This window comes from Chenopodium quinoa, unplaced genomic scaffold (genome assembly GCF_001683475.1).
Source record: "Chenopodium quinoa cultivar QQ74 unplaced genomic scaffold, ASM168347v1, whole genome shotgun sequence".
NCBI classification, from domain to species: Eukaryota; Viridiplantae; Streptophyta; class Magnoliopsida; order Caryophyllales; family Amaranthaceae; genus Chenopodium; species Chenopodium quinoa.
The window spans coordinates 8,468,607-8,540,695 of NW_018742738.1; the positions used below are offsets into that span (position 1 = coordinate 8,468,607).

At 36.0% G+C, this 72,089-nt stretch overlaps 2 protein-coding genes across 3 annotated transcripts; both read left to right on the forward strand.

Moving 5' to 3' along the window:
* The first annotated feature begins 12,406 nt into the window (after nucleotides 1-12,406).
* Nucleotides 12,407-28,086, forward strand: LOC110724194 (nuclear intron maturase 2, mitochondrial-like). Of its 2 annotated transcripts, none has more exons than XM_021903601.1 (4): nucleotides 12,407-15,150; nucleotides 15,874-16,078; nucleotides 27,508-27,584; nucleotides 27,675-28,086. In XM_021903601.1, the coding sequence occupies exon 1, from the start codon at nucleotides 12,891-12,893 to the stop codon at nucleotides 15,087-15,089; it is 2,199 nt and encodes a 732-aa protein (XP_021759293.1). In that variant the 5' UTR covers nucleotides 12,407-12,890; the 3' UTR covers nucleotides 15,090-15,150; nucleotides 15,874-16,078; nucleotides 27,508-27,584; nucleotides 27,675-28,086. The 2 variants fall into 2 exon arrangements, with proteins under 2 accessions (XP_021759293.1, XP_021759292.1); XM_021903600.1 differs by having other exon boundaries at nucleotides 12,410-15,150; nucleotides 15,871-16,078.
* Nucleotides 28,087-30,573: 2,487 nt separating this feature from the next.
* LOC110724195 (caffeic acid 3-O-methyltransferase-like) lies at nucleotides 30,574-35,176 on the forward strand. The gene is made up of 4 exons (XM_021903602.1): nucleotides 30,574-31,449; nucleotides 33,512-33,822; nucleotides 34,637-34,701; nucleotides 34,782-35,176. The coding sequence occupies exons 1-4, from the start codon at nucleotides 31,019-31,021 to the stop codon at nucleotides 35,076-35,078; spliced, it is 1,104 nt and encodes a 367-aa protein (XP_021759294.1). The 5' UTR covers nucleotides 30,574-31,018; the 3' UTR covers nucleotides 35,079-35,176.
* Nucleotides 35,177-72,089: the final 36,913 nt, after the last annotated feature.

Genomic DNA, 72,089 nt, shown 5'->3' on the forward strand with positions numbered 1-72,089 from the left:
GATTGCTTCTCTTGAAACAATCCTCAGTTGTTTGTGACAACTCTCCACAATCTAGGGAATGCCACCTTGCTGTTTCGATGTTCACTCGTCTCTGAACAAAGAGCTTCTTTTTTATATGACTCCAATTTCCGCTGTGATAGTCTTCGAAAAGATCACTGCTTCTTAATGTTTGCTATGCCAGTACGTCGGCGCTTTGCTGCTTGTGAACCAGTATGTCGACAATCCTATTTTATTTGGGAATAGTTGCCAACACAACTCTTGTGTAATGTATGACAATCCGATTTAGGGAAAGTTGTCAATGCCACGTAACAATCCATCCTTGGAAATGTTGCCACGATGAAGCGACAATCCGGATCTCGGAAAATTTGCCAAAAATCCAATCTTTGGAAAAGTTGCCAATGCTTCGTAACAATCTTTCATAAGAACTTTGCTACGATCGACAATCCATATCTTGGAATATAACTCTTGAAAGCAATCCATCTTGGAAATTTGCCAACGCTATGCGACAATCCTCTTATGAAAATATTGCCACGATTGACAATCCGCATTTTGGAACATTTGCAAAAAAAGAGTCAACCGACAATCCACTTCGGGAAAATTTGCCACTTGCTGAAGACAATCCACGTTGAGGAACTTTTGCCGAAATTTATGATGAGTAGAGACCTATGACAATCCTTTGGGAAATTTTTCCATAGGGAACTGGGTGTATGACAATCCAATCTCGGAAAACTTGCCAGTGATCTATGAATGTATGACAATCCGAACTTGGAAAAACTTGCCAAACAAAGAAGGAGCACGACAATCCACGCTTGGAAACTTTGCCAGAAATGACAATCCAATCTTGGAAAAATTGTCGTTGAAGAAGATGCACGACAATCCATTTTTGGAAATATTGTCAGTTGGGGATGACAATCCAATTTTGGAATACTTTGTCGTTTAATAAGAATGCGCAACAATTCATACTTGGAAATATTGTCGTTTAAGTGCTTGCTTTTGAACCGATTGTAATGAGTGTTTTAGGCGTTTAATCTAAGTGAGACGATCTTTTATTAGGTCGATCACTTATTGCAATTGTAATCAAACCGACTACTTAATCATGTCAAATTGCTTATAGGGGCTAACTGGCGTACCAAGGAACCCGAAATTGTTGTATGAGGTCGAAATCACCTTTCTGAGAGGCTTCGAGCTCTGTCGTTGCTGAAAAGATTTAGCGCCAGGAATTAGAGTAGGGTCCTCCCTATTCTGCTGCACCTGTATTTATTTTTTACTATAGAACTTCGCCAATCTTTTTAATTATCTTAAGGTTGACAAAAGGTTTAGCATTGCTTGACTCATTTACTTGACACGACTCAAGGTATAAACTTGACTCGCTGATTGACTGACTCGAGGTTGACTCGACTCAAAGTGAAATGACACGTGTGACTCATGACCCGTGTGTGCATAGTAACGTGAACGTGCGACTCGAAAATGCAAAAAGCAAAAATTTCCGTCATTTTTGTGGAGGGTACCGACTTTCTCCCGAAAAAGAAAGACGCAAAAAAGAATCGAAGTTTTCGAATGCATGTTGAATGAGCTTAGTCAAATGTTGTTTGATACTATCTCTCAAGGTGCAAGGATTAGTCCATCCTAGGCTATCTCAATGGTTGACTCCATGATGAAAGTATTTCGGTAACTTAGGCACGGAGGCTAAGTACTTCATACTTCGTGATGCAATGACAAATATGACTGATGAGCGATGTTGATATGACAAGGCATGCTTCAACGTTGTGATTTCATGACAAAGGGTTCCTAAGGGAAATATATTTGGTCATGTGTTTGTGCAGTGTGTGAAAGTGACACTAAATTTAGGCCGCAAGAGCTAAGTGTGTGGAAAGAATATTATTTCAAGAAGAGTCAAATGATGGTGACTCCTAGGCTAGGTAAGCTAATGATGTAGGGATCAAGCCCCCAAGTCTAGCTCTAAATGAATAGGGATGAGCGTAGGATATCCCTTGATATGATCATGGTGTAATGTGTGAATGTGAATATGAATGCGTTTTTATTACGGCCGCACCTCGATGTGAGGTTGCCTACGTATCCGTTAGGAATCAGGCCGAACGTAGCTCTAGCCGAACCTCGCACAAGTGTGTACACCTCAAAAAGGTCTTTTTAAGGGTTGTAACGTGGTTAGGCTAAAGGTTTGAAGAAGAAGGGGATAAAGGCTCAAGACCCTAGATAAGCCCCCAAGGTGTGCAACCTTGCTTTTGAATGCTTGAGTTTCTACTCTTTTTTTTAGCTCTCTTTTATCTTTTGCTTTAGCATCTATTTTATTTTTATAACTGTGGGGAATCTCGATTATGCGGTCTATCACTCACTTGGAATTCATGTTTCTCAGGCGCGGTACCGAGCACTCGATAAGAGACGCAATCTAAGACGTGTTCTTATCGAAGATATTTTCATATCAAAGACATTGGAACACTTGCCCTTTTGTACACTTTTATTTATTTTTTGCTTATGCTTATTTTTGCTATTTATTTTGATCTTTTGAAATCACTCAAGCTTTTTAGAATTGCATAAGTTACACACCATCCCATCCCAAGATTAGGTAAATGTAGGTTGAAAAAAGAAAGGTCTATCGTTAGACGAGGCTTAAAGTGGTTTATGAAGAAAGGATTGTATAATTGAAGGGTGAAAGGTAATAGAATGTGGCTACAAGGGGTGCCTTAAATCATTGGTATACCTTGTGCTTAGTTCGACGTGGATTTTTTTTTTTTAATGCAATGCAATGATTATATGCAAGGAAATAAATGCTCATTTTATTAAAAGAAAAGAAATAAAGAATCTACAAAAATAATCTAAAGGAAAAGAAAGGTGCCTATGCTAGACTTATTGGGGAAGGAAAAAATGAAAAAGAAATAGAAAAAGAGGTCATGAAATCTTGTCGTTGAAGCTCGCCTCTATCTTGTGTTGTTTGCTCCGACATCATCCAGTCTTCTCGCTAGCTAGAGGCAATGGGATCTTATTTGCCTCTATGAGATCTTGAATGAGGTTTTGAAACCTGTAGCATTCATCAGTAGTATGACCACGTCCTCGATGTTACTTGCAATAGGAGTTTGGATTCCATCTCGAAGATCGATTTTCTGGTGTTGGATCCTCGGTAGGGCCAATAGGTTTCATTAATCCTCGATCATAAAGACGGTCGAAAGCAGCATCGTAGGTCATTCCAATGGATGTGAACTCTCGCCTGGGTTTCCTTTTAGATCCTTGATTTTCCATGGCTAAGACATCATTATGGTAAAAGGTACTAACATTATTACTAGAGCGGGCGTTTTCGGAAGAAGACGGATTGTCGTTCTTCTTTCCTTTCCAGCCACCGTGGTTACTATTATTAGTAGCTTTTTTCTTTGCGAGGTCGTCTTCGATTTCAATTCCGATGTCATAAACGGCCTTGAAAGTATTCAAGTTGTGTTGATATTTTAAGTGCTTTGAATACTTTTCTTGGAGATTCTTGATAAACATCCTCACAGACTCCTTTTCGGTGGGGACCTCAATCATCTTGGCGGAAGTTTCCCTCCATTTATTAAAGAAAGAAGTAAAGCCTTCATTCTCTTTTTGTCTTAGCATCTCAAGTTGTCTATGATCGGTTTCAACTTGAATATTGCACTTATACCTATCAATGAAAGCGTTTACTATCGATTCCCAGGTAGAGGTTTTCTCTTTGTCAAGGGAGAAGTACCATTGTTGGCAAACGATTACAAGAGATAGAGAGAACAGAGAGGGAAAAACCTTCTTATCGATACCCTTAATACTCATTATGGTTTCAAAAGCTCTTAGATGAAAGTAAGGATTATCCGTTGCCTTGAATTTTGGGATGTCGTTGGCATTGAACTTCTGCGGAAGAAGATCTTTGTCCACCGAGACCCCTTGTGATGTAAGCTCTTGAAACTTGTAATCGCTAGATAACTTTCTTAGGCTCTCTTGCATGAGATCCATCTGTTGTTGCTTCACAGGATCATCGATATTAAGTGCGAGAAGCTTCAGTGTCTCAGTCACAGTAGCCAGTTGGTTCTTAAGATCATTGACTTCTTCTTGAGTTGCCATTATCTTCTTAGCCTTCCTCTTTTGACAAATCGGTTTATCAAAAAGCGAGACCTGAATAAAGAGGTTGTCCTTGATTAATCGCCCTTCTCTCCTTGACCAAGTACTGTGGAAAAGGAATTTGGGGATACTTATTGTTAATTATTTGACTCAAACTTTATTCAACATGCAATAGATGGAGGAAGTGAAGAAAGATTGGAATAGAATGTGAAGAAGATTTAGATGGAGGGATATGAAGAATTAGGAGTAGAATATACCCCCAACTCAAATGACGGAAAGACCGACTCATGCATGAACCTAAGACATGGTCAAGGTGACATATACTCAAAGTGTGTGCTAAGACTAGTGAGTGTAGGTGACATGTTGAGACTCGTGTCATGATCATGTGGCTAGACTATGTGACTAAGACTCGATTAATGACTCGACAAGGTTTTATTGACAGCGAAAATTAACCGAATTAATTAGCAAATTGGTTAAATAGACACTAGGTGATGACTTGACCAATAATCCGAACTGTTGGCCAAACGACAGGAATGGCGTCACACCATGGAGCTTGGCGCCAGACGACAGAGCCGTCGTCAGGCGCTACACTTCATAGTGTGGCGCTACAGCTCAGACCTTGGCGCCAATATTGGAGCTTCGATCTGGGACTGTTTTCGGTGTTATTAGTCAATTGGGGTATGCCTTAAGTCGTACTAGGTCAATTCCGATTAAAATATTAGACTTTAATGACTCAAATTAATTAATTATTTAAATAGATAGGCAAAGTTTTTTAAGTCATTAATTTTTTAGTCTCAACACAAGTCAACAAACGGTTAAGATAAAACATAGAATATATATGCACAACAAATAATGCACACTTAGTCAAGTAGGCACAATATGATGCAATGAGTTCACAACCTAACCATGGCTCTAGTTCTCTAAAGTTCGGGATATGGTTTAGTCAATAGAGGGCCATGGTTAATTGTCCGAATGCACCGCGCGGAAGCCTAACCGTGAAGGGTTGGCGCGAGTGGATGGGACACCGCGAGTTTTAGAAAAAACTTGCTTCCATGGTTTGGTGAATTCAAAAATCTCGGATGTACCCTTTGTTGCACGGAGCGTTCAATCGGGTAGATGGAGCATGAATTCCCAGAGGGTTACGTCCATATGTAGAACACATATGGGTTTCAGAAAAAGTGAGAAAAAAAATTCAATCAGGAAGTAGGATCGAGCAAACAATACGAAAAACCGGTCGAAATTAGAACGCATATTTCTGGCTCGGTATTGGGGGAAATTGGCGCCAGCAATCAGTGACTGGCGCCAGATTTTAACTGTAGCGCCTGGCGCCAATACTGGCGTCTGGTGCTACAACTAAAACACTGGCGCCAAGCTCTGGCCCCTGACGCTACTTCCCACATGCCTCAGCAGCTTTCTGTGCTCGATAAAATTTTCAAGTTTCGCGCGGTGTTATTTCAGTCCTAGTTGTGAAAGACGTTTCTCAAATTTCCAACGTGTAAAATCCTATGTTTTTAACTCATTACGGATGGTCTTTCCAATGAGATCTTTTTTATGCATATGACAATAATGTTAATCAAAATTACGCACATGAAATACTTAGAACGTTTCGAGTCTCATCCACTCATTCTAAATCATTGCCGAAACAAATTCAAGAATTAAAATAGAAATCCTCCCCAGTGGAGTCGCCAACAACAGTAGGGAATAATTTCAAGCTTTTAAATCCCACTAGCTTGAACCCCACTGTGATCATACACTAAAGTACGGTGGCGTCCAAAAGGGAAGAAGATAGATCAAAAGAGTCGCCAACAAGTTTTAGGAACTTGTAAACCGTTCACAGGGTGAAGGTTACACCCCTTAACGATCCAAGAGATCTTCAACTCCATAAGGTCTAGAACCAAATAAGGGTTCGGGGATGAAGGTACAAATCCAACCTAAAAGAGATTGAAACTGCCCTAATAATAGGCCTCTACTTTATTCTGATCGTATTCATGTGTGCTTTTTTATTAACATGCAATCAATAGGATTAACCTAAACCTGTTTATCTATGTTGGTTGAATTTAATGCACAAACAAATCTATTATTGGCGATCACTTGCATTATAATCATATTAACCCTAACAAGATTATTAAATATCTTATTAAGCGTGATTACAAGTACCAAATTCCCTTTAAACATGCATAAAAGGTGTGATCAAGCAATAACAATAAATATAATCAAGCAACATAATAAACCATCAATATCATGAATAATAATTATAATAATAATAATAATAAAAATAATCATAATCATCATAATAATAATAATTATAATCATAATCATGTTCATGTTAATATTAAAGCATAATAATAGCAAGATCCTAGGCATGATACTAACAAGATTAATAACAAACCCTAGCATGTCACTAAGCAATAAAAATCAAATCTTTAACCCTAACATGATACTAACAATCATAAATATTAGGAAGAACATAGGAAGCATCGCAGGAATCATATTTAATATTAAAATTACCCTAGACATGATACTAGGAATATCATAATAACAATGTAAACATGATTTCTACATCATAACATCAATAAAATCATTAAAGTACTTACTTTGATGCCTCGTACCTCTTTCTAATAACAAAATACACACGTTAGTAACTTCAAGGAAAATAATAAACAAAATAATTAAATTAAATAATTGAAATAGAGATTTGGGACCAAACCCTCAGAAATTAAAACCTTTCACGTCTAGGGCGAAGGCAACTTCGAATATGGCTAGGTGTTTCTAGATCTTGTGAATGCGAAATTTTGTATGAAAAAGCAAAGTTTAAAGAAAGAAAGAAAGAGAGAGAGAATAATCAAGAAAACTTGATGAGAATTGGTGTATAAAATAAGAATTGATGATTGCGAATGAAAACTGATTGTAGGTGAATGATGGATGTAGATGATGAATGAAAACGGAGTTTTTAATACGATATTTATAGAGAAAATCAGCCAAAAAGATAAAATAAACAAAACAGAGTCTGACGCACAGAAAACAGAGCTGGCGCCACCCTTGGCTAACTGGCGCCAGGCACCAACACTAGCGCCAGGCCTGGTTCCAGGCGCCAAGGCCTGGGGTTAGGCGCCAAGCCTGATTTTAACGCGTTTTCGAAAATCAGATAAATTTACCGTACTGGAGGATAAAATCATATAATTTCCTCGAAAATGCTATTTGATTTTGATTAAAACTCTGAAAAGTCAAAAGTCAATTTATCAATGCTAATTGAATTAGGAATGAAAAGAACCTTCTAGAAGAATCTAGAAGACCAAAACCATTCCTAATTGCATTAGGAATGATAAATCATATTAGGCCCTCCCCTAGATCATTGGGCCGTATATAAAGCTCAAACCGGGCCCAATTTAGTAAATTGGCCATAACTTCCTCAATATTCATCGGAATTGGGCTTATAATATATCGTTGGAAAGGTCTTTGCAAGCCCCATCCAACTACACTAATATTGGACCCATATCATGGACCAACCAAACTGGATTGGCTGTTTTCTTAAAATAAGTTTTCAAAAACAAAGAGAAGAGAAAAGAATTAAAACTTTCCGCAACACTAGACTTTCCACACTTTCACTTCATTCGATTACGATTCGACGTGAAAGGTACTCATCACCGGATTTGGTTTTGGGGAGACACAAATGGGTGTCTACAGTAATAATATGTGAAATGTTTGTTGTAGCTAAAAACTTAATAATGTAAGTTCTTTAATGTTCTACGACCATCTAATATCTTGTAATAACCTCTTAGTTATATTTTTCCTCTTAAATTCTCTCCACAATTAATACCACTTTTTTTCCTTTTTTTTTTTTTTGGTATCATCAATTTCACTTGATTTTAGGATTTAAAATTTCTTTATACCTCTTGATAACATCTGTTCAAATATCACTATTTCATATGAATCCCATTGTATGTGCCATCACACAATGTACAATTCTAAAGCTAATAAACCTTAAAAATAGTTGCAATTAAAGGACGACAAGATTGTAAATAAGAAAAACAACCACGAAGGAGTAAAATTAAACATACAAAACAGACTCTTCATTCATACAATTTTTTTTTGTCTTTTAAATAATAATAATAACATATGAAGTATAATTTTTGATATATATGTTTAATGAAAAAAAATGATATATATATATATATATATATTAATGAGAGTAAATATATAAATGAGGGCAACAAAGTGAATACACATTTTTGTACATATTTTTTAGGGTATAGTTGGTAGTACATTATTCATAAGAGTTATCTTCTACGGAGTACTTTTTATAAGGTAGGGATTTCTCTTAATTTGACTATAAGCATTTTTAAGACATATAGTTGATTTCGTTATAGATTTGGTTTAATTATGAATGATTATTGTTATTCCTTGTTGGCCAAATCGGTATAAAAAATCATGCCATATTAAAAATTTGTGACCTTTTTAATATGTTTAATTTGATTAACCATTGCATCTTTTTTCTTTTCTTTTTTTTTTGAAGAAGAATTAACCATTGCAGCTTAGTTTTTGTTGTTTATCTTAATTTACTATATGAATTCGTCATATAAATAAATGGGACAGGCAAACTCATGGTCTTTGTTTAGGATAAATCAATCCATTTTTTATCAATTTGAATTTTATTTATCAAATTATCAAATAAGACAAATTTTATTACAATATAAATTTACCAAAGTCTAGTATTCATCCGTATTTATTTTGTATAACCAATGGTTTTTTTTATAATTTATACTTTAGCTTCATTTACTCCTATAAATACAACTCACCCTTCACAAAGAAAAGGGAGAATTTTGGGATAAAAAAAACATCTCTTAAGGAAGTGCAAATTATTCAAGTATTGTTATTGTCTTTTTGTAGATGTACAAAAAAAAGTAATCTATATAAAAAAAATTATTTCAAAGTAAGGAAAATTAAGTAAATTAAAAAAAAAAAAAAAAAAAAAAAAAAAAAAACCTAGTAGAAGAGCTTCTTGGCCATACTTAACTCTTTCTCAAAATAGCTACTCAAAACCAAAGGTAATATTCTCATTCTTTTCATTTGTGATTTCCAATTATTTTTATATACATTTACTAACTAATCTACCTTTGCATGTTCCATAACCGTACTCACCAAGGCACTTCCTCATTTAAAAACCAAATACAATTTGATCAACCGCAATTGAGTTTGAGACATATTATACATGATTTGATGGTTAGTTATACCTCATGAATGAATCACCATCTTTAAGGATATGAAATAGAGAACAATGATAATTAGAAAAATGCATAAGTGTAGAAACCTAAAAATGTCTCCTCAAAACCAAACCCGATAATGAACAACCTTTCACCGCCATTATTGATCGGGTTAAGTATTTAATCTTTGGAGTGGTTAAATTCATATTCAATCCAATACATTTCACAAATCAACCCAATTCTTAGCCTATTTTCCCAAACTATAACTTATTTTCAATTTTTCGTATCCACATAACAAAACCGAGCTAAACTGATTTTGTGGCCCTTTAATTTTGATCCAAATATTATTTGGTTGGATAGGTCTTGAAATAAGCTTTCCAATGGTATATCATAAGCCCAATTTCGATTTAAAAACGAAGAAGGTATGAGCAAAATACTAAACATGGCCCAAAGTAGACACCCTTTCACTAAAACATCTATATCGTAAAATCTGCAAAATATTTCCAGTTTCTATGCATTTTTAAAACTATGATAACTTTTGATCCGTAACTCAATTTTGACCTGATTTTAATTGGGATGGAAAATAGGCTTGATAAGATTTCAAACAATATATTATATGCCTTATTCTGATTTACAGATCAAAAGTTATCATAGTTTTAAAAACGCATAGAAACTGGAATACGCCGCACCACGTCACAATTCATCGTGACATGGAAAATTCTACCGTGTGACGGCATTTACGCCGTGAAACGACATTATAAAGGGCTTATTTCTTTGCGGTGCTTCCTTTCTAGGGTTCCGTGCTTCACCCTTTGTATTTTCTCTATAAATATGAAGCTAATTTTCATAGTTTTGGGGCACCAAAAATCATTCTCTATTCCTCTCTTATGCACCAAAAATCATTCTCTCTTCCTCTCTTATTCTAAGCCTTAAATCTATATTCCGAATTACATCATTCCTTCCTTAAACACTCCAAAGAGTTCATACTTGACCTGAAGTTTCATACTTAAACCAAGACGTGAAAGGTAGAACTGATTGAGGTTTTGGCCCCAAATCAGCTATATTTTTATTTAATTTAATTTCAATTCAATTTATATTTTTATTGAAGTTACTAACAATTTATTCATGATGTAGTGATTTAAAGAAGCTCGGAACGCAAGTAATTAATTCTTTTAAGTACTCTTATTATTATTTTATATTGCTAGTATCCTGAATTCCTGATTAGGTTTATTATTATTTGATTTGACTACATTATTATGGTTAAATTGCTTCCAATGTTAATGTTTATGGTTTGGCAATGCTGGTCAATTGAGAAAGATATGCAAGATATTTAAAGAAAAAGATTAATTATGTGAGGCCATCAGGGATCCGTTTTTAACATTATGCCTAGGGCCCATTATCACGAACATGGTTGCTTCTCATTATCCCGGTTTTTCTTCCATTCCTCATAAACCCTTCTTGCTCCTTCATAATATAATGAAGATGGCTCACTCTCCTCTATAATCAGGTCAATTTCTTCTTTATTTTCACACAAGCTAAACACCATCATCAAATTTTCATCACAATCTATTGTCACATAATTGTCAATCCCTTGTTTAAAAATAACTTTTGGAAGCTTTGGATCTTGCCCAATTTGGTTAGCTGCTTGTATCCAAACATCAATAAGCAAATCCATAACTGAATATTTATCGAAATCCACTCCTTGTATGACAAAACAATTCTCGTAATATCAACACAAAAATTTATGTTGTTGCAATGTACAAAGCAAAGTATTAAATAAATAATCAAACATGCTATCATGCATAAACAAATTAAACATCAATTGATGACATGGATTAATACCATAAATTACATTTTTACTTTAATTTTGCCAATAATATCGATCACTTCAAACTATCAAATTTGTTTTCTACACACATATAAATATATTTTTAAACTCACAAATTGAAGTTCCCATACAAATTCATGATATCAACACTTGTGTAATTGATAAATTATGACAAATTCCACTAAAAGATACCAACCTTAAATCTACTTTATTTAATAATTTAACAAATATTACCTTCATTATATTTGCACCACAGAGAGTGAGGGATAGCTCAAGTGGTTAGAGCTTCCTTCCCGATCCTAGGAGGTCCTGGGATCGATTCTCACCCCCGCCCTTGTGGCTTTCTCAAAACACCAAAAAAAAATTATATTTGCACCGCAATTACCAAATTGCTTGTTTGCTTGGATTGAGTCTTACGATTGCGACATTATTTTCACCAGTGAGACAAATTTATTTGATTAGAGGAGATACTTAGTTTGTGAAGAATTATGAAAATATTTCAGTTTTTTTTTTGTTAACGGAGAATGTAACACCGTTAACTATTAGATACTAATATTGAGCAATTGAGTCTTACGATTGCGGCATTATTTTCACCAATGAGACAAATTTATTTGATTAGAGGAGATACTTAGTTTGTGAAGAATTATGAAAATATTTCAGTTTTTTTTTTTTTTTTTTTTTTTTTTTTTTTTTTTTTTTTTTTTTGTTAACGGAGAATGTAACACCGTTAACTATTAGGTACTAATATTGAGCAATTATCTACTGACAGAACACTAAAGTGGAAATACTAAAACCATGAGTCGCTAAAGTGCCGGTAAAAAAAAAAAAAAACAAAAAAAGTGGAATTACTTGAACGTTGGGACACCAAAGTATAAATTTTCCTTTTTTCATTGAGGAGAGCCTAGTTAATATGCCATATTAACAAAACATGTTAATATGGTGGCAATTTTGCAAATATGAGGAGTGAAATGTATTATTTTATTATTTTTCTAGTACCACCTAACCCAACCCAAAGCTTTCGTCCACCATTGAAGATGCCCAAGCTTTCGTCCTCCATTTAATATGCTTAAGCATGTCCACCGCCACCACTTTCTAGTGGCTTTGCCGCCAAAATAAACGAAAACCCTAAGGATAAATGGTGAAACAAAGGGCATGGTTAAACCCAAAGGGTAGAAATTTGTCATCACCTTTGATTTGTACATCGCAGCTGCCGATTTCTCCATTTATTGTTTCAATTTTGAATGAAGAAGTGGAAATGAAGGAGTTAACGATGCAATTTTGAGGTAGTACTGTTCTACAGTTCTTGGTAGTGAATTTACTCCACTAGCCTTGCTAAATAGATAAAAAGACTACTGTACCCTATATTAACAAAAATTGTTAATATGGCATATTAACATGTATTTTGTCTTTTTCATTCCTTAAGGCTTACCTCTTTTAATTTAAAAAAAAACAATAATAATTAAAATTAACAGTATCATTTCCTCGTCAACCGAGTAGAAGCACCGCCGTTTCCTTGTACTAGCATTTTAGGTTTCAACAACGATTCAAATTCAAGGTTTCATTACCACCAACCTGAGCAACCCAAGGAAACCCATCATTTCATCCATCGAATACGAATGGCCCATTTCCTGTTTCCGCCATTAAAGCTGGCCATTGATGGTGGAGGAAGCTTTTTTTTGGAAAATTTCATGGGGTAGTTCTGTTTCACTCTCTTCATTTCATTGAGGTTTGTTTTTCGCATACTGTGATACAGTTACTTATTATACTTCTGTCAAATTTTCGAAATGCGTCGAAGTCTTGCAATAACAGGATATAGGGTTTTAGCTGGGTCAGTTAATCAAACCTTAAAACCCTCAATTTTATGCAACAATTTCATTGATTACAATCATAGGTCAATTGGTTTTTCATTATTTAGGGCATTTTCTGGGTTTCATGATAATAGGAGAAAACCTGACCCGGATGACCCTTTAAGCTTAATGAAGGAAGATGGGGTTGCAGTTTGCTCACATTTGTGGATTGAGAATTTTCGCGAACCCGAAAAGAGTGTTAGCAATTTGACTTCATATCTTAGGAAATTTGAGTTGTGGGTATTGGCATATCAGAAGGTGTATGCTGATGAAACTGGTTCTTATTTGCCTCGACATTCGATACAAAGGTCGGCCTTGGAGGATTTGTTGGCTCTTAGGAATGCAGTTCTTGATGAAAGGTTTAAATGGGGTGCTAGGTTGAACTTTTATATCAAGTCACCTAGGGATAAGACTGAGTATGATTCTTTATCGAAAAGGAAGATTAAGACGATATTAACCACCACGCAACCAGCACCGTATCAAGATAGGATTGTGCAAGAGGTTTTGTTTATGATTTTAGAGCCCATTTATGAGGCTCGGTTTTCGCAGAAGTCGTATGCATTTAGACCTGGTAGAACTGCTCATACTGTTTTGAGGGTTATTAGGAGGTCATTTGCTGGGTATTTGTGGTATATAAAAGGAGATTTGAGTACCATTCTTGATGGTGTGAAGGTTGGGTTAGTTATAAATGCTTTAATGAGAGATGTGAGGGATAAGAAGGTGGTTGATTTGATACGATCAGCTCTTGTGATGCCAGTGATTGCGACAAAGATTGATGATGGTGATAAAAAGAAGAAGAAACGAAAATATCAAAAGAAGAAGGTTTTGGCAGATGATGAACCAAAACCCGATCCATATTGGTTGGATTCATTTTTTGGGTTTGCTCCAGAGGAAGCAGAGAAGGTTCCTTCATGGGGTCATTGTGGAATTTTGAGCCCACTATTGGCGAATGTAATCCTAGATGAATTGGATCATTGGATGGAGGGTAAGATTAAGGAGTTTTATCATCCTTCAAAAAGTGATGTCATTTGGAATACGCCAGAAGGCGAAGCAGAGCAGGGAAATACTTCATGGCCTGAGTTTGTCCCCACTAGCGGACCAGATAAAACACGAAAAATGGACTTTATCAGGTATGGAGGTCACATTTTGATTGGAATTCGAGGACCCAGAGCTGATGCAGCAATATTAAGAAAGCAGTTGATTGAGTTCTGTGATCAGAAATATCTTCTGAAGCTTGACAATGATAGCCTGCCTATTGAGCACATAACTAAGGGAATTATGTTTCTTGATCACGTGTTATGCCGAAGAGTTGTTTATCCCACACTACGCTACACAGCTAGCGGTGGAAAAATTATCAGTGAGAAGGGTGTTGGAACTCTGTTATCCGTGACAGCAAGTCTGAAGCAATGTATTAAGCAATTCAGGAAGTTGAACCTTCTGAAAGGGGATCGAGAACCTGACCCACAGCCTTGTTTCAGAATGTTTCATGCTACTCAAGCTCACACTAATGCTCAGATGAACAAGCTGCTATGCACTATGGTTGAGTGGTACAGATATGCTGATAATAGAAAGAAAATTGTTAATTTTTGCTCTTATATTATCAGAGGATCACTTGCAAAGCTGTATGCTGCGAAATATAAGCTTCGTTCACGTGCAAAAGTGTACAAGATTAGTGATAGAACCCTTAGTCGTCCTTTAAAGGAGAAAAAGGGGCTTTCGCCGGAGTATCAGAACATGCTGAGGATGGGTCTTGCAGAGTCTATTGAAGGGCTGAAGTATACAAGGATGTCTCTTGTGCCTGAGACAGATTACACCCCTTTTCCTAATAGCTGGAGGCCTGAACATGAAAAGGCATTGTTAGAGTTCCTGAGCCTTGATGATCCTAAGACCTTGGAGGATCAGAGGAACTGCATCAAAGAGCAAGGCCTAATTTCACCACAAGATTATATTTCTATGCTCGTTTGGAACTATAAAAGAAATGCTATTGTATCGGATCAACTCTCGTTAATAAATGGTGGTAGCAAGAACATTGGAAGTTATGATCAGTCTCAGTTGGAGTTGAGTAATGAGGACTGTGTTGAAAGAAGTGAAGATGAAGAAGAAAATGAAGAGAGAATTGACATGGCACACATGTGAGGTACCGTGGTGTCTGAGCTTTTTGAACTTTGTGTGTAAAGGAAGAAGTCATGCTTGAAAGGTATGAACATTTTCTCCTGGGGGTAGTCTAAACACCCACACAATATTACTCTTGTGACATCTTGTAAAATTTCATGCCTTATAAAGGCTGTTTTGAAATATGATTTCTACAATAATTAAGGTTTTCTCAACTAGGCTGACAAGCTTATTATTTATATAATTATTGCTTGCATTTTGAAGTTATAGTCTTTGAAATTTATATGAAGTTGAAGTCTTTTGAATCATGTATAACCAAACTTCCCTGCTTTCTCCTTTCACTAACCTAAGAAATAAAATATTAAGTTGCCAAAGGAAACAAGATAAAGAAGTACTAAAGAAAGCTATTTATATATTGTTTTCGTGCATTTCAGTTTCATTGTACACCCTATTTAAGTTCACAGAGTCCGTCGAGGTTAATGGACATGCTTTAAAGGAGATGCCTTCTTGAGTCAATTTTATGAACTAATGTCTTTTTGGTTTACTGGAGGTCTCCCTTCATGCCACATGTAAATATCAATTGAGGGCAATATATTGATTTAAAATTTTGCTTCTATTAGTTTAGATGGATTATTTTTGGAATATTAAAGTTCTGTTGGCTTCTATTTTTGGTATCTGTATATGAGGAGAATCTAGTGCCTTAAAATATTGCATCTATTAATTCAGATGGATAAATAGTAGAATATTGGCAATTTTTTTTGGTCTTGTGTTTTTTATAACTGTGATTGCATTTGATCTACAACAGAAGATTGAGGAAACAGTAAAAAAATTACTTCATTTGTTGCTCGAAAATATCAAGCTCATATATATCAAAGGGAGTCAGTGGAAGAGTTATTGATATCAAAAAAATTTCTTTTGTGAAAGTTAGAAGCCATCTTCTGAATGGTCAAATCGTTAATCAGTGGAAGATGCTTTTATGGAAAACAAATTTTGTCAGCTTGTGCAAGCTTTAGGTAAGTATCTTCTGTATTAATGTTAATTTTATACAGTATGAAGTTTGAGCAGTGCTCTAATTGGTAAGTTGCTGTTGACATAATTGTGAACGTATTTAAATTTAGATTGGTGCTGTCTTTTTTCAATAGCTCACTTGATGTATCTTAAAGGACTTTAAGTTGTCTGTGTTCTAATATAAACCACTTACTAAAGTTCTCTTAAGCAATCTAGGATTAAATGCAAAAAGCTGACCAGAGAGAGAGGTACAATCAGAAGTATATCATAACACAGCTTTTGTGAATCTTTCGAATTTTATGTAGGAAGATAGATTTAGTTGGAAAAGAAAGAGAGAAGAAAATTAGAAATTAATAGAGGAGAGTGGACTAAGAGAATTATGAAGAATATTATTGAGACACTTCTAGTTTGATTTTAGAAGGGACTAAGCCTCTCAAAAGTCTAGATTGTAACAGATAGATTCCCCGTTAAATGATATTCTTTTAGCTTCTACTATTTTTTTAATTAAGACAATCTTCTCCTCTACTGATTTTTTCAGAACAATTTTGCTGAACAAGCTTTGCTGAATTTATTTTTGCCGGCTTTTACTTTAGTATTATTTTTGCTCAAAAAATTATATACTGTAATTTATTCAAATAAATTGTGGAGATGCTTTCCATATAATATCTAGTAAATTGGGAATTCCATGATTTACACCACAGTGTTGCTATGATTCTTGGATTGCTATTCTTGAGAACTAACACTCTTAAACACAAACAATGATTATAGTTAAGCGTAATATAAGTCTGAATCTAGAGACTGAACCCTTATAGCTAGTTCTTTTGTGTTATTGGCTGCTCTAGATATTAGCCATTTGGATCAATATTATTATGGTGAATCTTCTATCAATTCTTAGCTATTGGTTTGACTTGTTTTGGAAGTAAGACTTTGGCGAATTAGTGGGGTATATTCAGAGTTGAGTTGGTCTTGGCTGCTTTAGCCAGAAAATTGTAAGCATTTGTTGTGAGTGGGCGCTGCTTAAAGTTTTTGCTTTATTTTCATTCCTAATTTTATCCTTTTAGGTATTTGACACATCCATAATAACATGCAGCTTTGCTATTCCCATCTTTCTAGCATAATCTTCTCTGGATACCTAGCTCAGTTCATATAAGTATATAACATTGATGAATCTTAAAGTATAGTACGGTCACACAATCATGTGAAGCACATCTTGGTTAATATCTAGTTCCTAAATAAACTTATCCCAATTTACTTGAAAGAGGTGAAACACTTACTCTTGAGCAAATCATTTCCATCTATTGTTGTTACACCCTCTCTTCACTTTGACTCCCTTTTAGTTCTAAGATGGCATTCCATGTAATTAGGTTTTCTCCGAGCAAAGCCTTATCCTCTTCACCTTATTTTTGTTGAAATTAAATTAATTTTATCGACTTAAATATTTTTATTTTATTGATTCTCTATTATATTTGCTCTTCAAAGTTACTTGCCAGTTGCCATAATTTATTTTTTACTGATTTGAAATAGGAAAAGTTGTAAATAATACTCCCAACTTTGCTCCATTTTCTTTTAATAATCCCAATTTTAGATTATTGTTTTCTTTCTTCAATCTCAAACCGGTCAGCAAAAGTCAATGACCTACTATCACAAGTTATGTGATACGTGTCATATTGTGATTGGTCCAAAACGGAAAAAACAATTAAAAAAAAAGAAAAAAATGGAAACCCCCACACACCCATCCCCTCCACCACCACCCACCGAAATCCCAAATCCCAGCCATCCCTCTTCCTCCCCTCTTTCTCCACCGGCGAACGCATCTCGGTGAACCCATCCCATCCCAACCTTCCCGCCGCCCAGCCGCCACCTCATCCCTTCCCGTAAACCCCCTTTCACTCCTCAAAATTGCTGCACTTTTGTTCCAGAAGGAAGAGGTTGAGAATTCGGTTGAAGGTTCCGTTGGGCATTTTCGAAGCTAAGGTGAATCAATTAAAGGAGAAATTGGATGAATTGACGGAAATATAGGATGAATCTGAAAAATTAATGGGGTTTAGCTCGTATATTTCGCTGGTGTTAGGGAAGGAGGGCGGTGGGTGGTGGGTTGCAGACTTGCATTATCGGCGCGGGGGGAGAAGGAAACCGGTGCAGCGCCAGGAGGGGTGGAGGCGAGGCGGCCTGTTGGCGTTAAGAGTTGGATGGCCAGATTTTGAGGGGTGGGATTTCGTTGCTGTGACAACCGTAAAGGGGTAGTGGGGGGCTGGGTGGGATTTCCGACCACCGCTCCCTCATCCTCATCCCCATCCCCATCCAACTCCAACCAGTCAACCACCCTCTTCATTCCTCTTCCGTTTCTGCTTTCTTCTCCGCCGGTTCCCGGCCTTTCCGGGTGGTTAGGGAAAGGGTGGGGGCTGGGTTTTCTGTTTTTTTTTTATTTTTTATTTTAATTTTTAGCCAATTAGATCTCGACACATGGCATTTATGAAAAAATGAAAAAGAAAATAACCTTTTCAACCGGTAACTTGTCAAAGGGATTGAAGAAAGTAAGCAACCCCCAAAATTGGGATTATTCTAGATTAATCCAAAGTTGGAATTAAAAGAATGGAGCATAGTTAGGATTATTATTTTTAATTTTTCCTTTGAAATATTGTTGCAGACTTAAAATTGTTTTAGTTAAATATACCTTGGTTTCAAATGTACGAATGGTCAAACTATTGCTCCAAATTAAACTAACTCCAATTATAATCTTGTCTACCAACACTATATCATGCATTGATAACATACAACTTGGTCTCAATTGTCTCGGATGTACAAATGGTTCACAATTATGAACTTTTGTTTCATTGATATTGAACATTTAGTCCATATATGATGAACATATAGATTGGAGATTACAAACATAAAGTGTTTTTTATTTTATTTTTTGTAAATTATATTTACTCCACAATGAAAATAATCATATAGCTCAAAATTATAAACATTTCTTTTTAGTTTATTTAACAGAGAAGATGAACATATATCTCAAATATCATTAACATAAACATAGCAGATGTGTTTGTAATCTTAGATTGTATGTACATTATGGTGTCCAAGATATATTTTTTTTTTAGGAATATGGTGTGCAAGATATTATTAATGCTTCCACTAGCTCATCTTTTGTGCTCCCAATAAAATGTTGAAGCATAGTTTAATAATTGGTACTATAATTTCTTAAATTCACAATAAAATTTGCTGGTCAAGCATTACCTCGTATAGTTTTTGCTGTGTCAGTTGTCAAAATCTTGTAAGCCTTGGATTACAATTTTTTTTTTTTTTTTTTTCCCCAATTATAATTCATCTAGAAGCAATTGAAAAAGAAAGGGCATTTACTTCTCTTTGTGCACAACCAATATTCTTAATCTAACAGCTTAATACCCCATTAGAACTACTGCAAATTAATGGGAACTAACAACTTAGAAGATTCCTAATTCAATTGATGTGTGTGTGATAATAGACAATAATTTTGTTTGGAATGTGAATTTCAAAGCATGCACATGTTGGTCGTTCTGAACTTGATACCGTTTTCTATTCCGAACTAAATACTCCCTCCATCCCATGATATAATCTCTGTTTTCCCTTTTAAATGTCCCACAATGTCGTTCATATATCCTTTATTAGACACTCTGAAATATCTCAAGTACTCCCATTATTTGTCTTTACTCACTACACTATCGAGATTACCCTCCTATTTCTTCTTATATTTGTGCCCCTCTCATTTTCATGTACTTTTCTCTTTTTCTTGTACTTATTACATAAGCCTCCAACTCACATTTCTTGTACTTTTCTCCCATTTTCATTTACTTCATGTATTCTCTCCTCCCATTACTTAATTCCTGTGAAATATTACAAATGGGGCAGTGTATTAGGGACGGAGGGAGTACAACATTTTTTTTATGGTTTCCAATGCCGTGATTTGACCAAAAGTTAAGCTTTAACTAAATCTAAATTCTGTGACCTTATTTTGCTAAATCATTGTAAGAACCTTAAATCTCGGTAAAATAGGGATATAATTGTTTTTTTTTTTTTTTTTTTTTAAAAAAATACGGCCTTTTCTTCCTCAACTAGTACTCGCATTATTTATGGCTATTTAAGCACCTCCCACCTTACCCGTTTTCCTTAGCCACTACTATCCCTTCACCATCTTTACTACATAAATAATACTTTCACCATCTCTACTACGCAATACTACCTCCATTTCATAATAGTTGCGGCAGTTTGCCTTTTAAACTATTCGTAATTCATATACTTAATTTGACTATATTATTTACCAATAAATAAAAAACATATGTTGTCATGTGAAATAATTTGGATCATCCTTCATGTATAAACGTCAAATGTTCATATAATTAACGGCATAAAACTGCTTGAATTTTTTTATATTTATAGATGCTTGGTGTCCTAACTCCCAAATGTTTTTGCATACGGACCGAATTTTATCTTTCATTAACAAATATAGCTAGTTGTAAACTACTTTTAAAATCATTCCATCAATCCAGCTAGTCAAAATTAAGTCTATATATATGTCTTCCTTTGCTCATATGAATTTGTTCACAATTCACAAATTCCAAATCGGTTTCGTGTGCTATGAATTTGTAGATGTAGTATGCGTTTACAGGTGAATACCCTGGTCAGATTTGTTGTGAACACTTTGGTGGAACTACTAGATGAAATGGAGACAATGTCTTTTTTTTTTTTTCCTTATTTAATAATTGGCTAACACATTTCTTATTTGTGTTATTTACTGGAGAACATTTTCATGTATTGACTGATGAATCACAAATTGACAAATATACCTAGAGTTAGTGCCCTGTTGACGTGGAATATCACTCCCCCATAATCTCTCCTAAAAGAACAGTAAACCCTTTCGCTATATTTATGGTGAAAGTTCAGGTTTTTTAGAGCATGTTTGGGGAAGTTTTCATCCATTCAAGGCAATTTTTAACTTGTTAAAAATAACAGTTTTACTCCCTCCATCACGTTTTATTTTTTATGTTTTGACTTAACCAACTTTTAAAATATTCAACTATAAAAATTCACTTTTCTCTGTTTTCTTTTATGTATCCCTTTCATACATATTGAGGGGGAGAAAGTAAAAGGCAATATTCAGCCATCTAATTACTTGTCCAGAAACTATCCCACCAAGAGCACCAACCATCCCAATGCCACCATCACCACTGCTGCTACTCCAATGCCACCATCATCACTGCAAAATGGCTGCTCAAATCAAGAGGAGAAAGAAAGTATCAAGAAAAATTCTACACCCCTACACGGCCAACCACCACAGCCAAGCCCCTTCATTTGGCCGAATCTCACCACCAGCACCTTTGTTTTTTCCCCTCAAAATTTGGGATCATGGTGGTTGAATTTAACCATAGAATTATCATATTTGGAACCCGTGGCAAATTCTAACCACCATGGTTTCGTGTTATGTGAATTTCATTAGTGGATGTGGTGAGGGTAAGTGTCGTGGGTTAGTGTCTTGGTGAGGGTTGTTGTTTCAGTCAAAGTAGGGTAGGTGGGTAGTGTTTCCTTGGAAGATGGTGGTTGTTAGAAAATAACTATGGGGAATGAAGAACTTAGTTTTAAAAAGCGCGCCTAGGCGCAAGGCTCTCAAAGGTGCAAGTCAAAGAGCTTTAACCATTACAGGCGCAAGCTCCTACCGTCCTACCAAAAGCGTGTGCCTTGGTGCGCCTCTGCCTTTGCCAGGGCGCTGCGCCTAGGTCGCTTAACACTCAAACGCGAGAGAGAATAAAGATTTTTGTAAAATCTACTGAAAAAGACTAAATTTTTTGTAAATTAAAACTTATGGTCTTTTTTACAATTTCGAATAAAAACCCTCAATTATTTGCTTGAATTAGCTTGAAATTTACTCCCAAATCAAAAGCCCTAAATATAAGAAACCCTAATTTGTGAATTCTGAAATAATTGGGGAAATTAGATGTGATGCCACAATAGAAGTTGTGGGTGAGCTTTTCCTGGTGGATTCCAGCACCAGAATTATCGCATTGTTGTCGGCAATTTCTGCTAGGTTAGTCTTCCTTAGATTTTTTTTTTCTCTTTCTTGGATATTTTTTTTCTCTTTCTTCGATCCTCTTTCTATCATTATCTCTCTTCAACCTTCACCCCTTTTTTAACGCTTCTGTCCACCTTTTTCCTTTTTTCCCCCTTAAAGAGGATACAACTTTATACTCACCTCATTTCTGTAATTTTTGTTTTGTTTTTAAAAAATCAATTTTGTAAGTTAAACTTGTTTTGTTTTTAAAAAGCTTTTTTTTTTTTTTTAACCAGTTTTAATTTTTTTATCCAAGATTTCCCTAAATTTCGAGATCAATTAAAGCAATGTAATTGAACTCCCTAAGAACACATTAAGAACAATTAGAATAAATAAGGAAGAAGAAGTTTAAATTAAGCTATAATTGTAGCCCATGAGAATATATAATATACAACTTTTTTTAACCCAAGAGTCACTATTTTCCAAACAATAATTAATTAAGATAATCTAATTTTAATGAATAGTCACTATTATGATAATTAATTATCCGTAGTGCTTATACTTGTCTGATTGACAAACCCGCCCAATCGGGCAAATAAGAAGATAAATTTGTTTTCGCGTCCGACCGGGGTAACTTAACCCTATCAGGCTAGTAAACGTAAATTTTCTAAGTATATGTTCGTGCCCGATCGGGCAAAGCCTATTAGATAATACACCCGGGTGCACCATGTCATGGTGCACCCGGGTAAACAAAAAAAGGCGGAAAGAACATATAGTGTTTGATAAAGAACATACCTATGTTTGACAAAGAACATACCTTTAATATGTTTTTTGAGTGTGATCAGTGTGTTCTTTGAGTAAAATTATATGTTCTTTATATTATAACTTATGTTATTTAACATATGTTGATAAACATATATTTTTTTTGGGTTTTATAATACAAAGTATGTTCTTTGAATTTGGCGTGTATGTTCTTTAAGGTCGTAGTGACTCCCAAATTCTATTTTTTATTATCATATGTCATATTTTAATTACTTTTATTATCGTATATTCTTTGAGTTTGATTAGTGTGTTATTTAGGTATTAACTATATGTACTTTACAATATAAATTATGTTCTTTTAACATATGGTATTTTGAAATTTGATATTGAAATCTTAAATTATTTTTAATTGAAAATAATGTTAGAGTAAAAAAAATAACTAAATTATTATGGGAAGTTGAATTTTTTTTGGAGAGATAGAAAACTATTTTTTGGGGAAATGATATCTTTGGTAAGGATTTTTTAAGAGGTGATCAACATTGGCATGACTCGCATCCCGACCCGATCCGGCCCGAAATAGGGTGGGTTTGGGCAAACCTAAAAATACATTTTTAGTTAAAACTCGAACCGGGTTCGAAAAAAGCCCGAAAACCCGCTACTTTTCTACGGGTTTGGGCACAAGAAATTATGATATGGCCCGGCCCTACTCGATTTTTTATCACCTCTAAATTTTTCCCGTTAATAATGTGTAATTTTTCAGAAAATTTTATCAAGTTTCTATCTCGTTCTTTTTATTATATCTTTATGTTCTTTGGTAATGCATGTTTTTGTCAAATACAAACATGTTCTTTGTCAAATACATGTATGTTCTTTATGAAACACAGGATGTTCTTTCCGCCTTTTTTTTATTTATCCGGGTGTACGATGAGCACTGTACACCCGTGTGTATAAACCACGGATTATATCTAATCAGGCTCATGATCATAATCCTGGCCTCACATTAAAATTTGTTATGCTCCAAATATTAAACTTATACACTAGCTCCAAGCTAAACTTTTTATATTTAACCAATGTGAGTTTATTCCTAACATCAAGTTAAATAAAATAAAGTAGCTTGCCCTCAAAAAAAAAAAAATAAAGTAGCTAATTTCCTCTATTTTACCAATGTGAAACTTTCTTCTCAACAATAAGCTAAATAGAACTGAACAAGCTAACTTTTTCTATTATAATGTGGGACTACACTAACTTATATAACTTACTTCGATTTTAGCAATGTGAGACTAGTTTCTCCTAATGGCATTTCTAGCTCAAGTAATGTTAGAAACTTGTTTAATTTTTCTAGTGAATCTAGAAGAAGTGTAAGGGCAAGGAAGGAGAAAAATTTGGGTCTAAATTTTATTGATTCACATGTTATTCTTTTTCTTGTAGAAAGTGATAGATGTGAGGTTACTAATAGAATACCCATTTTACTTGATGTTGATGTTAATGTAGATGATGGTCCAAAAAAGTTTAAAGAAGCAATTATTTCTAGAAACACAACTTTTTGGAAGGAGGCAATGAATGATGAGATGAATTCCTTGACTTTAAATAATATTTGGTATCTCACGGATTCGGATTTGCCATCCGGTTCCAAAGATGTTGGATGTAAGTAGGTGTTTAGAATTAAAAAGGACGCAAATGGGAAGATAATGTCTTTTAAGGCTAGGTAAGTGGTAAAAGCCTAAAAGGTTTTACTCAAAAGGAAGGGGTGGATTATATTGATACTTATGCACCCATTGCTAGAATTATATCCATTAGAGTTCTTTTGGCTTGCTTCTTCATCAAATGGATGTAAAAGCAGGTTTTCTAAATGGTGATTTTGATGAGGAAGTGTACATGAGGCAAGGGTTTTGTTCTTCTTGGCAATGAAAGTAAAGTTTGTAAGTTGGTTAATTTCTTGTATGAATTAAAATGGGCTCCAAAATAGTGCCATAAAGAATTTGATTCTGCAATTTTTTCATGTGGTTTTACTCATAATTTTGCTGATAGATGTATTTATACTAAGTTACAAAAGATTATGGAGTCATTGTATATTTATATATTGATGATATGTTAATCTATGGGACGAATATAAAAGGCATTAATGAGACTAAGGAATATTTATCTTCTTGTTTTCAAATGAAAGATTCGAGTGAAGTGGATACACTATTAGGAATCAGAGCTATAAAACATAGTGGGGGTTATGCTTCGAGTCATATTATGTTGATAAAATGCTTGATAAGTTTAAGCATTTGAATATCTAAGAAGGCAATTCCCTTATAATTAGTCATGTAAACTAGAAAAGAATAATGGTAGAGTAGTTACTCAACTTTAGTATGCAAGTGCAATTAGTAGTAATGTATGCATCACATTGTACTAGGCCCGATATTGCATTTGCAGTTTGCAAAATTTCTAGATTTACTAGCAATCCTAGTGTTATTGGAAAGCTATTGGTAGAGTTTTTGGTTTCTTAAAGAGACCCAAAAATCTTAGTTTGCTTTATAATAGTTGAAGGTTTTTAGATGCTAGTTGGATTACTTAAATTGGTGATAATAAATCCACTAGTGGCGGGTGGGTTTTTATGCGTGGTGGAGGTGCTGTTTCTTTAGCTTCAAAGAAACAGACTTGTATTACTCATTCCACCATGGAGGCTGAATTTTCAGTCTTAGCAAGCAGATGGTCGAGAAACACGTTATTAGATATAGAGTTGTGGCCACAACCGATGTCAAAGCGTATAATAAGACTATGGAAAAGATTTATTATGGAAAATCTTGACATATTAGTTTGAGACATGTGTATGTATGTAACTGTTGTGAATGGACGGTCTTGCAATAATTTGGTGGATCTGTTTACAAAAGGATTATCAAGGGACATGGTGCAAACTATTCCCAAGGAAATTGGTTTGAAACCAATTATTTAATCAAGAACAATGGAAACCCAACTTTTTCTATAGTACTACACCTATATTAAAGGTTCAATGTGGTAAAAAAAGTTGTTTGTCGATGATATATTGATTATTGTTGATTATAATTGATATATGTAAGGGTGAGTTTTAGACTCTCAATGAAGTTTCAAAGGTTATTTTTGTACTTCACCTATATGAACATATAGGAATGGTGTTGTTCCTAGCAAAAGCGTGTTTTACTTTTGGAGATGTTCATGAATACCGGGATGAGCACGTGGCCATAATAGTGCTACCAAGTTTAAGAACATGTGGTTTAACAATCTTTTGTGTAGAATTTCCGGTAATGATATTTAAGATTATGGTTCAAAGCTACGTGCTACCATTAATTTTGTTGTTACTTTGAAAGTTTACACTAGGTGGAGTTTAAAATCGATAAGTTACCTTCATTGATTCATAATTTTGTTAGTAAAGATTTAAGAATATACACCAATTTTGAAGACTAAGTGGGGGATTGTTAGATTAGTTGTCTCAATAGGTGTTGTGAATGATGGGAAATTAGTCCCACATTGGTAAAATAATAGTTGGTTATATAGGTTAGTGTATATAGCTAAATGTTTGGGATGGAAGTCCCACATTAGTAGAATAGAAGAAGTTAGCTTGTTCAATTCTGTTTAGCTTGTTGTTGGGAAGAAAGTTCAATAAAGAATATTGGCTACTCTATTCTATTTAACTTGATGTTGGAAAGAAACCCTTACATTGGTTAAAAGGAAATGTTTAGCTTGGAGCTAGTGTATAAGTTTAATATTTGGAGCATAACAAATTTTAATGTGAATCAAGGATTATGACCACAGGCCCGGTCGGGCGCGAACATGTACTTAGAAAATTAATGGAAACAAGCTTATTTTCTTATTTGCTCGAGTGGGGCGAGTGTGATAATTGCTTAGGATAATAGTGACTTTTCATTATAAGTCGGATTATCTTAATTAATTATTGTTTGGAAAGTAGTGACTCTTGGATTAAAAAAATTGTATATATATATATATATATATATATATATATATATTCATGGGCTCCAATCATAACTTACTTTTAACTTCTTCTTCCTCATCTATTCTTAATTGTTCTTAGTGAGTTAAATTACATTGTTTTAATTGATTTCAAAATTTAGGGAAATCCTAGAAGCATAATAACTCCTAACCCATAGCAATCATAGTGGGGGTTATAATTGCTTTAAGGACAGTGTAAACACGTCCCTAATTCTTAATTTTTCATTGCTATTTTCTAACAGTGGTGAGGGTGGATAGTGTTTTCGGGGAAGGTGGTTAGGGTGGGTGGTGGTGAGGAGAAGATGGTGATGGGTGTGTTTTTTAGGGGAGCAGTGAGTGTGGTGGCTTTGCTGGTGATGGTGTCACTGGAGAGGCGGTGGTGATAGTGGCATTGTGGTAGTAGGCTTGGTTGGTGATGGCTAATGGTTAAAGGAGGGGGTGGTTAAGGAGAGAGTGTGGTTAAAGTTAAAATCATGGGTTTGGATAATTAGTGGGGTTGTATCACTTGTATGTTTCAAATGTTGTTTAATTTAGTTTAGTATGGTAATTTTGTAAGAAGTGTTGCAACTATTATGACATTTCCTTATTATAAAAATGTTGCACATATAAGAAACCAGAGGAAGTAGATAAAAACTATGCTATGTGGGATATTATTTGATTGCTATATTTTTCTTTATCTAGGGCCTACGCGGTTACCTGTATTTGTGCCACCCTCTCTACACTCAGCTCAAACACAAGTGAGAAGATTTGAAGAGCAGGTACATAAATTTTGATTTGTTAGTACATTATTGGCAATGCCTTGGGTTCATTATCCAAATCGCAGGTTAATAAATATTTATCATGTGCAGGTTCATTTTTGAATTGTAGGAATAGCGCAACAAGAAATTGACATGATGAAAAATCATGTGCCTCAAGCTTCAAGATAAAGAATCCTGTTCATTGCACAATACCAGTAATAATGAGTTTAGAGGTAAAAATAGTGAACATATCTATCTCATTTTGCATCAGATCCTTCCAATCTATATGTAGGTTTATGTGTAGATGCAATGTAGGAGGTTACACTAGTGACTTTTCATTTCAGGGTATTTTTCTGGCTGCTTGAATTAGGTCTTCAGGGTCGCTCTAAACTTAGTAAGTTGTAATTTGCCTATTTGGGAATGATAGGTTTAACTTCAGGCTTCCAAGATGTACAGACTTGATCAAACAGTGTAAAAATTACTACTAGTTTTTTTACGACGTAGCATTTGCTGATGTATTAAAGCTTTCTTGTCATTTTGATCTTGTGCCAAACTTTTACCTTAAATAAATGCCTACCTTGGAAGTATATTGACGTAGTTATATAGATTAAGTCATTAAATAATTGTCTTGAGGGGTAGTAACGAAGGATTTCCCTATTATGATTGGATTACACAAGTTATGGCATTGAGTTCTTTCCTCTTTGCAATTGGATGAATTAATAAGAGCTATCTAAGGTGAGAAATCGTGGTGTATGTTGTTTGCAGATGAATGTATTGGTGGTTCAGGAGACTGGAGTTGGGGTTAATGCCAAATTGAAGCAATGGAGGCAAAGCTTAAATATAGTTTTTAGCACTTAGAGGAAGTCAAGTGGGAATATAGTAACATTGGATGGTAAGAAAGCACCCAAAATGATTGTTTGAGTGTTTTAAGTACCTTGGTTTGATTTTCAATATGGTGAAGAAATCGACCAAGTTGTGACCGAGCAACAAATGGGATATTGTGTAATCATAACCTGCCAAGATAAAGAGAAAATTCTATCGGAAGGTCTGATGTTATATGGGTTAGAATGTTGCCATTTAGGATGGATCATATTAGAAAGATGGGAGTACTAGTGATGCATATGCGTGAGAACGCCTTAAAGGATAGAATTAGAGATATAAATGTTAGAAGGAAAGTTAGAATTCAGATGTCAAAGGTAAAATAAGGGAGAATCAATTGCGTTGATTTGGGAAATGCATTAAGTTAAGATCCCACCGATGGGATCTTTGAAGAGGCAAAAGCAGACCATAAATTACTTGGAAGGAAGGATTAGAGAAAGACATTAAAAATTGGGTTTGCAGGAGCATTTGACATGGGGGGACATAAGGGAATGGAAGGAGAGAACATGGTTAGGAAGTACTTGGTTTTTGCAGCCGACCTCATCTTCAGGATTAAGGTTTTGATTGTTGTTGTATGTTTTTATTCAGGACGACTTAATTGAATGAACCCTTACTCTCTCATAGGTCATTTAGCTTATCTACACAGGTTAATATGTTTTTTCCCTATATAACGTGGACACATTTAAAATGAGAAATAAAATTTAATTTCAAGACAACTAATTTTATGAACTGTATTTCATTGTGACTTGAGTAGTTCAACATCAACCATGAAAAATGTGAAGTTTATTTGAAGGGATCCAGAGTGTGTTTGGTTTGTGCCTAACTTTAGTTCTCAATCAAAATATGTTAAATTATTTATTTTTATATACTAATTGGCAGACAAATGTCTGGTTCAGTGTCAAGAAGTTCGTTGTCGGTCAATATACTACGTATAATTGTTGTCTAGATCTACATGCATTTTTTATATTTTATTTTATTTTATAATTTTTTTACTTATTAGATTTCCTAATAACTATAAAGAGCAATGGAGCGTTAATGCGTTGCATAGAATTCAATTTCAGAATTTGGATGTATTCATATAAATATTGCGTATGTTAATTGCTAATATATCTAGATTATATTTTATATAAAACAAGTTACCAACAAAGCGTTGGCTCACTTGATTATGTTCTTACCTCAGGTATAGAGTTCAAATCCTACCAAATGAGGGTACTTGGGGGTTGGGCTGTCAATCTCTGACCAGATTCTTGATTATGTTCTTACCTCAGGTATAGAGTTCAAATCCTATCAAATGAGGGTACTTGAGGGTAGGGCTGTCAATCTCTGACCGGGTTCGATAACCCGACCCGAAGTTACTGAGAGAAACCTAATCCTAACCCAAACAACCCAAATTCGACCTGGCTATAAAGTGTTTGATCCATAAATATTGGAATAAAAAATGGTGAGGGTTGAGGTTTGATTAGGGTCTTCCTTATCATTGAAATAAAAATAAAATAAAATTACAGAATACAAGTTATTATTCGGTTATGAGAAATCTTAGAATCGATTCTAATCACTCGCCTTTGTAGCCCTCTAAAAAAAAAGATTTATATATACTTGTATTTTTTTGCTCAAAGAAAAATGTTGAAGCAGAGCAGATTTGATTTCATTATTGTTATTATTGTTATTGTTATTGTTACTACTACTATTACTATTATTAACACGCATTATTATTATAATTATTAAATATTATTATTAAATGTAATTAACATTATTATTAAATATTAATTAATATTATTATTAAAAATAAAAAAATATTATTTTTATTATTAATATTAAAAATTAATAATTAGTATTATATTTAAATATTAGTTATTATCTTTAAATACTAATTTTTATCATAAAAAATCAATTATTACTATCACTATTATTGTCATTTTTTTTTTTGAGAAAATATTACTATCATTATTATTTTATTATTAAATATTGATTATTATTATTGTTATAATAATTAAATATTAATTATTATTATTCTAAATATTATAATTATTAAATATGTTTATTATTATTATTATTATTATTATTATAATAATAATAATTTAAATTAAGTATTATTTTTAAAGAGAGCGGAGCAGATTTCAACAGGCAAAGCAGAGCAGAGCAACTCTAAAGAATGGGGCCCAAGTCACCAATTGTTGTTTCACCTCTTTCTCACCTTACCCCTTGTCCCTAAGGCCCTATGTATTTGTTTACAAATACTAGATTGAAAAACATGGTATTGGAAAGATGCAACAATCATTCAATTGATAGAGAACAAAGAAAGTACTCACTTTTTGGGATAAATTCTTAAATATTACACGTAGAATATCTTAACTTTTATTTTATAGTTTTATAGTTGCACTGGTCAGTATTTTTTTTTTTTCATTAGCACTAGATTAGATGGTTACACTTAATATCACCAGCTAGACATTATAAATAGAATCCCCTTACACACTTATCCCTCCTTACAAAAGTGTTACCACACAAGAATAATTGAATAAATACCTTTTTCTTTTTTGAAAGAAAAAACCCACACATTTATACAAGAATCTAAGAATATGGCCACATCTTCAACCAGCAAAACAAATGAAGGTCAAATTACAGATCAAATGAATGAGGAAGAACTAGATTATTTATATACTTATCAATTGATCAATTCTTGTGTTCTTCCCATGGTTATGAAGGTAACCATCGAGACGGGGGTGCTGCAGTTGATCAATGATCAGGCTGGCCTCGACGGGCTTTCACCAGCAGAGATAGCAACCAGGGTTCAGATACTGAACCCAAATGCACCTGCCATGCTAGACCGGATGCTCTGTCTTCTAGCCACCTACGACGTTATTGGGTGCACCGTGGTAGACACGGCTGATGGTGTTGAAAGGCGGTATAGTCCCTCGAGGGTAACTAAGTTTCTGGTGCCTGATAATGATGGGGTGTCATTAGGTCCTCTGTTGAACCTATTTGTTGATAAGATCTTCATTGAGAGCTGGTTAGTTTTCTGATTATTACATTTTATATGAACAAAGTTTAATTAAAGGGTAAAGGAGGACAAATAATAAGCTCAAAGATCTATCATAGAATTTACAAACTTAGCTCATTTTTATCTACATGTATATTAAACTAGTTTAATCTATCTTTAGTTATTGTGAACCACTCCTTCCATTCCATGAAATTATGTTCATTTACTATAAATGTGTATACCGAACCAAATTAAATTAATGGAAGTTGGGATATCCAGATATGTGTACATGGAAAATGTAAATAAAGATACTCCATCCGTCTCTTATTGATAATCTTTTGTGAGCAATTTTCACGGAAATTAATAAATATAAATAAGTAGTAAAAGCACATTCGAAAGGTAAATTTAAATTGAGTTTGCAAAAAAATAAAGAGAGAAAAGAATAAGATTATAAGAGTACATGGAAACAAAATTTACATAAGAAATTTAAATTTGCACAAATATTTTTGCAAATTAGAGAGAATTTTGATAAAAAAATTACTCCCTTTTTTTTTTAATGCATCACTTTGATTTTTGCACTATTTACACATCAAGATTGACTTAATTTTTTCACCTCTATAAAATAAATAAATGTTATTATATAACATATCATTAGATTAATCTTAATGTCTAGTTTCATAATATAATTTTATTATAATTTTTACTAATAGACTATTAAAGATATTAATGGTCAAAGTTGTATCTCGGCAAATGTCCCGGTCAAATTGATGCAAATAGAAAAAAAAGGAAAAAAAAGGGGGAGTAATATACTTGAAAAAAAGCAAATGAAACTATCGTTTTGGGACTTAAAATTGGCTATAAAAGATTATCAATTAGGGATGGAGGGAGTATGATATATGTGGTACTCCCTCCGTGTTTAAATAAATAAAGCGTTTTGATTTTCACAAATTTTTTAAAAGGTTAGTTGATTTATTTATTAAAATAATAGGTAATGGAGTAAGTTAAGGAGAGAGAATAGAGTAGGAGATTTTGTGGGGACCATTAGTTAGTAGAATGTTTTTAAAAAATAGAGACAAGTTTTAAAAAAAACACATTTCATTTATTTAAACATGAATAGATAAGAAAAATGTTTTACTTATTTAAAACACGGAGGGGTACATAATATGTGATTACTTTACAAGGAAAGAGAGTATTCTAACATAAAAAAGTTGTTCCCAAAAATTTGTGGTTCATAAAATATAATACAAAGTATGAAGTATTTAATTAGTTAAGAAAAAAAAACTCCTAAATTATTTGGGTTTTTTTTCATTATTTATGTATTTCCTCGGTTTTCTTAATTGCACCATTTGTCATTTTATGTTTGTCGATGTAGTACTTTGATCATTAATATCTTCAATTATGCCTAAGAAAAATTATAAAATGTTATATTTGAAAAGTAGATATCGAGATTAATCTAACAAGATCCCATGTGACTATATTTTTCCTTACGGATAAACCACAAAAGATAGCCGAAGAAGGTTGTGTGAATAGTATAAAAGTGTGTCCTATTAAAAAAAGGATGGAAATATTTTTTATCATAATTTTTTAATAGTGTATTGAAAGCAAATTTTATCATGATTGTGTTGTGTTGTTAAATACTCTATTAATGTAAAGTTTTCAGTGTTTATTATTACTAGTATAATCTTTTACTAAAATTTATCTAAGGTTAAATTAATGCATTGATATGTGTATTAAGTTTGATTTTATTCAAAGTAAAAGTGAGAATGGTTTCATGTTATAGTCTCTAAATCCAAATGAAAAGTGGGAAGAAATTGGTGAAATTAAAGGATTAGGTGATACTATAATTTTTAAGGATAATGATATATGTAGCCCTTAAGCCTATTTATAAGCATTAAATATACTTTTAAAATTGAATTAAGTTGAGAATTCACGACAAAATCACGGGTAGACCGGTGTAATTAATATTAATCTTTGCCCAAAATTTCTTTTTTTTTAGTTTCTTATACATAGCTCTTCCGAAAGCATAGCCCTTCCCAGAAGGGTATATCATTTTTTCAATTTTTAATTATTTATTATATGGAAAAATGTGAAGGAGCAAGCTTAAAGAAGCAGTAGTAGAAGGAGGGATACCGTTCAACATGGCACATGGAGTGCATGCATTCGAGTATCCAAGTTTGGACGCAAGATTCAATGAGGTTTTCAACAAGGCAATGTATCAATCAACAACATTCACCATTAAGAAGATTCTTGACAAGTACAAGGGTTTTGAAGGCATAGAAACTCTAGTTGATGTTGGTGGAGGTCTTGGCCATACTCTTCGTGTCATTATATCTCAATATCCCTCTATCAAGGCTATCACTTTTGACTTGCCTCATGTCATCGAAAATGCCCTTCCATTCCCCGGTAAGACCGCTTTTTAAAATTAATCTAGCTTAAATTTTGTGAAACTCACGGTTTTACTAAAATTAATTATGAATTACAATTTAATTTAACAATAATTTGAAAAAAAAAGGAAAAAACTATGTTTTCAATTGAAGTAATTTGGTCATGAGTTACTGAGTGTTACTCGATCGGTCAAAGGTCACTCGGTTAGGGGTTACTTAAAGATGGCTTTGGGTCTTATCCGGTCATGCCTTGTGCGAGGTCCACGTAATTTGGGGTTAGTTAGGCCCGTCCCACGAGTTTTGTGTTGAGCCGAAATTTTCAAAAGGTTGGCCCGTGCACGGCCCTGGCTCACGTGCCATTGTGTCAGGTCGTGCTGGGCATGCGTGCCTAAGAAAAATTGTCTTGATTTTAGCAAGCTTTGTTATATCGGACTCGGCCATGTCGTGCCTTATCGCGCTTCTCCTAAATAAAGGCGGCTCAGTCCAGCAACGAACCACACGCACAGTACCGTGTTGTGCCTTGCTTTTTTTCTTACTCGTATTGTGTCGTATTTATTCGTGTTGGATCATGTCGGGCTTTGGGCTCGGTCCAGTGCCATATTTAAGATTACTCTTGACTAGGGGTTTTTCGTGTGTTAGCTGGCCACAAGATAGCCACACACAAACATTGTTAGATTTAATAAAATGTGTATGAAAAGGTTGTGTTACAAATATATCTCAATTTGGAAATAATATTATATTTATTTAATGGTCAATTGAATAACAATGCCAAAATAATCCAAAAGATAATAATTAGCGTATCTTTTTTTTTTTTCCTTTCAATTTTGACATAGGTGTGGAACATGTATGTGGAGATATGTTTGAAAGTATTCCCAAAGGAGATGTCATATTCATGAAGGTGAGTTTACACTTACAACTATTAATGTGAAATATATATGCACTTACCACATAAATAACACTTGCTTTCCTTCCAAATAGTGGGTTTTACATGATTGGAGTGATGAGCATTGCTTGAAGTTGTTAAAAAATTGCTTCAAGGCATTGCCGGAAAATGGTAAGGTCATCGCCGTGGAAGGAATCATGGTAGACAAGCCAGATACTACAGTTTCCGCCAAAGTCATAAGCCAAAGAGACTTGCTTATGATGACACAAAACCCAGGAGGGAAGGAGCGGAGCAAGCATGAGTTTGAGGCTTTGGCTAAGGCTGCTGGTTTTGCTACTATCAACTTTGTTTGTTGCGTTTATAACCTTTGGGTTATGGAGTTTTACAAATGATATGGACTCACTTGATACTAAGCTTGTTTATGGTCATTTAGTTCATTATGTGGCATGTCCTTTAAATAAAACATATGAAGAATTGTTTTTGGCTTCTTTATTCAATTCTAAGATGGATATACTTCTAAGGTTATTGAATTTTTTTTCCTTCATTGACAATAAACTTCCTTTTGGGTTTGGAAAATTCTTATGAAAGATATGGTATGATGAGTTATTATTTGTTAGTCCAAGTACTCCCTCTACCCCTTTTTTTTCATTAATGGATATTTTTTTATTTTATTTTATTGATTGTTCAATTTCATTTAAAGTCATGGAATCTTCTTAATCTCTCTTTTAAGATTTTTCAACCCCACCTTACGCGTAATTACTTCTTTTAACAACTCCCTCTACCCCCCCCCCCCCCTCTCCCTTCATCATTTCACACACTCCCTCTTCTACTCTATGGTGTGCTTTGGTTTCTCTCTTCTCATTTTAACCAATGTCCTCTCTATCCTCGGGGAATGATGGACCGCTACTTGGTATAGGTCACCTCGCCCAATACCAAGTGATATAAGTTATTTATTTATTTATTTATTTATTTTTTTAGAAAAATGGAAATAAATAAACCCACCTTTGCTCGAACTGAAATTAATAACCCACCTTTGCATATTTACGAGACAAACCCACTTTTGTGAGTAATCTTCTTTTAATATACCAACTAGTGAGTAGCCCGGGCGTTGCCCCGGGTTGCTACTGTTATAGACGTGCAATCAATAAATTTTTTTTAAGACTTTTTAAAATTGTAATTATCATTGTCAAACTAAAATTGAGTTTTTTTTTAATTATATTTTTTTAATAGAACCTTGTGGTTTGCACTTATATGATTTATTTTACATATTAATTACACACTTGATAATTGGCTTAGATGGTGAAATAGTTATTCTTGTTATAAAAGGTTGAGGGTTTGATTCTCCTTATCCTTACATTTTTATATGGAGTAATGTTGGTTGCTTGGGTGATGTGGCATCATGAGATGTTGGGAAGATGACGTGGTGCTGGTTAATCTTTCCCATTTCCCTCCTAATCCCTCTTCATCTTCAATTAATTTTATTCGAACACTATTTCTACTGGTTTGAAGACGAAATGAAAGGAAATTCCCAAAAAACAATTGTCAATCTTGATCTGTAGACGCAAAGCTTGGAGCTTCAGTAAGGGGAATTGTGAACTGGGTTTCATCGATCTTGGGCAATACGTGTGTTGTCGAGGTAATTCTAGAAACCCTAAATTTTGATTTTTTTTTGAATTGGATGAATTGAAGTTACTGTCTTATGCTTGGGGTAGTAATTAGAATTTATACAATACTTTAAGTGAAATTTGTGCATTCGTTTGATAATTAATTATGGAAAATGTGTGTTTGAAATTTTACCATGGGGGGGTGTTTAAGATGCAAAAATGATGGATGGGAATATGTGGGAGGGCTACAAGACTTTTGCAGTTGATGCTGATGAGTTGTGTTGGTATTATTTAAAGGAATTAGTAGATAAATGCGGTAAACAATAGTGATGTGTACACGATTTATTACTTGATGCCTGGATTTGATTTTGTTGATGGGTTAAAGAGTGTGTATAATGATGATGAGGTTAGAACAATGGGGGAACTTTTTCTTAATAGTAGATGTCTGGATTTGTATTTGGTTCATGATGGAAAGAAGATTTATTTCTTAAATCCTGTCCATGGATCCCAGACTAGATCAACAAACACAACCCACCCCATTAGAAGCCCAAAGCACATCCCTGGTCCACCCACAAGGCCCAAGACATTGACCCCAAGAAAAGGCCCTAGGTTGACTCAGGAATCATGTGCTGCACATGATGACGGGAAGACAGCTTCTGTGCTGGTCCCCACACCCACATTTGACAAAAAAACAAAAAAACCTATTTCCACATCTAACACTTTAGCATATGTTCAGATCCCGGACCAACAACAACAAACAAAAAACCCTAATGAAACACAAAAACCCCAAGCTGAACCTAGAAAAATAGTTGAACCTTCAAACAGCTTTCATAGATTTGAAGTCCCTTCTGATTATGACTGGGAGGATAATAGACCATGTAGTCCAATTCCCCTAGATTTTTTGCTGCATGGTGTTAGTTCTGATGAGGATAAGTCAGATGATGATTATGAAATAGGGTTAGATGAGTGGGTGGATGAGGATGAGATGGTTATTTCAGCCTGCTGATGAAGTAAATGAAAGAAGTCAGGAGGATGGGGATTGGTTAGGTGACTATGAGATATATGAAGCAATTTTATTTTATTTTATTTTTTTTTTTTGGGGGGGGGGGTTGAACATAATGACTTAGAATAATTACAAGATCCAATGTTATTAGATTGATTGGATGTAGTGATGATGAAGTACAAGTAGCAAGGGAGAGAGTGAACGGATTCAACTGTAGCATTGTTGAATTAGCTCATAAACTCCAAACTGAGGCTGATAGGGTGGGCTTACTGTGGTAGGGGACCATACTTGCATCAGGAGCATGGAAAAGAATAAGCAACTGAAATGTATCTGGCTTGCAGGATAGTTACTTGATGTGTTCAAAGCAAGGCCTCATTGGCCTGCTAAAGAAATTATAGAGACTGTAAGGAGAGCTTATAGAGCCATTGTGAAGCCTGATTTTGCTTATAAAGTTAAGTGACATGCTCACAGGAAACTACATGGGTCAATGAGGGAGCACTATGGGAAGGTTGGTAGATACTTATGTGAAAAGGTCCAGTCCTAACACACACTTGGACTTGGTCACTTACATGGAGAAGAACAAACCTCCAATGATTTTTCAGAGACTGTATGTGTGTTTTGAGGGTGTGCAGAAGGGTTGGAAGGAAGGGTGTAGGAAGATAATTTGTGTAGATGCTTGTTTCTTGAAAACATTCCTAAGAGGTCAGTTGATGTCAGCTGTAGGGAGATATGGTAATGATAAAATGTACCCAATTGCTTGGGCTGTAGTGGAGGGAGAAAACAACAGTTCTTGGGAATGGTTCCTAAAACACCTCAGCAACAGCCTTGGTCTGGGAGAAGGAGCTGGAGTTATTATTTTCTCTGATGAGCACCAGGTACCTCTAAATCTTTCAATGTCATTTGTTTACATGTATTGTTCTTTGATTTGGTCTGTTTTAATGTAGTGTTTATTGTTGGTATGTTTCAGTCAATATTAAGAGGAGTTGGAGTCATTCTCCCTAATGCTGAGCATAGGCACTGTGAAAGGCATATTTATTTATGCTAATTGGCACAAGTCCTTCAAAGGGGATGAATTGAAGCTCATGTTTTGGAGCTGTGCCAAGGCATACAGTAGAGCTGACTATGATGAAGCATTAGAGAAATTAACCAAAGCTGATCCAGCAGCTGTAGAGGCTTTCAAAGCATGTAATCCTAAGATGTTCTGTAGAGCTTTTATGAAAATTGAGAGAGACTTTCAATGGATACATAACACATGCCAGAACAAAACATTTACTGCACATGCTTGAAGACATTATATTAGATCATCACTAATGAAAAGATTGGTGACAAAGAAGCATGGAATGGAGAAATGGACAACATCAATTTGTCATAGGATACAAAAGAAGTTGGAGTGGGAGAAAGAAGAGGCAGCCAAGTGTCATGTCATCCCCTCAAGCACCACATTGTTCCAAGTTAGTCGAATTTTTGGACACAATGAGTGTTGACCAGGAAAATAGGAAGTGCACTTGCAAAAAATGGGATATGACAGGCATCCCTTGTTGCCATGCTGTGGCAGCAATGTTCTTCATACATAGGAATGTAGAGGATTTTGTTAATGATTATTACAAGAAGGATAAATACCTAGTGTCTTATTCAAATTCAATTCCTCCAATAGAGGGTAAAAGACACTGGCCAAGGAGTGATTTGGTGTTTGGCCCACCACCAATTATGATAGACCCTGGAAGACTAAGGAAGAATAGGAGAAGGGACCCCTTTGAAGACCCCAAAAAACCCGAAAAGCTAACTAAACATGGCATGGAGATGACCTGTAGTGTTTGCAATACTAAAGGCCATAACAAAAGATCTTGTCCAAGCAAAGGAACAACCACCACAGTTGAACCTCCTCCAAAAAGTCCTAGGGGTAAGCCTAAGCTACAGGTTGAATCAACACCACAACATGAGCAAGCTAGTTGTAGTGTCAATGTAACAGCAACAGCCCAACCTTCAAGGATAGACAAGGGTGGAAGGGTTGTGAGCAGGGGAGGAGGGACATGAAATGTAAGGGTCAGAGGTAGGGGAAGTGGTAGGGGAGGGGAAAGCAGCACTAGGGGTAGGGGAAGCAGTGGGGGAGGGGAAAACAACAGTGGTAAGGGAATTGGCATATATAGGGTGGGAGAGTAGCAGGGGAAGGGGAAATGGTACAGGAAGGGGGAGTCTGGACAGTAGGAGAGGTACCAGGGGTGGTAGAGCAAGGGGTGGCTGAGGAAGAGGTCAGGTGCCATAAGGTTATGAGGTGTTTGTTGCTGCTGATGGTTCTAATTACACAAATGTAAGTGTGTCTGATTGTGTAAGTTGTGTGCATACAATTGAGTTTGTGTTGTTACTCACTTAACAATATTGGTGTATAGGTACCAAGTGGATCAGCTCCATAACTTTCTCCTACAATTCAGCCAAGGGTCCAACAATTAAAGTCCAAGACCTATAGTTAGATTTCAATTCCAGTGTAATTGAAATGTATTTTGCCTTATTTTGAACATTTAGAGCCAAACAATATCGTGTTTACATACTCTGGCCAACATTCTATAATATAATGTTACGTTCAAGTACTTTATGCATTTTCAAATTTTGTCCACTTTTTTTTTTTTCCTTTTATTTATCAATTTCTGTCCACATGAATATGAATGTGCAATTCTCAAATCACCATTTGCCAACAAAATAACCAAAAATTAGTTAATAAAGTCATGCATATATATTGATTGGGAAATTCTCACTGGTGAACTCCAATTTATTAAATTTACAAGTGGTGAACATTCTTAAAATTAATTATCATTGGTAAACCTTAATTAGAATGATTAAATCATTGGTAACCTTAATCACCATTTAATCTGATTATTTAACAACTATGGTTAGCTGTAGGAGTAATTACTAATCTGTCCCTAAAAAAATAAGCTTTCCCTCCAAAATTATTTCCCTAACTCCCTCCAAAATGAATCCCCCTATTTCTATATATTATCGTTTCCCCCAATTTCCCCCAATTCATATGAACCCTAATTTCTAGCTCTGTTCATTTTTCTCTTTCTACCCAAAGTTTATCCCCAATTTCCACCATTTTCGATGAGAAATTCTCGCGCGTCTACTACTAGGAAGGCTATCACCATGGATGACAACATTGCTTGGGTGAAGCATACGCGATGCGACTATTCTCCCCCCTAGTTTGCCGATGTGATGATTTCAGAGACGACGAGAAACTCGCGGAGGCTGTTCTTCAAGTGTAGAAGTTGTGATTTCTTTGTGAGGTTGAAGGAAGGGGATATAATTAGGGTTGGAGACGAAATAGAGGTTGAGCAAGGTGGCAGTGTTTATGGTGTTATTGATAGGGTTGATGAGTTGATTAAATTTATCAAATTAATTGTTAGGGTGGCACTGATAATGTATTTTGTGTTGTTATTTGTAGTTACTAAGTGATGATGGTGGTGCTATGTTTTATGGATTAATAGTGTGGTAACTAGAACAACTACTCTCGAAATTATGTACTAGATTTTCATGAATAAAAGCACTTTCCTTTACATTAGATTGTTTGCAATTTATTGTGTTATCTAAATTTATGCTTATATTATTGAAACAAAAATTGTTGGGATATTCATATCGAAGCAAAATGACAGAGAAAAAATATTGAACAAAAGCAGAGGGTGTTGAATCATTAATCACAGGACAAATTCATTGTCATAAACTTAAACCAAATTCATTGATAAAAAAGAACCAAAAAACAAATTTGGCAACCTTAAATGGCATACATTGTATGATTTCCTAATTTGATCATTCAAAAAATAGCCATTCATTACAATTCATCTCTAACATGCATAATCTAATAAGGTTGTGATGCTGAAACTCCTATTTTTTCCATGGTTCTTGGTGACTGTCTTACTGGTTGTGATGAAGATGCTAGTGTAGCAGGATCTAGTTGGCTTTGACTTATCACTTTCTTGGAATTGGGGCTTGTTTAGGGGCTGGCTTTGGGGCTTGCTTTGGGGATTTCTTTGGGGCTGCTCTAGATTTGGCTTTCTCTTTCTTAGTCAGACCACCTTGACATGTTTGGGAATTGTGTCCAAATTGTTGGCATTTTCTGCATTTGACAGTCTTAGATCTTTTCCCCTTAGCTTGCTCACCTTATTCTCTCCTTCTGTTCCTAACATGCTGATGTGTCTATTTTATATAGTATTTTACCCCCGTCCCTTGGTCATAATTAGTAGTGTTTTTGGCTCTTTAGAGCCACTTTTATTACTAATTGGTGTTTTCTAGTGTTTTCGTAGATTTGGTTGACTTTTGCAGGGATTTATGCTTTTGGAGTATTTTCCCGAGATATTTTGGAGCAATCACGAACATTGGAGAAGCACGACTAGATTTTATAGCCCAGGGCCGGTTAGAGCCATCAAACCGGTGATTAAGGGCTCGGTATAGGTGATACCGGGGCATTTTAACCAAGTATTCAAGACCGGAAGAGGAAACCCAGATTGGCCCGAAAGGGTAAAGTCGTATCCCCTAATCAAAAGTAATTCCTAAATCCTCTAACTAATGTAGATAGGGAAGTAGGGTCGAATCCACAGAGAAACGAGTCTTTCTATTCCTAATTAAATAAAGTAATCTAAATTATAAAGTAACCAATATGTAAGTTTGGATGTGAAACTAAACTACGAAGATTAAGAAAAGGGAGAAAACAATATATAAAAGGATCTAGGGCATAGGTTCACCAATAAATAATACTCCAGGGTAAAACATAGTAATCAATCATTGACATTGCATAAATAACATGATTAACAGGCTCTCGCAATTTATTAATCAACATAGATCTAACAGGCTCTCGCAATTTACTAGATCTAAGTTCTTATTTAAAATAGCCTTTAATATCAAATTAACATCTGCTCGATTCATCAATTTAATATTGTTATACTTTTACAAGCCGCAATTGTAAAACGTTAAAACAATTCAATAAGAAATTATCACGCAATACCAATAATCAATAATAGTCAATCATCAATGCATCAATTAACCAGATTGTAAAGGGCCTTCGCTACATATTACAATCACACAATTAATTTACCGGTATTAAATCTCATCTCTCGAATCTCGACTTAACCATTTATAAATTAATCGGCCTATTGAAACTAGACCTAAACATTAATTCTCAGCTCTCGAATCTCGAATCAATGTTGTCAAACTCATGCATAAAAGATAGGCCTAATCTAGTCACAGAGCATTAAATCCATCAATAGGAAATTAATCTAGCATTGACAATCAACAACAATAAATTACCCCCTTTATATTATTTATGGATCCCCATCAACCCTAGAAATAAAATTACTCACACATAGTAAAAAACTAAACTAATCAAAGCAATAAAATAAGTCATGATGAAAGGAATAAAATAAACAACTAAGATTAAGAGAAGAGAAATCATTACCAAAATAAATCTGGAATTAAGAGTAGATTAAGAGCAAAGGTTTAGGAGAAAGAAATCTAAGAGAATAATTAAGAGAGTAAGGGAAGAGTAAAAGAAAAAGAGAAGGAAAAAGATAGATCCTAAAATTGTATTACGGAGGAGTATTTATACTCCGTACAAATCCTAAACCAAAACAAACTAAAACGACGCTAATCGTCAACTAATAAATACACGCGCCCGATCGGGCGAGGCACCGCCCGATCGGGCTTGCTCATAATACTAATCTCGCGCCCGCCCGGGCGCGTCACCGGGCGCCAACCATAGCTTCTCCCGCCTGGCCGGGCGCGCCTCCGGGTGCCAGCCTCTTTGGTCGGGCAGCTCACTTGAGCCACTATTTGGACTACGATTGGGCCCCAATTCTTTGGGCCAATCAGGGTTTCCTCTTCCGGTCTTGAATACTTGGTCCAAATGCCCCGGTATCACCTATACCGAGCCCTTAATCACCGGTTCGATGGCTCTAACCGGCCCTAGGCTATAAAATCTGGTCGTGCTTCTCCAATGTTCGTGATTGCTCCAAAATATCTCGGGAAAATACTCCAAAAGCATAAATCCCTGCAAAAGTCAACCAAATCTACGAAAACACTAGAAAACACCAATTAGTAATAAAAGTGGCTCTAAAGAGCCAAAAACACTACTAATTATGACCAAGGGACGGGGTAAAATACTATATAAAATAGACACATCAATTTTCCCCAAGCCAAACCTTTGCTTGTCCTTAAGCAAAGATCTCATCAATGAATCAATAATATGCTTCACCCCAAAAAGTAAAAATCAAGCACAAACGATCCAGGGTAAATAAAATAAACGTGCTTCATAGTCAACCAATCAAATCCATCTAATTACTAATCTTCCCTAACAATCGTCAAATAAAGCAAACCACAAGAGCATATAGAATTCAAGACTAGTGCTCATACACTCAACTCTCATTTTTGTGGCGAGTAAAAGATGTACTCGATCGCTCACCATCCAACCCCTTTATGTGAACAATGCCCTCCCAACTCACACTCTCGTGTGTATAAAACAATGAACGCTCACTCTTACTAGTCGACTCGAAATATGTCAAATCATAACTTGCATTGACAAACAACACTTTCACATTCATACAATTCTATGCACAAAGGTCGGAAGTTCTTTAAAACTTGTAATGTAAGGCTAGGGTAAAGGGTAAGAATCATTTGGGAACAAGTGAGATAAAAGCTATGCTTAAGGGAGCAAATCCTAATAAAGCCCATGATCAAAATAAATAATGATCAACATCTCCTACATAACCAACTCTAATATCAACCAAATATACTCCAATCATAATAAATAAACCCAACTCTTATAATTTCACTCATAAGATATAATAATGAAAAAGTAGAGTGAATAAACAAACTTTATTTTCCAAACTTGAATATTTTTTCATTGAAGCTCTATTATTTTTCTTTTGATCAACCTCCAACTAAAACATTTGAGCATTTTTTTTCTTTTCTTTTGAAGTTCACTTATTTTTTTACATTTTTTTTTTCTTTAACTTCTCTTTTTTTTTTTTTCATAACATCATACTTTATTTTTTCAAGAAAATATAACTCTTAAACTTGTCAAAAATAAACATGAATAACAACAAAACAATTTCTCAAAAGCCCACCCAAGTTGTGCAAATAATAAGCACACTACAAACTCCCTCACCTCACTCACTAATAGCTCCCCCAATCCAAGCTTGGGACTAGTAACCAATGGGGCAAAATAGGCTTGTAATATGGCTAATAAAACAACAAATAGTCAAGGCAACAACATGGGTAGCAAGAAGTGAACAAATATATCTACAATATCTGGAGGCTACCTAAAAGAACAAATGCCTTCGTCCTCCACAATGTGCATAATAATGAATCATATAAACATTAATTATAGTTGCAAACCAATACTCAAATTCATTGACATACCAGGAACTATCACACATTTCCTAACCAAATCAACTAGTCAAGCACTATATTCACAAGTAGTTGGACAAAATTGACGCAAGCTAAGGTTTCAAGGCAATCAAACATCAAATCATGATCAACTAATCCACAATTCTTATCATCAATTACCAGGAATCAAAACAATTTTTCTCAAGTAAGGGGCACAGGGAAGCATAATTTACAATTCATTGGAACGTATTTTTGAAGTTTTTTATTTTTGAATTTTTTTGTATTTTTCATAAATAAGAAAGCTATAAAACTAACCTAGAAAGCAGAAAATCTAACCTAAGAAAACACACAAAAAATAAAAGAAAAGAGAAAAAGAAAGATACCAAAACCAAAATCTCCCCCAAGCCAGAATCAGACAATGTCCTCATTGGCTCGGGAAACTAGCCCAGCATAGCTAGTCCTGATCATCCTCATCCATCGAGCCGAAACCCGCACCTCCACTGCCACCTGCACCACATGCACTAGAAGAGCTACCACAAAAAAAATCAGCGTGAAAACTCCCTCCCCCCGCCGGTCCCCCGAAAGGAATGTCCTGGCCGTACCCGAAGAAAGAAGAATAGTCAGTGTAAATACCACGGGCAGTGGGATCCCTATTGTATTTCTGGGGTGGAGGCTGAAACTAGTCAGGGTGAATAGCGTCGTCGGGAATGTTGCCCCGACGAGCATAATCATCGTACATAGGGTAGAGAGCTCTACCCTGGTTCCATTCTAGGTACCCTAACCTATGGTCTAAGGAGCCTACCATCCTCCTAAGGTCAGTATGAGAATGCTTGATACGTCCTAAGGCCTGACCTATACTCTGAAAATCCCAAATTGGGTCAGAGTCAACATGAGGGACGGAGTGGGACATACGAGGTGGAGAGAAAGCCACCTCGGGCTGAGGCTGGGTGGTGGAACTGGTGGTGGTGGTGCCTGCCCCCTAGCGTTGGCAACCAAAACATCATAAGTGTAAGAAGGTTGCCCTGGGGGAAAGGCGGTCAAGTCAGGACTGGGTAGGGGAAAAATGGGCAAAGGTTGCTCGCTCCCAGTCCGAATACACCAAAATGGTGTCTGCTCGCTACCCGGTCTAACCCACCCCAACTCCTCAAAATACCTAGCAGTCATATAGGTATCTGATCCACAGTTGGTCAGCTGGTGGGGTCTTCCTACTACAAAACCGGCCTTTTTCACTGCTATTCGAGTGATAAGGCCACCTAAACGGATAGGGGTCTTGGATGTGGTGCTGGCCGTGGCATGCCTACTCAAATGGTGAACTATAAACCTGCCTATGTTCAATTTCCCGTACCCATACACATAGTGTCCTATGACAGCTAGTTCGTTAGATTGAGCGTTATGGGGCTCGACCCTACCTAAAAAACACAAACCCGCAAATCTTTGCTAGATTTTTGGGACAGGGTGGTGAATAGGTTTGGTACTAGCATGTTGGGGGTCGGGGGTAGGCAAACCAGTCAAAGCATTATATATGTCACCCATTTTATAGTCCGCATGCCACTGGTGAGATAATTCAGAATTTAATTCAAATTTTTACAAAATTCTACAAAAGTTAAACTAATATTTCTATTGTTTAACCTGAAAAATAAATTTGGCCCATTTCTACTACTAACAACATGGAAAGTGGACAGGAATTCACAAGTAAGTTCTCAGAAAGTAGGATAGGGCATGTCAACAAATTTTCTCATGCCAATGTCATTCAAAAATCGTTTTACAAAATCATACAAACCAAATGATTCTAGGGTAGGGCGGTGTAACCACCGAGAAGGAATTACCTCACGACCGATTAAGTGCTCTAGCCGTTCCTTTTGCTCTCGGCTCACAATCCGGATCGTCGGCCAGTACGGGAGTTGCAAGTCCGGGTCGTATTCCTCCCTCGAACTGGAGCTCCTACCAAAAATGGACCTAGCCCTCTTTGAAGCCATGTTAGGAAATGGGTTTGAGAATTTATTGAATTAAATCTGAAAAATTTTTATTGGGGAATGTAGAGGATGAAGAGAGGATCACAAATATGTCAAGAGTTTGGAATTTTGGTGAGAATTGGAGGAGAAATCTTAGAGAGAAGGTAGAGAGAATTTGAGTTTTAGAGAGAGAAAGTAATGGAGGAAAGAAGAAATGGAGGAAGAAACAAGAAAAGAAAGAAGAAGAAGGGGGCGGACGCCGCTCGCGCCCGGTCGGGCGGTGGGTCGCCTGGTCGGGCGATCTGATATTTAAATTTTGTTAAGCTCTCGCGCCTGGTTGGGCGCCTTTCGCCCGATCGGGCGATCTATCGGTCCGATTTTGTCCAACTCACGCGCCTGGTCGGGCGCCCATCGCCCGGTCGGGCGATTTAATGTTCAAATTTTTGCCTCTTCTCGCGCCCGGTCGGGCGAAAGTCGCCCGATCGGGCGGACAATTAAGTCCGTATACGACGAGTTTCGCGCCCGGTTGGGCGAGCTTAGCCCGATCGGGCGAAAAAACTTAATTTTTAGACCCTTGCTCTCGCGCCCGGTCGGGCTAGCTTTGCCCGATCGGGCTCGAGACTAAATCGGCGAAATATTATTTTTCTTCTTTCCTCTAAAATTTGGCTAACTCTTTTCCTTCAAACCTGTACAAACACTCATAAAACTCGTTAAATTCCCTCATAACTCTTCTCATAAGAAAAAGGAAAGAAAAACTAGTCTAAAAAGCATTAAAAATACAGGTTGCCTCCCGCAAAGCGCTGGTTTATCTAGGTCCCGCACGACCTTCTTACCACGTACAATAACTAGGACCCTTGGCCTAACGCTTGGTCGGATGGTTTTTCACCCGGTCTAGCGGTGTTTAGGCTGCGATGTGGCTTCCTGACATACCCTGTGGGACGCCAAATCACCTTATCTGGTGGATCCTCCTTGACTTGGAATGGTGGATCTACCATGCTACGCACTAAAGATCCTTCTTTGATCGAGGATTGCTTCAAATTTTCCTTGCATGCAACACTTGCAACTCGATCTGGCGGAACACTTACCGTAGGCTCAAATCGCACAACTTTCTTGATCGGTTCCACCTTTTCAATCTCAAAGCCAAGACCAACATTGTAGAGTGCTCTTTCTATTGCATCGACTTCCTTCTGCCATTTGTCTATCTCATCTGAAAAGGATGCAACACAAGATACCGCCTCCAAGGGATCTTTTTCAAGAGCTTGGGGCTTGTTAGAATAATTTTCAACCACATTTACACTGAAACATTTCTCCTCAGTCATGGAGCTTTTAGGGGCATTATTCAGATTAAAAACAACTTTATCATCCCCTACTGATAATGTTAACTTACCACTTCTTACATCTATGACTTCTCCTACATTGTTAAGGAATGTTCTACCCAAAATAATTGGGGTTTGCATATCCTCAGCCATATCAAGAACAACAAAATCTACAGGTATATAAAATTTACCTACTCTAACGGGGACATCCTCTAAAACACCTAAGGGGTAGTTGAAAGAACGATCGGCCATTTGTAGAGTTATATTGGTAGCTTTTAATTTACCCATATTCAACTTAGAACACACAGATAATGGCATGACGCTAACACTAGCACCCAAATCACATAATGCATTATCAATAAAGAGATTGCCAATAGGACAAGGGATAGAAAAACTACTCGAATCTTTTAATTTAGGTGGAGACTTATTTTGAAGTACGACACTACATTCTGCAGTGAAAGCTACCGTATCTACCTCACTAATAGACCTTTTTCTCGTCAATTTTTCTTTCATAAGTTTTGCATACGAGGGGATTTGTGTGATCAATTCAGTAAAGGGAACTGTTACCTTCAAATCTTTTACCACCTCCAGGAACTTACCAAACTGATTATCCAAGTTTGCCTTCAATTGAATATTGGGGAATGAAAGTTTGATAATTGGCTTTGGAGCATTATTACTCTTGTCTGGAGTAGTCACCTTCTCTGGAGTTGTATCCTGCAATGTAGAATTAGATATGTTAGTATTATCTTTTAGCCCTGCAGGGCTATCAACTACATTGTTTGGTTTAACGGAATTAAGATTAGCATTATTTAACAAAACAGGTTCATCAACTCCGGGCATAGAGGGCCCTTCATAGTTTGAACCACTCCTTAGAGTAATTGCAAATGCTTGATCCGTAGGCCTAGTCGGCTGTGCCGGCAGAGCTCCCTGTTGGCGGGCTTGTAGAGTAGCGGAGAGTTGCGCAATTTGATTATCTACAATTTTATTATGCGCTAGAATTTGATCAATTGTCGCATCTCTACTCTCCATGTGCTTTTGCATATTAGCCAACATTGCTCTAATTTCCACTAGAGAAGGGTCTGAAGATGAGGAGGGTTGTTGTGGTGGGTTCTTCTGGCTAGAATTGGGATGATAATATTTCTGCTGCTGTTGCTGTGGCGCCTGTGGTTCTTGTGGTGGTGGATTTTGAACATTAGTGCTCCGGTAGGAAAGGTACGGATGATTCCGATACCCAGGATTGTAAGTGTTGGAGTATGGGTTATTCTGCCTATAAGATTGGAAGGCATTAACTTGCTCCACGGAACTCCTGCAATCTTGCTCCCAATGACCTACAATACCACAATTTTCACAGAAAGCCTCATTAGAATTATTATTCATCGCAGAAACATTGGCTACATTAGCAGTGCTTAGATTATCTAATTTTTGGCAAATAGAGGTTAGTTGAGCTTACAAAAAGGATACAGAGTCGACACTATGCTTCCCCTTGTTAGCAAATCCTCTAGGATTCCCATATTGGGAATTGTGTATCGCCATGTCTTCAATAACCTGACCTGCATCTTCAACATCAAGATTCATAAACCTCCCACTAGCTGTGGAGTCTAAAATTATTTGAAATGAATTTCCAAGGCCATTATAAAAGGCTTGGATTAACTTCCATTGCGCTAAATTATAGTGGGGGCAATCTCTTTGTAAATCCTTGAACCTCTCCCAAGCCTCATATAAAGATTCATCGGCTTCTTGGGCAAAATTCTGGATCGCACTCCGTAGTACGGTTGTTCTCTCTGCAGGATAATACTTGTTATAGAAATTCAAAACAAGAGTTTCCCAGTCAGTTATACCAAGTGTAGTTCTATTTAAACCATTAAACCACAATTTAGCTTTTCTAGTTAAAGAGAAGGGAAAGAGAATCTCCCTGATTTGGTCTTGAGTGACCCGGGCTTGCCTGATGGTGTTGCAATTTGATAATAGTTAGCAATGTGAAGATTCCGGTCTTCACCCTTGGCTCCACTGAATTGCTTCCTCTCTATCATCGTTATAAATTGAGGTTTAATTTCAAATTGAACCCCATCAAGAGCCGGAGTAGGGATGAGATGTGGAAAATCCGTAAGCTTTGGTTGTGAATAATCACTAAGCTTCTATGGAGCCGTCATCTCTGATTCTGCGTCTGTTGATACCTCTGAATCGCTAGAACCAGTAAGAGGATCTCGGTGATTATTGTTATTATCACCAGAATCTGCCAGGATTTGCTTGTAGAGATTTTTCTATCTATGGAAGGAACGTTCGATCTCAGGATCGAATGGGATGTAAACTGATCTGGAACACCTGGGCATAAACAAAAACTAGAAGCAAATATGAGATTTGTCTCAGAGAACTAACGCTCTCTGAGACAAAAGGGAAATAACATAGACTACAAAATTAATCAGAAATAAAAATAAAATCGTCTCCCCGGCAACGGCGCCAAATTTTGACAGGTTAAAGTCGTATCCCCTAATAAAAATTAATTCCTAAATCCTCTAACTAATGTAGATAGGGAAGTAGGGTCAAATCCACAGAGAAACGAGTCTTTCTATTCCTAATTAAATAAAGTAACCTAGTTGGCTTTGACTTATCACTTTCTTGGATTTGGGGCTTGTTTAGGGGCTGGCTTTGGGGCTTGCTTTGGGGATTTCTTTGGGGCTTCTCTAGATTTGGCTTTCTCTTTCTTAGTCAGACCACCTTGACATGTTTGGGAATTGTGTCCAAATTGTTGGCATTTTCTGCATTTGACAGTCTTAGATCTTTTCCCCTTAGCTTGCTCACCTTATTCTCTCCTTCTGTTCCTAGCATGCTGATGTGTCTATTTTATATAGTATTTTACCCCCGTCCCTTGGTCATAATTAGTAGTGTTTTTGGCTCTTTAGAGCCACTTTTATTACTAATTGGTGTTTTCTAGTGTTTTCGTAGATTTGGTTGACTTTTGCAGGGATTTATGCTTTTGGAGTATTTTCCCGAGATATTTTGGAGCAATCACGAACATTGGAGAAGCATGACTAGATTTTATAGCCCAGGGCCGGTTAGAGCCATCAAACCGGTGATTAAGGGCTCGGTATAGGTGATACCGGGGCATTTTAACCAAGTATTCAAGACCGGAAGAGGAAACCCAGATTGGCCCGAAAGGGTAAAGTCGTATCCCCTAATCAAAAGTAATTCCTAAATCCTCTAACTAATGTAGATAGGGAAGTAGGGTCGAATCCACAGAGAAACGAGTCTTTCTATTCCTAATTAAATAAAGTAATCTAAATTATAAAGTAACCAATATGTAAGTTTGGATGTGAAACTAAACTACGAAGATTAAGAAAAGGGAGAAAACAATATATAAAAGGATCTAGGGCATAGGTTCACCAATAAATAATACTTCAGGGTAAAACATAGTAATCAATCATTGACATTGCATAAATAACATGATTAACAGGCTCTCGCAATTTATTAATCAACATAGATCTAACAGGCTCTCGCAATTTACTAGATCTAAGTTCTTATTGAAAATAGCCTTTAATATCAAATTAACATCTGCTCGATTCATCAATTTAATATTGCTATACTTTTACAAGCCGCAATTGTAAAACGTTAAAACAATTCAATAAGAAATTATCACGCAATACCAATAATCAATAATAGTCAATCATCAATGCATCAATTAACCAGATTGTAAAGGGCCTTCGCTACGTATTACAATCACACAATTAATTTACCGGTATTAAATCTCATCTCTCGAATCTCGACTTAACCATTTATAAATTAATCTGCCTATTAAAACTAGACCTAAACATTAATTCTCATCTCTCGAATCTCGAATCAATGTTGTCAAACTCATGCATAAGAGATAGGCCTAATCTAGTCACAGAGCATTAAATCCATCAATAGGAAATTAATCTAGCATTGACAATCAATAACAATAAATTACCCCTTCATATTATTTATGGATCCCCGTCAACCCTAGAAATAAAACTACTCACACATTGTAAAAACTAAACGAATCAAAGCAATAAAATAAGTCATGATGAAAGGAATAAAATAAACAACTAAGATTAAGAGAAGAGAAATCGTTACCAAAATAAATCTGGAATTAAGAGTAGATTAAGAGCAAAGGTTTAGGATAAAGAAATCTAAGAGAATAATTAAGAGAGTAAGGAAAGAGTAAAAGAAAATGAGAAGGAAAGAGATAGATCCTAAAATCGTATTACGGAGGAGTATTTATACTCCGTACAAATCCCAAACTAAAACAAACTAAAACAACGCTAATCGTCAAGTAATAAATACACGCGCCCGATCGGACGAGGCACCGCCTGATCGGGCGCGCCTTTTTGCTCATAATACTAATCTTGCGCCCGGCCAGGCGCGTCACCGGGCGCCAACCATAGCTTCTCCCGCCCGGTCAGGCACGACTCCGGGCGCCAGCCTCTTTGGCCGGGCGGCTCACTTGAGCCACTATTTGGACTATGATTGGGCCCCAATTCTTCGGGCCAGTCTGGGTTTCCTCTTCCGGTCTTGAATACTTGGTCCAAATGCCCCGGTATCACCTATACCGAGCTCTTAATCACCGGTTTGATGGCTCTAACTGGCCCTAGGCTATAAAATCTGGTCGTGCTTCTCCAATGTTCGTGATTGCTCCAAAATATCTCGGGAAAATACTCCAAAAGCATAAATCCCTGCAAATGTCAACCAAATCTACGAAAATACTAGAAAACACCAATTAGTAATAAAAGTGGCTCTAAAGAGACAAAAACAATACTAGTTAAGACCAAGGGACGGGGGTAAAATACTATATAAAATAGACACATCACATGCATCCTTATCCCTCTCTTTATTGGTGGTGGGCCAATCTCTTCATATGTGCTGTCAAGCCATTGCTCTGGATCTGCTATCACTTTGATGTTGTGTGCATAAGGGAGCTTGCACCTTTGGACTGAGTAACACTCACTAATGTAGTTCCTTGGGTCATCATGTGAGTGCGAAATTTCCTCATAGCATGTTTGCAAGGCAATCCAGATAATTGCCATGTATTACACACACATATTTTATCCGTGAAGTTCACAACAAGAACAGATCTTCCATCTAACACTTCAAACAATCCATCACCATATTTTAGGCACTTATAAGACCTAGACTCAAGCCTTATAACTTGGATTCTTCTCATTATGTTAGGGCAGAAATCATCTCTCCAAGCTTCACAAGCTTCCCTTCTAGTAGCCATTCTTACCATAGTTAACCTTCTTATACCTACATTCTAAGTTAGACAAACATGTTAGCATTGTACTTCTATTTTCCAAAATCACAACCCACACATAAGGGCTTGAGTAATATTGTTACCTTCAAGCAAGGTCAATACCGGTCTGCATCTATCTACTCCCAAAGTAGAATTGAAACTCTCAACAAAGATGGATTTGTTGATGTCATTCTTGATGGCTGGATTGAAAGCATGCTTTGTCCAATTTGACTGTGGGCCAACTTTAACAATCCACACCAATGCTAAAGGATTGGCCTTCTGTAAAGCTGTCATAGCTTTCTTGAAAGTGAATGGGTTGTATGCCCCAGCAGCTTTCCAGAAAAAGCTAGAACATTAGCAAGCCATGATATTGGCCCTTGAAATTTCTGACTAGATGCTTGCAGCAGTATCTCCTACCCACATTTGGCTAAATTTTAGACAAGGCTGGATCAATACCCTAAACACATAAATGAAGCAAAGTTATTAGTATCATAATCACAAAGAAAATCAATGAAAATGAAGAATTTATGTCACCTTTTGTCTGTCAGAAAGTATGCGCCATCCATCTCCCCTTCTAGAATCTTATAGAGCATTCTTCAAATGCCAAAGGAAGAATTTCTAGCTATCAGCATTCCCTGCACCCACAATTGCCCATGCAACTAGAAATATCTCATTATTTCCATCCATGGCTACTGTAGAAAGCAACACACCACCATAATTGCCCTTAAGGTGGGCCCCATCTACTCCAATCAAGCTTCTGCAACCTGCTTTCAACCCATCTAATGCAGCTTGGAAAGCAATGAAAATGCTGCTGAACTGTAGAGGCCTCTCAAGTACAGGTCTAGTCCAAACAACATGAGCAACAGAGTTTGGGTTGGTTTCTCTAATAACATCACAATACATTGGCAAGTGTTTGTATGACTCATCATGACCACCATGTATTTCTTCTAAAGCTTTTGACCTAACTCTATATAATGTGATCTGTGCTATGTCAACACCAAATCTCTTCCACAAAAACTCATTTAGGGACTTGGATGGGATGTCAATGTTACCCCTAACATCATCCACCAACACTCTTCTGGCCCACCTCACATACACCATTGGATTCCTTATCTCAAGTCCTTGGCATGTATATTCTGCATTACTAATCTTCTTGATTTCCCATGTAGTGTTGTCTGGAAAAATTGATGCATGCAGCCTCCAATTACAGTGTATGTCTAAGCATCTTGCAACATATCTTTTGGTGCTAGCATAATAAACAACAATAACAAACCCACACTGTATACAGTAATCCCTAACAACATCTCTAAGGTGTTGTTTGTCAACAAAGAGCTGTCATTCCTTCAAAACTACTTTACCAAACCCCTCATCCTTGTATACTTCCCCATTGTTATATAGCTTACTCTAATAATTATCCTGCTCATCCTCACACTCAAATTTTTCTTCCTCAAAAGGATCAAATGAATCCTCAACCATAGGCCCATATTCATCCTTTGATTGGTCATCCTCTTCACTTAAACTCTCACTATCCTCATCTTTACCACCATCTTCAGAATGCTCATCTAGACTGTACCCATCATCATCATCATCATGTGCTTCATACACCGTTAAAGTTGTATCAACAGTGTCTTCACCTAAACTGACTTCAGGTCTGACATTCTCACTGCCACCCCTAACTATTCCCTTATCCAACTGATTCACAGTGTTGACATCACTCTCACCACCACTAGTACTACTACTAATCACAATACCCTTTCTTCTGACACTAGTTCTAGGCACCCTCCTTTGAAAATAAGTTGACAACCTTGATTACTTAGTAGATTCATTCACCCTTGAGTTGTTACTAACACTAAATACTCCTTCATTTTGCAAAAGAGGTACAATGTGTTAGGAAGATGGGTTAGGTTTTGTATCTTGTATGATAAAGTCTTCAGGGTTTGTGTATTGAGGATCTGGGTCTTGGGATGCAACAAGTTGCTCAGTTTGTGAAACTTCCCTAGGGGTTGGGGAAATATTGAACCAATACTCTAATGAACTCCCTCTCCCTCTTCCCCTCCCTCTCCCAGTTTCATTTTCTCTCTCTCTCTCTCCCTCTCACACTGCCCCTCCCTCTCACAATATTCCTCCCCCTCCCTGTCCCTCGAGCTCTACCTAAACCAACACCCTCTTCTTCCAATCTCTGCTCCCTTTCAACCCATGTTTCCTCAGGATCATAAGTAAGCACTTCAGGTTGAACCTGATTATGTTGCTTGCCCAATTCACTCAAATGATTATCAAATTCTTCCTTACTTACAAATTCTTCTTCTACTACCACCTCTCTGTTCTTTCTCTTCATAGGTGTAAGTTTCATTTGAGGTTCAATTAATAAAGGCTTGAGAACTTCAGGTGGTACCATTTGCTCCTTACCAACCTCAGATTCATCCATTTGATGTTTTCCCTTAACTAAAGACCTAGCAGCTTCTACAACTTTAGTGTCTTTTAATCCATCCCCAACCCATATGTATATCTCTTTTTTTCTGGCAAGTTTGTAAACATTTTCATCAAATCATTGTCATTTTCAAGTTTCACATGCTTCATCTTGTACACATAACAGAATGTGGGGTTTTGAGGAGTTTCAACTTTGTTTTCCTTTTCCTTTTCCCAATACTCTACAATTAGGTCTATTAGATTAACCTTATCAACATCCTCAACCAAAATAATCACATCAATTACCCTATATTGAAACCTTAAGTCTATATTATCACCCATTCCGCATCAATCACAAACACAAACAACAACACTTGTATAAGATTCAATTCATACATGATAACAATAGAACCAAACAACAACTTTGACAACAATTGCATACAATTCACACATCTGAACCAAGGAAAATACATCTTTCACTTTAAACGACGTCGATTTCACAATAACCAAGCACAATAAACAAGCATACAATCATCATCCATTCAAAACAAAAAAAAGGGCATACTACAAATGAAAGCATAAAAATGCATACCTCACTTCAATTTACGCTATATTTGATAAATGTGCAGCAAAGATCGCACTTTTACTCCACTACGATGCCTAACAATCCAGATTATTGCCCTACACTAGCGCAATTTCGTTGCACTTGATTTCCCCCAATTACCTTCTGTAACACCCCAATAATTCTCTCTTAAAACCTTTAAATACCCTAAACAAAATCCAAGAGAATTACTGGCGTGCTACCACCACGTGTTCAAACGTTAAGGCTATATCAAACATTAGCAGCGGAAAAACTAAATTAGTTATAAATAAGTTTCAAAACCAACAAATAAAACCAAATTAAGTGATACAAGCTGGAACCATTAAGGCCCTTATTCAAAACCCAACAAACGTAGTAAATAAATAGAATAAGATTTTAAATAACTTCAAACTTATAAAAAGAAATATGCTGCGAACAAAAACCAACTCTCCACTCAAAATCCCACCACCTTGATGCAAGTCCAAACTATGTAAACACCTGTGATGAGTCTGCTCCCCAATATTACAAGTGTAAAGATTGGATCATTACAGGGTCATTGAAAGGCGAAGATCATGACCAAGGAAAGACACACAAAGCACGCAATCAGCAAAGCTGAGTACATACAAGGTGCGAAACATAATAAGAAATCCCTAGCATGCTACCAATAATCAATCATCGAATACAATTTAATTATAAACTCAAACACATGACTCAACTATAAATTTACTAAGACTTCCCTAGTTAAAAGTAATTAACTCATCATTTTTTATTCATTGGATTAAGCAATAGACAAGGTTGTCCAACCCATGCTCCATTTGGAACATCAATAAAAGAAAAACCTCATGCCTCCTTTCGGAAACATCAATAAAACATCCAACGACCACGAGCGCGACTCCGTGACCGTAGCTAGTATAAGATCTCATCTAACTCCTAGTTTTGAAAAGTATTTGAAATAAGAGACTCGTAGATCAGACGACCTCGAGAAAAGTGCACGACTAATACCTCGTGTACCCCAACCCCTGATTGTCATTACTACAGATGTGCACAAATCTAGAGTTTTATTGCTCATCCATCTTGCACTTTACGTGATTTACAAGTTTAGAATTGGTGATGACTCATATGCAAAACAATATAATCAATCAAATATCACATCATTCCAAGAAATCCAAAGTTCCAATTCAATTCTTGATTTGTTAGTGGCAAACAATATTTAGTATTGAATCCTTTAACTACCTCGCTCGCTGTATAAACACCTTAAGTGCATAGGGTACTTCAAATCCTGAACCTCGTCTTATAAGACTTTAATGAACTTCCTCCACTCAAATCATAATTAATTCATGAAAGAGTATTAAAAATTAACCTCATGGAACCATTATCAAATTAATTCCACTTATAGACAACCAAGAATCCATAACCTTTAATTAATCATAACATATCCAATTGATAAGACAATCACTTATACATCACCCACAACCGTAGTCATATACTTAAATCTCAAACATGCCTCATACATAATATACGGAAATCACAATGTATAACCAAACAATTTAGCCAAGTCTTCTCTATACATGATACTAAGTTCTCGATACATCCCTAAACATGCATCTAAAGGCAAGGTTTCGTAACTCGTACGTACCTTGAATAAACGAATTGGTATGCCACTTTACTATCTAGAAATCACCTTCAATAAACTCCTCTCCTAAACTAAATAATAACATCTCAATCAATACCCAATCAATCAAATTTACAGCAATACTAACTTACTTTAAAACCTTCAAAATCCAAATCAAACAACACTTTAAAACCTTCCCTTTAGTTAAAACTAAAGGCTTATATATAGTTCTTTAAATTTTCTTCATAAAAACCTTAAAATACACTCTTATACATGAAATTACAGCAAGTTTAAAGTTTAATAAAAATCTGAAAATATTTATAAACCCCTAATAATCTCCCTTTTTAATGGGTGATTAAACCCTCTTTATAAAACATCAAAAGTAGTACTTAGAAACTATTTCCAGCACTTTAGATTAAATAAAAACCCTTCAAAACTTTATCAACACATCACTTTAATACTCAATTAAAAGTCTCCTAGGAAATAAACACTTCGTAAAAAAACAACCAACAATTAATATTACTAACCCAAGTAATTTCCAACAATATAATATGATGAAAAACCTCTTAAAACTTCAAAAAAACATATATTTATGCTTAATTAACTTTAAACATAATTAATTTTATTAATCAACTCAAGGATAAAATTTTAAGAATAAAAAAACTTTGTTAAAAATCAAAAACTGCCCGAAAATCATATTTAGAGGCTGAATTTGGCCACGAGAGGGTGGTGTTCACTACCATTGGTAGTAAGTCTTTCTTAAAACGTTGTTTTCACATGGATAACACTACTTTATTTATTTATTTATTTATTTATTTTATCAAAATTGGATTAGTTCAGAACCTGATCGGGATTAAAACGGGATTAATATTAACGAACGAAAATCTAAAAATTAAAACACGAATTTACGTGTTGAAAATAATATGGAATTAAGTTAAACTAATCATTAGTTAAAATCACCAAAATTTCAAAACATCATTACTATATAAGCCCTAAATCAATTGTTCATAAAACCCTAAAATCATGATTTTCAATAATTAAAAACCCTAGGTTATTGTAGACACCCATATGTGTCTCCCCAAAACCAAACCCAGTGATGAGTACCTTTCGCTTCGAATCATAATCGAATGAAGCGAAAGTGTGAAAAGTTTAGTGTTGCAGATAGTTTTAATTTCTTTTCTCTTCTCTCTGTTTTTGAAAACTTATTTTAAGAAAACAGCCAATCCAGTTTGTTTGGTCCATGATATGGGTCCAATAGTGGTGTAGTTGGATGGGGCTTGACAAGAGATTTCCAACGATATGTTATAAGCCCAATTCCGATGAATATTGAGGAGGTTATGGCCAATTATTAAACTGGGTCCGGTTTGAGCCTTATATGCGGCCCAATGATCTAGGGAGGGCCTAATATAGATTTATCATTCCTAATGCAATTAGGGATGGTTTTAGTCTTCTAGAATCTTCTAGAAGGTTCTTTTCATTCCTAATTCAATTAGCATTGATAGATTGACTTTTGTTGACTTTTCAGAGTTTTAATTAAAATCAAAGAGCATTTTTGAAGAAAATACGCTTTTATCCTCCTGTACGGTAGAATTTATCTGATTTGAGAAAACGCGTCAAAAACAGGGTTAGCGCTAAACGCCAGGCATTGCCGCCTGGCGCCTGGCGCCTGGCGCCAGCTCTGTTTCAGTTGCGCCAATGCTCTGTTTTGTTAATTTTATCTTTTTGGCTGATTTTCTCTATAAATAACGTATTAAAAACTCCGTTTTCAATCATCAACCAGTTTTCAATTATATGCACCTACAACCAGTTGTCATTCGCAATCATCAATTCTCTCATTCTCTTCTCATTCACCATTCATCTTTCTCTTTCTTTTTCTAAACTATCTTTTTACATACAAAATTCTGCATTCATTAGATTTAGAAACACCTAGCCATATTCGAAGTTGCCTTCGGCCTAGACGTGAAAGGTTTAATTTCTGAGGGTTTGGTCCCAAATCTCTCTTTTAATTATTTAATTTAATTGTTTGATTATTATTTTCCTAGCTTGAAGTTACTAACGTGTGTATTTTGTTATTAGAAAGAGGTACGAGGCATCAAAGTAAGTACTTTAATTGATTTATTATTGATATGATGTAGAAATCATGTTTAGATTGTTATTATGATATTCCTAGTATCATGTCTAGGGTATTTTTAATATTAAATATGATTGTCATGATGCTTCCTATTTTCTTCCTAATATTTATGATTGTTAGTATCATGTTAGGGTTAAAGATTTGATTTTTATTGCTTAGTGACATGCTAGGGTTTGTTATTAATCTTGTTAGTATCATGCCTAGGATCTTGCTATTATTATTATGCTTTAACATGAATATTATTATTATTTTTATGATTTATGATTATAACTATGATTATGATTATTATTATGTTGCTTGATTTTTATTGTTATTGCTTGATCACTCCTTTTATGCATGTTTAAAAGAAATTTTGTACTTGTAATCACGCTTAATAAGATAATTAATAATCTTGTTAGGTTAATTTGTTTATAATTCAAGTGATCGCCAATAATAGTTTTATTTGTGCATTAATATTCAACCAACATAGATAAACAGGTTTAGGGTTAATCATATTGATTGCATGTTAGTCAGAAAGCGCACATGAATACGATTAGAATAAAGTAGAGGCCTATTATTAGGGCAGGTTCAATCTCTTTTAGGTTGGATTTGTACCTTCATCCCTGAACCCTTATTTGGTTCTAGACCTTATGGAGTTGACGATCTCTTGGATTGTTAAGGGGTGTAACCTTCACCTCGTGAACGGTTTACAAGTTCTTAAAACTTGTTGGCGACTCTTTTGCTCTATCTTCTTTCCCTTTGGACGCCACTGTACTTTAGTGTATGATCATAGTGGGGTTCAAGCTAGGGGCTTTAGCGCTTGAAATTATTCCCTACAGTTATAAAATTTACAAAATCTGACAATTATGACATTTATAAAATCTGAAATGATAAAGTTTAATCATCAAAATAAAATTAGATACTAATTAAATTAATTTCAAGCAATAAAATCAAAACCCATAAATCAATCATTATAATTATACAAATTAATAAAACAAAGGAGAAAATAAGACTAACCTTTTTGTGTGGAAAATTTTTGGGGATTAATGGGGTATTTATAGGAGAGAATTGTAGGGTAGTGTAGGGAATATTTCAAGCGTTAACCCCTAGCTTGAATCCCACTGTGATCATACACTAAAGTACGGTGGCGTCCAAAAGGGAAGAACATAGAGCAAAAGAGTCGCCAACAAGTTTTTTAGGAACTTGTAAACCGTTCACAAGGTGAAGGTTACACCCCTTAACGATACAAGAGATCGTTAACTCCATAAGGTCTTGAACCAAATAGGGTTCGAGGATGAGGGTACAAATCCAACCTAAAAGAGATTGAACCTGCCCTAATGATAGACCTCTACTTTATTCTGATCGTATTCATGTGCGCTTTCTGATTAACATGCAATCAATAGGTTTAACCCTAAACCTGTTTATCTATGTTGGTTGAGTTTATTAATGCACAAATAAAACCTCTATTGGCGATCACTTGAATTATAATCATAATTAACCCTAAACAAGATTATTAATTATCTTATTAAGCGTGATTACAAGTACTAAATTCCCTTTAAACATGCATAAAAGGCGTGATCAAGCAATAACAATAAATATCAAGCAACATAATAATAATCAAAATAAAAATAATAATCATCATAATAATAATTATAACAATAACCATCATGATAATAATCATAATCATAATATTCATGTTAAAGCAAAATAATAGCAAGATCCTAGGCATGATACTAACAAGATTAATAACAAACCCTAGCATGTCACTAAACAATAAAAATCAAAGCTTTAGCTCTAACATGATACTAACAATCATAAATATTAGGAAGAACATAGGAAGCATCATACTTTTAATCATACTTGATATTAAAGCTATCCTAGACATGATACTAGGAATCATAAATATTAGGAAGAAAATAAAGGGCATCGTAACGATCATATTTAACATTAAAGTTACCCTAGAGATGGTACTAGGAATATCATAATAACAACCTAAACATGATCTCTACATCACAATATCAATAAAAACCATTAAATTACTTACTTTGATGCCTCGTACCTCTTTCTAATAACAAAATACACACGTTAGTAACTTCAAGGAAAATAATAAAACAAAACAATTAAATTAAATAATTGAAAGAGAGATTGGGACCAAACCCTCAGAAATTCAACCTTTCACGTCTAGGACGAAGGCAACTTCGAATATGGCTAGGTGTATCTGGATCTAATGAATGCGGAATTTTTATATTTGAGAGAAGCTAGTTTAGAAAAAGAGAGAGAGAGAGCAATCAAGGAAATCTTGATGAGAATTAGTGAATGAAAACGGAGTTTTTACGACATTATTTATTAAGAAAATCAGTTAAAAAGATAAAATATCAAAACAGAGTTTTGGCGCACGTAAAATTGAATTAGCGCCAACGCTGGCTATTGGCGCCAGGCGCCAACATTAGTGCCAGGCGCCAAGCGTTGCGTCAGGCGCTACAGCTAGCGTTTGGCGCTGATTTAGAAAATCACGCGTTTTCTTAAAATCAGATAAAAATTGCCGTACAGGATAAAATCGTATCTTTCCTAAAAAATGCTCTTTGATTTTAATTAAAACTCTGAAAAGTCAACAAAAGTCAATTTATCAATGCTAATTGAATTAGGAATGAAAAGAACCTTCTAGAAGAATCTAGAAGACTAAAAACATTCCTAATTGCATTAGGAATGATAAATCTATATTAGGCCCTCCTCTAGATCATTGGGCCACATATAAGGCTCAAAACGGGCTCAGTTTAGTAAATTGGCCATAACTTCCTCATCGTTCATCGGAATTGGGCTTATAATATATCATTGGAAAGCTCTTTTCAAGCCCCATCCAACTACTTTACTATTGGACCCATATCATGGACCAACCAAAATGGATTGGCTATTTTCTTAAAATAAGTTTTCAAAAACAGAGAGAAGAGAAAAGAAATTAAAACTATCCACAACACTAAACTTTCCACACTTTCACTTCATTATATTATGATTCGATGCAAAAGGTACTCATCACTGGGTTTTGTTTTGGGGAGACACAAATGGGTGTCTACAGAAGCCCCCACTTTGACTGAGTTTGGAGAAACGCAAGTTTCGAAAACAAAAGTCAAAGTATCGATAGGGACGGAGAATGATTCATAACGTTCTGCAATCCTAAATCACTCTTGTAACGCCGATACCTGCAAACTAGCGTTAGTTAAACAGATAAAAGAGTTGAGAAACGCGTATTTTGCACCGTCGAGCACACGTCTCTGAAAGTAACCGATTTGCTGCCGCATTGCTGTTGTTTTGATGACCTCCTGCCAAGAGAATGCCATCCCGCTTGAAAACCGCTACACTTGTAACTGTTTCCAATATCCGCCTTGATAATATTCCACGTCCAAGGGAATACTATCGAAGATTGCTTTACTTGAAAAAATCCACTTCCGCTTTGATAATACTCCACGTCCAAGGGAATACTAGAGAAGATTGCTTCACTTGAAACAATCCTCTTCCGCTTTATGACCATCCTCCACGTCTAAGGGAACATGATCGAAGACAACTTCTCTTGAAATCACCTTCAGTTGTTTTTGACAACTCTCCACAATCTAGGGAACACCATCTTGCTGTTTCGATGTTCACTCGTCTTTGAACAAAGAGCTTCTCTTTTTTGGATATGTTCACATGCCTCTGAACAAAGAGCTCCTTTTTTTTTGGATATGTCCACGCGTCTCTGAACAATAGAGCTTCTTTATTATATTCTTTTTTAATATGAACTTCTGAATGATGTGTCCACGCGTCTCTGAACAAAGAGCTTGATAATAGGATGCCCACGCGTCTCTTGAGCAAAAGAGCTTGAAAAATAGGATGCCCTCGCGTCTCTGAGCAATAGAGCTTGAAGGAAATGTCCACGCGTCTCTGAACAATAAAGCTTTTGAAGGAAATGTCCACGCGTCTCTGAACAATAGAGCTTTTGAAAGGAATGTCCACGCGTCTCAGAACAAAAGAGCTTTGATGATATCCCCACGCGTCTCTAGAGAAAAAGAGCTTTGATGATATGTCCACGCATCTCTGGAGCAAAAGAGCTTTGAATGATATGTCCACGCATCTCTGGAGCAAAAGATCTTTGAATGATATGTCCACGCGTCTCTGAACAAAAGATCTTGAATGTTTATTGCGATAATATTCCGAAGAAAAATTTCCGAAGACCAACGCTTGTCGATCTCTAAAGCTCGCTTGAAATTTGCTTCCACTAAAACTAGTATGTCGGTGTCTCCGTGATGAGCCAATTCTTAGGCGCTTTAAGATAAGTGAGACGATCTTTCATCAGGTTGATCAGTTATTGTGATTGTAATCAAACAGACTACTTAATCATGTTAAATTGCTCATAGGGGCTAACTGGCGTACCAAGGAACCCGAAATTGCTGTATGAGGTCGAAATCACTTTTCTGAGAGGCTTCGAGCTCTGTCGCTGCTGAAATATCTCTGGCGCCAAGAATTGACTCTGCCGCCAGACGCTCAGATCTAGCGCCAAGCGCTGAAATCTATTTCCAAACGCTAGATATTTTCGTCTGGCGCTGGAGTAGGGTCTTCCCTATTCTGCTGCACCTGTATTTATTTTTGACTATAGAACTTTGCTATTCTCTTTAATTATCTTAGGGTTGACCTAAGGTTTAACGTCGCTTGACTCATCGACTTGACGCGACTCAAGGTATAAACTTGACTCTCTGTGATTGACTCGAGGTTGACTCGACTCGAAGTGTTTGACACATGTGACTCATTTTCCGTCATTTTTGTGGAGGATACCGACTTTCTCCCGAAAAAGAAAGACGTGAAAAAGAATCAAAGTTTTGAAGGTGCATGTTGAATGAGTGTAGTAAAATGTTGTTTGATACCATCTCTCAAGGTGCAAGGATTAATCCATCCTAGGCTATCTCAATGGTTGACTCAATGATGAAAGTATTTGGGTAACTTAGGTATAGAGGCTAAGCACTTCATACTTTGTGATGCAATGACAATTATGATTGATGAGTGATGTTGATATGACAAGGCATGCTTCAACGTTGTGTTAAGATTCCATGACAAAGGGTTCCTAAGGGAAGTATATTTGGTCATGTATCTGTGATGTGTGTGATAGTGACACTAAAGTTAGGCCGCAAGGGCTAAGTGTGTGGAAAGATATTATTTTTTAAAAGAGTCAAATGGTGGTGACTCTTAGGCTAGGTAAGCTAATGATGTAGGGATTAAGCCCCCAATTCTAGCTCTAAATAGATAGGGATGAGCATTGGATATCCCTTGATATGATCATGGTGTGAGTGTGTGAATGTGAATATGAATGCATTTTTATTACGGCCGCACCTCGATGTGAGGTTTCCTACGTATCCGTTAGGAATCAGGCCGAACGTAGCTCTAGCCGAACCTCGCACAAGTATGTGTACCTCAAAAAGGTCTTTTTAAGGGTTGTAACGTTGTTAGGCTAAAGGTTGAAGAAGAAGGGGATAAAAGGCTCAAGACCCTAGATAAGCCCCCAAGGTGTGCAACCTTGCTTTTGAAATCTTTATATTTTTATGCTTGAGTTTATATTCTTTTTAGCTCTTTAATTTTTGCTTTAGCATTTACCTTATTTTCATAAGTGTGGGCAATCCCGATCATGCAGTCTATCACTCACTTGGCATTCATGTTTCTCAGGCACGGTACCGAACACTCGATAAGAGACGCAATCTGAGACGTGTTCATATCAAAGACATGTTTATGTCAAAGACATTGGAACACTTACCCTTTTGAATTCAGTCAAGCCTTTTTTAGAATTGCATAAGTTGCACACTGTCCCATCCTAAGGTTAGGTAGATATTGGTTGAAAAATAAAAGGTCTATCGTTAGACAAGGCTCAAAGTGGTTTATGAAGAAAGGATGTATAATTGAAGGGTGAAAGGTAATGTGATGTGGCTACAAGGGGTGCCTCAAATCATTGGTATACCTTGTGCTTAGTTCGACATGGATTTTTTTTTTTTAATGCAATGCAATGATCATATGCAAGGAAATAAATGCTCATTTTATTAAAAAAAGGGAAAAGAAAGAATCTACAAAATTAATCTAAGAGAAAAGAAAGGTGCCTATACTAGACTTATTGGGGAAAGGGTAAATAAAGAAAAAGGAAAAAAAGATGTCATGAAATCTCGTCGTTGAAGCTCGCCTCTTGTCTTGTATTGTTTGCTTTATCATCACTCGCTCTTCTTGTTAGCTGGAGGTGTGGGAAGCATGTTATTATTAATCAAATGTTGGATGGCCTCCTTTAGCTTCCAACAGCTCTTAGTAGCATGACCCCTACCTTGATGGTAATTGCAGCGCACATTTGGATTCCAACTAGGCACCCTCTTCTCAAGCGGGGGATCTTGAAGAGGTCCAATAGGAATGATGAGTCCCTTGGCATGGAGTCGATCGAAAGCATCATCGTAGCTAATTCCAATAGGGGTAAAATCCCTTTTTTGTTGCTTTCTAAATCCTAAGATCTCATTAAGGTCGAAAGTACCAATATTGTTGCTAGAGTAGGTGTTTTTGGAAGGAGAAGGATAGTGGTTCTTCTTCCCTTTACAACCGCTGTTACTATTGCTACTGATCTTGGCCTTCTTGTCGCGCGGAGGAACATGAAGGAGATTTGAATTAATGAAGTCTTGAACACGATCCTTGAGGGCGAGACACTTTTCAGTAGTGTGACTGCGACCTTTATGGTATCGACAATAGGAATTTAGATCCCAATTGGGAAAACGTTTTTCATGTGGAAGGTATTAACTGGGACCAATGGAGTGAATATGGCCTTGATCGTGAAGACAGTCAAAAGCTTCGTTGTGAGTCATTCCTATTGGTGTGTATTCTTCAATGGTCCGTTTTGCCTGTGGCTTAGGAGCATTGAGTTCTTCATTAAACTCTTGGCGAGAATTTTGTTAGATAACCATCACCCGATTTGCTAGTCCTTCTACCACATTCAAGATCATGGCAATGACATCTTGGAGTTTTCGAACGTCCTCTTTTAGACTTGACGAGTCTTCCCTGGTATTATCTAAGAAAAGACTTTCATCTTTCTCAATCATGGCTACTTCATCGAGAGAGGTCATATAAGCTGTCTCGATCGTGGGCTCTCCTACAGGTGTGATAAGGAGTGATGGATCGAAGGATGTTTGATCTTCTTCAATGGCTAGAATTTCGGAAGTTTCATTGTTATCGATCAGATCTTGAATAGCTTATTTGAGTTTCCAACACTCCTCAGTGTCGTGACCCTTTCCTTGGTGATATTTGCAGTGCTTATTGGGGTCCCACTTGGGTGGCCTAGCTTCTGGAACTGGATCTTTGATAGGCCCTATGGGCGTGACTAGTCCTTTGTGGTGTAACTTCTCGAAAGTTGTTTCATAACTCATACCAAGTGGAGTGTTGACCTTTGGATTCGCGACTAAGAGGCGTTCGTGGCATGTACCTCATTAATGGGAGAGGAAGAAGAAGGATGGTCGTTCTTCTTTCCTCTCGCATTATTTTTCAGAAGGTCATCTTCAATGTCAATGCCTATATTATGGACAACCTTGAAAGTATTCAAGTTGTGTTGGCATTTTAAGTGTCTTGAATACTTCCCTTGGAGATTCTTGATAAAAATCCTCACAGATTCTTTTTCGGTGGGAGCCATGACCATATTAGCGGAAGTTTCCCTCCATTTATTGAAGAAAGAAGTGAGCCCTTCGTTTTTTTCTTGTTTTAACATCACAAGTTGTCTGTGGTCTGTCTCGTCTTGAATGTTACACTTATATCTATCTGTGAAAGCGTTTGTTATCGATCCCAAGAAGAGGTTTTCTCTTTGTCAAGGGAAAAGAACCATTGTTGACAAACGGTCTCGAGAGATAGTGAGAACAGGGAGGGGAAAACCTTCTTATCGATACCCTTAATGCTCATTATAGTTTCAAAAGCTCTTAAATGGAAGTAAGGGTTATCTATTGCCTTGAATTTAGGGATGTCAGTGGCGTTGAACTTGTGCGGAAGAAGTTCCTTGTCCAGCGAGACCCCTTGTGAACTCATGCCCTGAAATTTATAGTCACTAGATAGCTTCCTCAAACTTTCTTGCATGAGGTTCATTTGTTGTTGCTTCATAGGGTCATCAATTTTGAGGGTTAAAGCCTTTAACACCTCAGTCATGTCATTCAATTGACTCCTAAGTTCATTGACCTCTTCTTGACTTGCCATTAGCTTTTTAGCCTTCCTCTTTTGATAAATTGGTTTATCGAAAAGTGAAACTTTAATAAAGAGCTTTTCCTTGATTAATCTCCCTTCTCTCCTCGACCAAGTACTGTGGAAAAGGAATTTAGGGATATTCATTGTTAATTATTTGACTCAAACTTTATTCAACATGCAATGGATGGAGGAAGTGAAGAAAGATTGGAATAGAATGTGAAGAAAAATGATGTAGATGGGGGATATGAAGAATTAGGAGTAGGATGTACCCCCCAACTCAAATGACAGAAAGACCGACTTATGCCATGAACCTAAGACATGGTCATGGTGATACATACTCAAAGTGTGTGCTAAGACTAGTGAGTGTAGGTGATATGTTAAGACTCGTGTCTAGACCATGTGGCTAGACTATGTGACTAGACTCAATTAATGACTTAACAAAGTGTTATTGACAGCGAAAATTAACCGACTTAATTAGCAAACTGGTTAATTAGACACTAGGTGATGACTCGACCAATAATCCGAAACGTCGGCAAAACGACAGGACTGGCACCTCTCTTTGCAGTGTAGCGCCAGACGACAGAGCTGTCGCCAGGCGCCACACTCCACAGAGTGGCACTACATTTCAGACTTTGGCGCCAATGTTGGAGCATCAATCTGAGACTGTTTTCGGTGTTATTAATCAATAGGGGTATGCCTAAAGTCGTACGAGGTCAATTCTGATTAAAAAATTAGACTTTATTTAATCAAATTAATTAATCAATTAATTAATTAGGCAAAGTTCTTTAAGTCATTAATTTATTAAATCTCGACACAAGTCAACAAACGGTTAAGGAAAATCACATAGGGTATGCACAACAAATAATGCACAATTAGTCAAGTAGGCACAATATGATTCAATGAGTTTGCAACCTAACCATGGCTCTAGTTCTCTAAAGTTCGGGATATGGTTTAGTCAATAACGGGTCCATGGTTAATTGTTCGTATGCATCGCGCGGAAGCCTAACCGTGAAGGGTTGGCGCGAGTGGATGGGACACCGCGAGTTTTAGAAAAAACTCGCTTCCATGGTTTGGTGAATTCAACATTCTCGGATGTACCCTTTGTTGCTCAGGGCGTTCAATCAGGTAGATGAAGCATGAATTCCTAGAGGGTTATGTCCATATGTAGAACACATATGGGTTTCAGAAAAGTGAGAAAAAAATTCAATCAGGAAGTAGGATCGAGCAAACAATACGAAAAACTGGTCGAAATTAGAACGCATATTTCTGGCTCAGTATTGGAAGAATTTGGCGCCAGCAAACAAAGCTTGGGGCCAAGTTTTAGCTGTAGCGCCTGGCGACAAGCCTGTCGTCTAGCGCTACAGTTAAATGTCTGGCGCCTATTCTCTGGTCGCTGACGCTAATTCCTACACGCCTCAACAGCTTTCTGTGCTCGATAAAATTTTCCAGTTTCGCGCAGTGATATTTCGGTCCTAGTTGTGAAAGATATTCCTCAAATTTCCTACATGAAAATCCTATGTTTTTAACTCATTACGGATGGTCTTTCCAATGAGATCTTTTTTATGCATATGAAAATAATGTTAATCAAAATTACGCACATGAAGTACTTAGAACGTTTCGAGTCTCATCCACTCATTCTAAATCATTGCCGAAACAAATTCATGAATTAAAACAAAAATCCTCCCCAGTGGAGTCGCCAAAAACTATAGGGAATATTTCAAGCGTTAACCCCTAGCTTGAACCCCACTGTGATCATACACTAAAGTACGGTGGCGTCCACAAGGGAAGAAGATAGAGCAAAAGAGTCGCCAACAAGTTTTTTAGGAACTTGTAAACCGTTCACAGGGTGAAGGTTACACCCCTTAACGATCCAAGAGATCGTTAACTCTATAAGGTCTTGAACCAAATAGGTTTCGGGGATGAGGGTACAAATCCAACCTAAAAGAGATTGAACCTGCCCTAATGATAGGCCTCTACTTTATTCTGATCGTATTCATGTGCGCTTTCTGATTAACATGCAATCAATAGGTTTAACCCTAACCTGTTTATCTATGTTGGTTTAGTTTATTAATGCACAAATAAAACCACTATTGGCGATCACTTGAATTATAATCATAATTAACCCTAAAGAAGATTATTAATTATCTTATTAAGTGTGATTACAAGTACCAAATTCCCTTTAAACATGCATAAAAGGCATGATCAAGCAATAACAATAAATATCAAGCAACATAATAATAATCAAAATAAAAATAATAATCATCATAATAATAATTATAACAATAACCATCATGATAATAATCATAATCATAATATTCATGTTAAAGCAAAATAATAGCAAGATCCTAGGCATGATACTAACAAGATTAATAACAAACCCTAGCATGTCACTAAACAATAAAAATCAAAGCTTTAGCTCTAACATGATACTAACAATCATAAATATTAGGAAGAACATAGGAAGCATCATACTTTTAATCATACTTGATATTAAAGCTACCCTAGACGTGATACTAAGAATCATAAATATTAGGAAGAAAAAAAAGGGCATCGTAACGATCATATTTAGCATTAAAGACATGATACTAGGAATATCATAATAACAACCTAAACATGATCTCTACATCATAATAACAATAAAAACCATTAAAGTACTTACTTTGATGCCTCGTACCTCTTTCTAATAACAAAATACACACGTTAGTAACTTCAAGGAAAATAATAAAACAAAAAAATTAAATTAAATAATTGAATGAGAGATTTGGGACCAAACCCTCAGAAATTAAACCTTTCATGTCTAGGACGAAGGCAACTTCGAATATGGCTAGGTGTATCTAGATCTAATGAATGCAAAATTTTTATATTTGAGAGAAGCTAGTTTAGAAAAAGAGAGAGAGAGAGCAATCAAGGAAATCTTGATGAGAATTGGTGAATGAAAACGGAGTTTTTACAACGTTATTTATAAAGAAAATCAGCTAAAAAGATAAAACATCAAAACAGAGTTTTGGCGCACGTAAAATTGAATTAGCGCCAACGATGGTTATTGGCGCCAGGCGCCAAGCGTAGCGCCAGACGCCAAGCGTAGCACCAGGCGCTACAGCTGGCGTTTGGCGCTGATTCAGAAAATCACGCGTTTTCTTAAAATCAGATAAAAATTTCCATATAGGATAAAATCGTATCTTTCCTCAAAAATGCTCTTTAATTTTAATTTAAACTCTGAAAAGTCAACAAAAAGTCAATTTGTCAATGCTAATTGAATTAGGAATGAAAAGAACCTTCTAGAAGAATCTAGAAGACTAAAACCATTCCTAATTGCATTAGGAATGATAAATCTATATTAGGCCCTCCTCTAGATCATTGGGACGCATATAAGGCTCAAAACGGGCTCAGTTTAGTAAATTGGCCATAACTTCCTCAATATTCATCGAAATTGGGCTTATAATATATCATTGGAAAACTCTTTTCAAGCCCTATCTAACTACACTACTATTGGACCCATATCATGGACCAACCAAACTGGATTGGATGTTTTCTTAAAATAAGTTTTCAAAAACAAAGAGAAGAGAAAAGAAATCAAAACTATCCGCAACACTAAACTTTCCACACTTTCACTTCATTCGATTATGATTCGACGCGAAAGGTACTCATCACTGGGTTTGGTTTTAGGGAGACACAAATGGGTGTCTACAGGTAGTATTAGGCCTGATGAAAATAATGGGCCAATTAAATAAACAAATGGGTTAGGCTTTGTTTTTATGATCATGGATTGTAGGATATAGGTTCATAAAATAATTTGTTCTAAAATTATTATTTTTTGACTCAAATAAATAATTTAAAACTTTTAAAATTAAATTACAGAAAAATACAAATAAATATTATAGATAAATAAAATTTCATTTATAAAATATTTAAAAATACGGGGGATTACACCTTCAGATTGCCCTAAAATTCGCTCCAATATTATCTCTCACCTCAAAAATAATTAAGCTCTAAAGCGAATTT

Coding starts and splice junctions, on each gene's coding strand:
- LOC110724195 (XM_021903602.1), top strand. CDS start 31,019: ATGGCCACATCTTCAACCAGCAAAACAAATGAAGGTCAAATTACAGAT. Junction 31,450..33,511: donor AAGATCTTCATTGAGAGCTG/GTTAGTTTTCTG, acceptor AAAAATGTGAAG/GAGCAAGCTTAAAGAAGCAG. Junction 33,823..34,636: donor AAATGCCCTTCCATTCCCCG/GTAAGACCGCTT, acceptor ATTTTGACATAG/GTGTGGAACATGTATGTGGA.
- LOC110724194 (XM_021903601.1), top strand. CDS start 12,891: ATGCGTCGAAGTCTTGCAATAACAGGATATAGGGTTTTAGCTGGGTCA.